This window comes from Arachis hypogaea, chromosome 3 (genome assembly GCF_003086295.3).
Source record: "Arachis hypogaea cultivar Tifrunner chromosome 3, arahy.Tifrunner.gnm2.J5K5, whole genome shotgun sequence".
Taxonomy (NCBI): domain Eukaryota; kingdom Viridiplantae; phylum Streptophyta; class Magnoliopsida; order Fabales; family Fabaceae; genus Arachis; species Arachis hypogaea.
The window spans coordinates 117,118,750-117,190,838 of NC_092038.1; the positions used below are offsets into that span (position 1 = coordinate 117,118,750).

Sequence of the window (72,089 nt, forward strand, 5' to 3'; positions counted from 1 at the left end):
TAAATAAATTAACAATATAATTTCTTTCTATTTTTTTAGAAAAAATAATATCAGAATTAAAAAACCAAAACAGTGAAGACGAAAACAGGTTTAGAAGTAAAAGGACCAGAAGAGTGCACCTAATTGATTGCTTGCAAATCTTCTATTTGAGACTCTATGGGAAAATTCTTAACCTGCAATGAATGACAAGGAACCAAACACCGAAGAAACAGAGGCTGTACACAACATTTGGTAGCGCAGAGAGAAGCAAATCGGGAAATAAAAATAAAGGGGATTGGGTTCAATTTGATGATTACCTGATCAACTAAATCCGCAAGAAAAGGGGCTTGCGTGAAGGAATCGCAAGAAAAGACAGCTGACAACGAAAGCAAAGAGCAGCACATGCACCCTTCCTGAGGAGAAAGCCACGCTGGAGAAGAACGTCCAGCTTGGATGTGTGCGGGCCTGAAACGTAGATAGCTCTCCACATCAGAGATGAAACCACGCGCATGCTAATATATAGTAATATATCCTATATTTATAAATCGTATGAATATTCTTCTTTCATAACATCCTTTGATTTTCAATTAATAGAATCTAACAGTCCATAAAAAATGGTGCACCTAGTGCACACAACATGGTTGAGACGATTTTACACATACCCTAGAGAAACTGTCCATCTATAAAGAAAACTTACATCAAAATAAAACTATAAATTACACAGATAAGATTAAAATGTATACAAAGAAACTATATTATATCTTATCAAAAGCTTCCGTAAATACAACATTTTCGGTACTGACAGGATCAACTAATTCATCACCACAAACTAAAATCTTAAGACCATTTCTATTCCTAACTCGGGAAACAACTACATAAAGTTGACCGTGACAAAACACAGGACGACGCAAGAACAAACCGACTGTTGATAATGTCTGACCCTGGCTTTTGTTTATTGTCATCGCAAACGACAGAGAAACCGGGAACTGATGGCGTTGGAATTTAAACGGTATAACTGTATCACTGGGAATCATATTCATTCTACTGATAAAAACTTTATCCCCAACATTGCTACCAGAAACAATATCTGCACCGATCACATTTCTCCCTAAATCTCGCACAACAAGTCGGGTACCATTACACAAACCCCCAGCTGGATCAATATTCCTCAACAAAATAATAGGAACACCTATTTTCAACTTCAATGAATGATTAGGTAGACCAGAACACCTAATCTGATTCAAGAATTCAACATTTATCCAATCAACATCAACATCAGAATAGACATCACTACCACATATCGAATCAGCACTGAGATAATTTTTCTCCTGCCCGGGCAACAAGTCAACTATATAATTATTTATCTCTTCAACATTGTCGACAGTCGGAGCCAAAATTGTCCTATCCTGGAAAAAACTTGGATCACGAAAATTCTGAACCAAATTCGGATAGATTGTATTTATAATATCTTTCACTGGATTTTCCAAGATAGGAATTATTAAATTAGAAGGAATATCAACAAAAATTTTATCATTGACCATTGTTCCACACCGACCTTCACCGATTTGAAGTATCCAATCTGAAAATGACCTTAACTCCTGAGGAGTTGATTGTTCCAATCCCATTGTTAACCTCATATTTTTTGTCAGACAGTAAACTTCACAAAATTTCCAGAGGACAGAAGAATTTATCGAAGCCATCACAATCTCAGCACGAGAATCTTTCGGAATAACTGGCAAGACTTGCCTGAAATCACCACCGAGAACGACCACCTTTCCACCAAAAGGTAAATCTTTATTCATATCAGAGACCGAAACCATTATATCACGTAATGTCCTATCGAGTGCTTCAAAAGCCAACTTGTTAGTCATTGGTGCCTCATCCCAAATAATCAAATCAGGCAATCGGACTACCTCATCTTTTGCACTATCCTTCTTAATCCGACAAACAGTATCTTCAGTCAGCTCAACAGGAATATTGAACATAGAGTGAGCCATCTTACCACTAGGTAACAATAGAGAAGCAATACCACTAGAAGCAACGTTTATAACAATCCTTTTCTCAGATCGCAATCTAGCCGACAAAACCCTGTATAAAAAAGTTTTTCCAGTGCCACCAAACCCATAAACAAAAAAGAATCCGTGCCTCTTATTCAAAACGCAATCAATAATTTTATCGTAGACCACCCTCTGTTCTTTATTTAACTTTAAGACGTTTGCATCATGCTCACGAGTCAAAGAAACAATGTCATACTGCAACTCACACAGCAGCATCAAGTTGCTAAATTGAGACACTAAAGAGTTATTAGGAACTGGCATACCGGTATAATTTCTCAATGATTTTCCATTACTCTGCAATAGTTTCTCAATCTCTAACAAACAAAATGTTTGCAACTCGTCCTGACTCATCGTTAGATCTACATTTAACAATAATTAATAAATATTAGCACGATAATATAATTTCTGCACTGTTTAAGTTCATGTGTGTCTGCTTGTCATATAATAAAATCACCATGAACAAAATTCTTACCAGGATATTGCAGCTCATGCCTTCTGCGATAAAGAATATCATCAGACAAATAGGCCCAAGTTTGTTCCCAAACTGACAGAGGCCTTCCCATGGAACCAAATAACAACAACATCACAAAAAACCTCCTTAGCTGTGCAGCGGACGCTACCTCGGCAACTTTCTTAATAGCAGAAACATACTCTTTATCATCTATCAAGAATCCCATGGCAGAACATGCCTCCTGAAATGTATCATAAGTAACACCATTCACAGTTCTTATACTTCGAAAACTGGTACAACCTCTCTACACATTCAAAAGCATCCGCATATAGAAAAGTTCACCAGATGACGGATGAGCAAAACTCAATCTTCCAATTAAGAATCCCCTCTATCTCGGCTTCCACTCCCTACTATTCGAACAATAGACAAATTTTCCTGGATATTCAACATATGTTAAAGACCGCCCATCCGGGAACCGTCTGTTCGCCATCATCCAACCCGTAAACATCGTCACCAAATCTTTGTTGCGCAAATAAACATGAGTGGTGATATCAGCATCATCGAATACAACATGCTACTGGTTCGAAAGGTGAAAAGTCAACCTCTGTACTGACGGCCATCTATGATGAATATCATAAGCAAAAATTCTCCACATAGATTCAGACGGTGATAAATAACGACAGTCATAATACTGCTTGATCTCATCAACTACCTAAGAAGATTCCCTAACATAATATGTTTCTCCAACAGTTGTAGTGACCCGATCCAGACCCTTATTGATATACTTAAAAAGATACTTGATGACGTTTGACTTGTTACAGAACTTAAGATTTATGTGAGCTTGATATTTCATTAACAGCAGTGGATTATAAGGCACAACAAATCTGTTGTCAATATCAACGTCATTGATCTTCACTGTCACACCCATATCACGACGTCTATAAATCAGATAGCCATCTTCATCAAAGCACGTTTGATCAACAAATCTTTTCGGATAAAATTTTGAGCACTTACCATCTTTCATGCAAGGAAAACTCGGTCTAAGAAGACCGCAAGGACCATGGATCATGTACTTGGTGACGACATTATAAAGAGATGGAAATTTCTGTGGATTAGGTAGTTCAGCACAGATGAATTCATCAACAATTTCAACACTTTGTAAGTTGCTTTCCCCGTTAAGCCATAGTAAAATGTGTGCATGCGGTAGACCTCTTTTTTGGAACTCAATAGTATACATACCTAAAAAAATACAAAAAACATCATAAAGAAGCCAGACAACTACATCTACAAAAACAACAGACATAAATTGAAATGCTAAGCAAGAAAGGAACATACCTGCATTAAGTGGACCAAAAAATACACCTTCCTTGAGATCGCTTAGCAGGAATTTCAACTTAGCATGAAAAACCCAGCAAGAAATATCAGGACGATCAGCGATGGGAATTCGCTCTCGCTCCGTGAACCGCTGAAATTCAGGCCAATTTGGATTACACGTAATAGTAAGAAATAAATCTGGATAGCCAAAATGTTTACAGATTTCCATCACATCCTAACAACGATTAAACATATAACGTCTACCACCAGTGAACAAAGAAGGCAAGATGACTCGTGTCCCAATTGAAGAAGCTTCGTCGTCACCACGACGCATAGCCTCTTCTATTCCTTGAAGCACTTCTCCTCTAATTGTACTTTGCTTCATCCTAATCTCATACAACCTCTGGGACTCTATCATCATGAAACAGTCAACAACAAATTGTTGAAATAATCGCCTACACTTGTGAATAATTCCATCTTCTTGCTCCCTAATTTGCAAATGAAAACATATGAATTCCCTGAGAGAAACCCTTGTTCTTCTTCCAGGGACATATCCCTCCTGTTGACCTCGATATGGAATATTCAACTGGTAACCATCCTCGCCATATGGAAACAACAACGGATATTGTAAAGGCCAATACAGAGCATGAGTTTCATAGATACGTTGCAACTGACCAGCAGTAGATCGAACAATAATGTCACGACCATGATCCGACGAATCAAAATCTCCAACAATCAGAGCAGCAACTTCATCACAAGAGGGAGTATTGTAATTTCTTCGATCAACCTTCCTATGCGAATACAACTTCAAAGAGAATATCTCGGATGGATGACACTGATAGAATTCTCTGACTCTTCGAAATGACTGTGCTATGACATTATGAGTATCGATCATTTGCAATAACTCAATTATCAATTCTTTATCCATCTCAGATGTCTGCCTAAAACAAATATACATTAACCACAAAAATATATTTAAAACCACACAGGATACAATTTCAATATGTTTTGATAAATCATTATCAACCAGGAATGATTAATAACACATTATAACGGGAATAAAACACAATATAACTATGCAATGACAGATATAAACGTGTTTTTCAATGCAAATAACATTAAAACATCAAGGAGATAGAATAAAAAAAATTAACAACAAAACTTTAAACACACATACCGAAAGATTTCTTGCCTATGCATTATCTCATACTGAGTGTCGTATATATATAATTGCGCAAATTTAGGCTTCTGACTAGGATCTGGGAGCAAACTTCCAATCCGATGATAATTTTGACCAGTTATTATAAACTGCGGTGGACCACTCCCATCATTCACTGAATCCAATACCTTACCACCAAGAGACGTGAAGACAAACATACTATTATAGGATCAAATATTTTTTTGGAAATACAAACTCTTCCTATCATGTCCACTAATCAAATTATATAACAGATCTGGAGGCTTTCGAAGATAAGGTAATTGAATTTTCCCTTTTGAGCAACAAACAGTAAAAACATGTCGACTAATTATAGAATCTCTTTCAACACATTCTGATAACCAAAAACACGCCCAACAGATTGAGCATTCATAGTTAGGATCACCAACATCAAGACAACCTGGTAAAGATAAACCAGAAAAAAACATGCATAAGAATAAAAAAATTTTTATCTGAATTAGATGCCATGAAAGAGATTGAACATAAAAATGAATAAACCATTAGCTTATTGATATAATATATAATAAATACTTGACTCGTTTAAATTTTGTAAGAAGAATATATAGGAAAACACTATTTCTATTTTACACTGCCTGAATAATATCTCATCATGGAAGCAGAATAGAATCTTTTAAAACTAACTAAATAAGATTTTAATTTGAGTATTATTGAATAATAGATGATTTAAGAAAGAGAGCGTACCTTGTATCTCACTTTGCCAGAATAGCGGATGATCAATAACAGAAGCAACTTGACTTAATGAATTTATCGAAGGATCATATATTTCTGATTGGTCTATATCATCCATTTTAATTTAAATTAATAGAAATTTATGTAAATATATATTTAACAACCAAATATAAAAAAAATTCATGATGAAATAAGAAATGAATTGATTATTTAATAATCAGCATAAAAATTGAACATTAAAAATGTAATAAACTACAAAAACCAATCTGAAGTAACATTGATTTATTAAAAAACAAAATGTAGATAAAGCATAATGCATATTCAAAAAGAGTTTGTTTTCTTTTTTAATGTTTTTTTTATCTTAAACAGGGCTTAAAGCCCAAAAACAAAAAACACACTAAACATGAGTGGTTCTGTAGAACTCCACTCCACGCTCATCAGCTTCCACCAAGAGCACCATCATAGCTGGGACTTCTTCAAACAAGGTGATTCCTTTTCCCATTCCTTGCTCATATTTGGCTAAAGCATCGGCACATTGATTCGCCTCTCTGAAGATGTGCCGAATCACCACCTTCTGTGGTTTTGTCAGCAACTGCTTGATCAACCTCACTAGGGAAGCTCCAATGTGAGTCTCAGCCGCGGTACTTCGGATGAGATTAATAGCACAACTCGAGTCAAATTCAACTTCCAGGTAGGGGATATGCAAATCTACTGCTAATTTCATTCCTATAAAGAAACCCCAAAGCTCAGCTATAGTGATTGTACATTTTCCAATATTCATACTGAAACCAGCGACGAATCGTCCTCTGAAATCTCTGATTATGCCTCCGCTTGCTCCTTTGCTATCAGGTTGAAACACAGAACCATCAACGTTAAGCTTGGCCCATCCTCTTTTCGGCGGCTTCCACCCAATCCATACTGTTCTGGTAAGACGAAGTGCTCTTCTACTCTATTCTGTGATATCTAGAATGTGGTTGTAGTTCTCTGCCAAATTTTGAATCTTGTGATGCATCTGATTATTCTGGGTAATTAAGTTGTTAAACACTAATTCATTCCTGCATTGCCAAGCTAGGTTACAGGTTGTCACAAAAGTAATGGTCCACGGAGTACCATTCTGGGTTGGAGTATGTTTACCCAAGTTATTTTTAAGCCATTCTGAATAGGAAAGGCTAAAAAATTCTTGTTGTAAACTACTATTGACAATGTTGTTCCAAACAGTGAGGATAAAAGGGCAATCACGCAGTGTATGGAGCAAAGTCTCTTCTTCTCCTTGGCATCTTGGGCAGTTACCATCTTCAGTAAGTCCTCTCCTTCTTCTTTTATGATTTATCAACAATGCCTCATGAGTGAGTAGCCAGCAAAAAGATCTAAGTCTTTGTGGTAATTTGGCTTTCCAAATCTGTTTGTATAGAGACTGCTCCTCTCTATCTTCAATATAAAAAGTTTCATAGGCTGATTTTATAGAAAACACGCCATTTGGGTAGGACATCCAACTGATGGAGTATTCCCCGATTTACAAATTAGGAGCTTTGATTGTATGTAGAATATATATGACTTCCTCGGGTAGAACACGATTTAGTGCTTCCCAATCCCAGTCTCCATTTTCGTTGACATAGTCTACAACATTTTCATTGAGTTTGTCCTCTTCCAGATTAGTTAATGTAACCTCTTTCAGATTAGTAAACCCCGGGATCCATTTCTCCTTCCAAAAAAGGGCTTTATTCCCATCTCCTAGTCTTCAGATGAGATTGGTTTTGAACTTCTCCCAAACCTTGTTAATTCCGAGCCAGGCATTTGAGTTACTTGATCTATGTTGAATCTTTAGTAAGATATCTTCACCGCAGCCGTATTTGGCTCTCATGACTTTCACCCAGAGCTTATCTCTGTTGTGAATTAGACTCCAGGCGAGTTTCATGAGAAAGAGTGAGTTTGAATCTTGAGCCTTCCTCAAACCCAACCCGCCTTTCTCTTTGGGCTTGCATATATTATCCCAATTTAGCAAGTGAATTTTTCTTTCCCCTTCATTGCTTCCCCATAGAAAGTCTCTACAAATCTTGTCAATTTTTTGACACACTGCTGCTGGGATCTTCATGGTCTGCATGCAATAGCTTGGAATCGTTGCAAGAACCGATTGTATGAGTGTCCATCTTCCTGCTAAAGAGAGAGTCTTCCTGTTCCAACTAGACAGCTTGCTTTGCATCTTATCAATGATAAGCTGAAAGTGTTGTTTGTTACACCGTTCGTGAATGAGTGGAACTCCCAAATACTTTCCTAAGTTGACTATGAGGTTGATTCCTAGCTCCTGACTCAAATGATGTCTAGTGTTATGGTTGACGTTACTAGAGAAGAACACACAAGACTTTCCAAGATTGACCTTTTGACCCGAGCAACCGCAAAAAAGGGAGAGAGCATTCTTGATGATCCGAACTTGCTTCATATCCGCTTTAGCAAAAAGTACTAGGTGGTCTGCAAAACAGAGATGAGAAATTTTAGGTCCACCCCTTGAAAGCATGATAGGTTCCCATTTTTTTCATGAATTAATTTATTTATCAAGTGAGATAAGCGTTCAATACAAAGAACAAAAATAGGGGGATAAGGGATCTCCCTGTCGTATTCCTCTGGTAGGCCTGAAGGTTTCTGAAGGAGAGCCATTCCAAAGAATATTCATGGAAGTCGTTGATATGCAATAGTTGATGACTTTAATGATGTTGTCTGGTATACCGGCGTCCTTAAGAGTGTCCATTATGAACGCCCAATTTAGCCTATCATAGGCTTTTTCGAAGTCAATTTTTATAGCCATAAAACCCTTCCCATGCTTTTTGTTTCTCATAGTGTGAACCACCTCTTGGGCGACTAAAATATTATCTGCGCTTACCCTGCCAAGCACAAAACTAGATTGGGTGTTAGAGATAAGTGTGGGCATAAATTTTTTCAGTTTTGAAGCAATAATTTTAGTTACAAACTTATAACAGACGTTACAAAGACTAATCGGCCTAAAATGCCCAAAATTTTCCGATGAAGGAATCTTAGGAATTAAGGCAATTAGAGTTTTGTTAACTTCTGCAATATTGTTTGGTTCACTAAACACTCCCTTCACCCGTGTTGTGAGAGAGGTAGCCACCACATCCCATGCTTGTTGATAAAATTTTGCTGGGAGGCCGTCACTTTCGGGTGCCTTCCAGCTTCCCAAAGAAAAGACAGCATTCTTAATTTCCTCGTTCGTCACCTCTCTTGCAATTTCTTCATAGTCCCTATCCTGCAATCTAGGAAACTGGTTAGAGATACCAAAGGGATTAGAGACAAAATCAGAGCAATAAAGAGTCTTGAAGAAATTGACACCCCAATTTTTTAAAGTTTCTGCATCATCCACCCAATCTCCTTCTTCACTTTTAAGCGCGGTTATTCTATTTCTCTTCCTCCTCCCGTTAGCTTTTAAGTGAAAGTATTTTGAGTTCTTGTCCCCGAAGAGAATGGTGTCACATCTAGACATTTGCTGCCAATATGTTTCCTCCTGAATCGCTATGAGCTCATACTCCTTCCACAATTCTTTTTGTAATTTATCCAAAAAGGGATTGTGATTAAAAGAATGCTTATTGTTGATGCCTTCTAGTCTTGATAGGATGCGTTGTTTTTTGTTGAAAATGTTTCCAAAGACCTCTTTGTTCCATATCTTTGCCTTCTCAATGAAACCTGTTATATTATGTAAGAAATCGCTTTCTTCCAACCAGCTCTTTTTAACCAAATTGTTGTAGTCTTCATGTAAAACCCAAGGAGCAAGGAATTTGAAAGGTTTAGTTCCTTTATCCCTGTAGGCCAAACAAAAATCCAACAAAATGGGCAAATGATCTGACTTCAGCTTGGGTAAGTGCTTAATACCCACATCTGAAAAAACATCAGAAAACTTAACGTTACTTAAGAAACGGTCAAGTCTTCTCTTTGTGTTACCCCTTTGCCAAGTGAAAGGGGGTCCAATAAAGCCTAAATCTTTAAGATCACAATAAATTAAACAATCGTTAAATTTATCAGTGTCGAGAGATAGGTTAGAAGATCCTCCTGTGTCATTTAGGGAGAGAATAGAGTTGAAGTCCCCTCCTAGGCACCAAGGACCACTTAAATTAGTGGCAATATCTTTTAACTTAGTCCAAAGCTCGTTCCGTTCTCCCACCCTTGGACTTCCATAAACCGCTGTATAGAACCAAGGATCACTATTTTGCCACTAGACTTCAAGGTGAATAAATTGCCTATGAATGAGCAACGGCTTAATATTCCAAGAATTTTGTTTCCAGAGACACCAAATACCCCCGGAATATCCTTCTGCATCACTAATGCACCAAGAGTCAAACCCCAATTTCCTAATAATTGATTCAGCTTTCGAACCTGAGACATGGGTTTCCAACAAAACACAGAAATCAGTTTTATATCTGATCCTAAGGTCATTAATAATAGATTTGAAGCCTTTAGCCGAGGCTCCTCGACAATTCCAAATTAAAATATTCATGGATAACAATAAAACAAGAAAAAATTAAAGTCATGGAGATATAGAAAACCAAAACTCCCTAGTTTAGAGAATGTCAGTCTAGGCTTCCATGTCCTTTGGTTCCTCAGCCTTTCCAGCTGCATTTCCATTAATAGCAGATTCTTCAATTTTATACATATCAATAGCCATTTTATTAGCTTCACTGCTCATGTTCCCATCTTCTAGTTGTTTATCCTTTGAATATTCATTGCCTTGTGTTGAAATTCCTCCACCCATGATTTTTGCAATAAGAGCATCTGATACTGCATTGCCAGAACCATTTGTAGAAATATAGTTTCCTTCTTTGTGGCTTAGGTAGACTTCCTTGGCCATTCTATTGAACTGCCTCCAGTATTCCTGATGTCTTTGTTCTTGATCTTTTTTGTTGGTTTCATGTGAGTGTTGGTTGGCTTCCGCAATAATGATAGCTTTCTGTTTGTTTTTATTATTGCTCCACGAAATCAAATTATCCTGGTTCTGTTTTTTGGGAATTTCTGAGTCCTTTCCTTTTGTGTTCTTGTTTGGAGAGTTTGATTTTAGTGCTCCTTTTTGGCTTTGATTTTTGGTGTCCAGCCTGTCATGAGACTGATTTGCTTTAGGAAACCTCTCTTTCTTCTGTACTCTACTCTTTTGACTCGCCTAATTGATGTTTCCTTTACTTTCTTCTCTTGCCTGGTCTTCCTCCACTCCTTGTAGAGCGTCAAATCTGGTATTAAAGTTGCCTTTTTTATTCTCTCCATTTATATTTCCTGATCCTTGCTTGTATCTTCTTGGAGGCCTTTTGACAACCATCCATGGGCCATAAGGACTTTCCTCATAAATATCATATTTTATTCCTGAAATTTCGGCTCCTGATTGTTGTTTGTTTTTATTGTTAGTATTACTACCCTCTGATTCTGTTAATCCCTGAAGATCTGTAACATTAATATCTTTCCTGATTTGGTTACCCTGGTCTTCCCGAGTTGTCTGGTTCTGTGCTGCGGCTGCACCGTTGGTGTTTCGGCCGTTCTGATGTGTTGTTGCTGCCTGATTCTGGCTGTTCTCCATAGCATTCTTCGCTGTTTCAGGGCATCCATCACTCTTGTGTCCATATCTTCCACATTTGAAGCAGATTTGGTGAAGACCTTCGTATTCAAGCCCGAATACTTTCCCCAAAGCTGTGAATGTTGGCACCAATTTTTTCCTCAGATCAATTTCCACGCAAATACGAGCAAATTTACCCCTTGAATGTATAGATGTGTGTTCATCCACTTTTAACATTGTTCCAAGCATCTTTCCTACTTTCTATAGAAAATACCTGTTATACAATTCTGCTGGAAGATTAGGTATTCTTACCCAAACTGCCACTTTTTGGACCTCGCATTCTTAGGGAATAAACAGGGGTCTCCATCTTTGCACTAAAAGGTAGTGATCAGCAATCATCCAGGGACCCTCGAATAAGGCATGAGAATAGTCCTCCTGACTCGAGAAACGAACTAGGAAGTAACCCCCCACAAGATCCATTACTCGAACTGCTTCTTTCTTTGTCCATCTCCTATTTATCCATCTCTCTATTGTTTGAAGATTCAGATTCTTTCCTAGAGGTTTGATGATGAGTGCTTGCTTCCATGGTCTACACCATTCATCATATTCTTCTAGAGAGACATCTATAACTGGGTTGGAAGTGAAGGGAGTCTGCTGGCTCTCCATATGCTCCATGGGGTCTTCATCGGAGATGTAATCTTCAGTGACCATCTCAACAATTTCATACAGGTTTAGCTTATCCAAGCCATCACTCATAAGCCTATCCTTATAAGAAGGTTTAATGCTGGTTGTTGCAATATTATCAACCTGTATCCCTCCCATAGGTGTACCTTTTGATTCCTCCATAGTAATTTCTGGTGCCTCTTCTTCTTGGGTAACCTTCATAGTGTTTTTCGATAGCTCTTTAGCGTTCATTTTTACTTTCTTTGTGCTCCTTTCTACCTGATCCTTTTCTTCTGGTGATCTTTTTTCAGGTTCAGGGCTAATTGTTGCTGCATTCAGAGAGAGCATTTTTGGTCGAGAGTTTTCTTCTTTTTTTAATGTTAGAATAGAGTTTGTTTCATTATTTTAATTACTCATACTAATTATGTAAGTTTGAATTATATAATCCAAATCACAATTAGAATCATCTTGTGTTTTTTTAGACTTTAATGACTTTATTGATGCATAGCATTTTCCAAATTTTTTAAGGAACTCCCTTTTTTCTTTCTTATTTTAATTGAGTCATTACACTATTTTTTTCCTTAATTAGCTTCAAAGGCTTTGTTTTTCTTTTAATTGAATTCATGAACCATATTTTTTTGTTGTAAATACATCCTGATACAATTGAGCAAATCAATACCAATAATAGCCTAATAAAAAAAAGGAATTTTGTCTGAGGGATATGATTGAAACAAAAAAGATATTATATGCACCTAACAGAAAATTTTAAGAATTTAGAGGACCAATAGAGTAATTAATTTTTTTAATATGCAATTATTGATATGGTACTAAATGAATTTATTCGTACGGTACTAAGTGAGATATTAAATTAAAAAATATCAAGTACAGAAATCTCCTAATATATTTAATTTGGAATTGTATGAGTTACTATGAGTTAAATCAAACCTTTTAGGTATAAAACTGCAAAAAAACAATAGTAAATCAACAAACGAATGTGTTATTACATATAAACCAAAAGATCTTAAAATATAATTTAACAAAAACAAAATTGGACAGGGATAGAATACTTAAACATATTATTGTACCTGACAAAATAAAAGTTGAACTCTGGTAAACATTCTGGGACACGTCAACTAAATTTTCTAAAAGACAAAAATGAGCACAAAACATTGGAAACATATAAAATAAACATGTAAATTATTACAAACATAAGGACTAACTGCAAAAAATATAGATAGAGCAACAAAAATTACCAGAATAATCATTCAAAGAAACAACAGGCGTCGAGGAATGGAGCACCTCTAAAACATTAGAAAAGGAACAAAATTACAAAGACTCCAATGGATATAAAATGATTGAAAATTCAACCAAAATAATAAAAATATCACAAAATTAAAATCAATACCGACCTCTTGCATTTCGATTGTGACCTTGTGTTCGCTTTCTTTTCAAAGAATTTCTCCTATATTCTCTAGCAAGAACAGAATTCTGAGACATCTTTGTTACACATACTAAAAAAAAGAGTTTGAAACACAAACCACAAAAACTACCCCTAATTCATTGCAAAAAAGGCATTAACATTGTTAAGTACCCATAAAAAAACATGTATTGAAAAAAGGCGGGTCGATAGGAAAACAAATTGTCAATCTATTAACCGACAAATTTTCTATCTTTTTTGGGGGAGTAAGTGTTGGAGTTAACTTTATAAAAGCTAAACAGACCAAAAAAGAACTTACATATGAAAAAGATTCAACAAAAGACAGAAACAAATCCACTATCTGTTTTACGTTAAGCAATACGTGGAGTAACTCCCGATATAGCAGTAAAAGCAAGATGTGTAGGCGGATCTACTCATCAAGTTCCCATTGAAATAGGATCCACACAAGGAAAAGCACTTGCCATTCGTTGGTTATTAGGGGCATCCCGAAAGCTTTGATAAGGGAGAAAAGCAAACAAAATAAAGTATTCTAAAAAACACCAATAAGTAAATGACATGAAAAGATAAAGTTGTACAACAATGAACAAATGAAAATTAAAAACTACTGCATTTCATGAAAATATTGATAGTGATATGAACAATTACATATGGCTATCTCTCCTATGATAAGGAGGATCCCAACATCTGACAACCTATCCTAGTATGTAACCTAAACAGGCTGCAACATTGAAAATGTGTCCAATCCCTAGCAAAGTCACTATTACAAAAAAAGGGGTTGAGAATACAGATACGTGACATATAACCGGACCCAACACAAAAGGAAAACCCTTATATCTGACAATCTTATTTGTTGGACACAATCCAAAAAATTCAAACCAAAACACCATCCAGCCAGCATGATTACATTTCGAAATATTTGGAATCACAAGCCTTCTTAATCACTTGTAAATATACTATGTAAAATACCTACACCTACACACAGCAGCTCAATTCAACCCCTTCAATCACACCCCATTAACCTTGGCAACCTTAGACCCACGCTCATCTGCAACAGTAGCCGCTTCTTCAAATTGGAGATTCAAATTCCTCTTGCCCTTGGAGGTGACAACATCATTGTCATGAGTAACCTTTTCTCCATATTGGCAACGTGCATGGAAAACATGGGACAACACCTCCTATAACAAACAAAAATAATAAAACCTATGAAAGTCACTCAAGATTGGAAAATCCATTTAGAAACAGCACACATAGGAAGGAGAAAAAAATGTATATAACAGAACCTGAGTTTCCTTTTCTGGTGAGCTAAGTAATATATCCAGTTCAGCAGAAAGATCATCACTAACAGTATCATTGGTGGGTGTTTTCTCATCTTTTCCATCTTCACCATTAACTAAGGCAGCAAACTCAGACCCTCCAGAAACAGCAGGCTATTTTTCAGCAAGAAAATCTATAAGAACTGAGAATTTAGATAAAATCCCACAACACTCACCAGCAACTTTTTCACTTTTGATACAAGTCTTTGATGACTCCTCCTTAATACCAATATCCCCTTTTCCAAACAGGACAGATTTGTGTAAATCAGGCTCCTATTCACATGGCATAAGAGTTTAAAGACACATTACACCATAAGAAAAATTCACCAAAATAGAATATAAAAGGAAAGAAAGAACAAAACATGAATTTACACAATCTAAGGATAATTATAAGAATATGTAACCTTTTTTGGAGTAGACTCGTCATCAGCATCATAATTGGGAAGTTCAAACATGGTAATAATGGTGGGATCATCACATATTCTCCTAACTCGAAAAGTGCCATAAAATGTATCATGTGGGACACCTTTGGTATCAACCTTAAGCAGTAACTTCTTTCCAATGAGCCCTTGGAAAATGGGAGGATAAGTATCCCCACATACAAGCTATTTTGAAAGTAATACATAGGAAATACAGAGTTTAAATAACAAATATCACATCCCATAAACTGAACAAAACACAAAAGACAAAGTAAGTACATACACTTGCATCTCTTTGAACCTCACTAAACAAGTCAGCACATGATTTGTTAAGCAAATAAGATGCCTCACGATCAAAGAGAAGGAAAATACCCTCCCCACTATGATTTTCAACTGTTATTTTAACTTTAAATCTGAAGAGAGAGAAAAAAAGGAATACAATGATTCAGAAAAAATAATACCAAGAAACATTATTTTTACAAACAATCCACAAGACAAAATAAAAATACACTTTCAACAAAATTTTTGACCTTGGAGTGACATTGGTTATGTGCTTCAAACAGAAATCACAGTAATATGCACCATTCTGAGGATAGATACCCTTTCCACACACACAAGCAGAATACCACCAGCCTCCATCCTCAACAATACCTTGGATTGTACCAAAAATGATAAAAGAACCCTCCTATCCAAACGGCATTTCAGAATTTGTTAACAATATGAATGAAAAATCAGATCTCGAAATTGTTGTTTGATTTTATTTTTCAGTTCATTTGTACATAAAATAAACATAAACACAACTAACTCAAAAGAAGACAACTTGATTCTTATCTTGAAGCTCTTCAATGGTGCATTTTCTAGTTAAACGCATGAAATCATCTTCCAAGGACACAACTTTACCCTCATTTGCAATAAACAGTGGCTGAGTACCATTCACCCCTTGCTCAATCATACTAAAAGAAAAAAATTATGATAATACTTGTACTTGTTAGCCTAAATTGGCTGTAAATAAAGAATAGAATAAAAAATCAACAAAATAAACCATCCTAACCTCTGCCTGAACTCAACAACCTCAGGAAGATCAGGATTAAATAACATTTGAGTGGCATACATCACATTTTGAAGGCCTACTTGACCTACGCAGGAACACAGAAAGAGTCAATGTAACACCCTACCATACAGAGTCTTATGCTTAAGTCATAATTCAGAGATGGCAAGGTATTACGACCTCTAAAATAAAATTTAGTAAGTATAGTAGTATGAATGACTGATTATAACTAGGAGCCTTTGTAGAAAAGGGGGTAAACAAAAATCGCAACTCTAAAGCGCAACACTCCGATCGATAACATAACGAGCAAGGATAAACCAACGCGAGATTATATATATATACAAAGGAGTGTCAAAAACAGGAATATCAAGACTCAAGATCCGGCTGCGAAGATAACCGGTCCGAACATAGCAATATATACATATGATAAAAATAAGGAAAACCCCAAAGGAAACCCAAAGGGACACAAATACATAGAACCTATTCTCCAAAATTCTCCCATAAGAGGAGTCATCACAGTTTTTATTATTTAATGGAGATAAAAGTATCTAAGCAAAACATATAAACCAAAACATAGTCCCGAGAACAAAGGATCTTCACAAATCTAGAAGTCTCCAGCATGCCTCAGCGGGAAACCTCACGTCCTGCATCTGAAAACCACAAAATCCGCATGGGTGAGAACCAGAGGTCCCCAGCATGGTAACAGCTTCCACATATATAATACATAATAATGGAGGAAAGCCGAAGGCAATCCTAGAACTTCCTCCAGATAATATCAAAGCTTATAAACAAGCTAAACCATAAAGGGCATCTGACTAAAGATACTTCAGTCTAACTAATACTTCCCTTTCCAATTCCTTCAAACCTCCCAACCACCAGCAAGAGTATAATGTAGCAAACACAGTTATATCAGACAAGAGATATACAATTAGGAACAAGTAAGGCATTTAGACAATTAGCAAGTAATATGCAGTCAAATAGGCAATCTCAAACAATTCATATAGTATGCATATGATGAATGCCTGTCCCTAGTGGCTGATGATATCATCTTGTCGGTTATAGAGCCAACCCGACAAGTCCTGGTCGCTAACCATTGGACTGTCCCTCTGTCACGCATCCCCAACTCGAGTTATACTCGTTATAAACTTGATCATAATCATGATCTATATCCATCACCCTCACTGGTGAATATCTACGGGGGCGAGCTCATCCGGGTCTTTCACAGTGCCCGGCCACACTTACGACATAGGGTCAACAGAGTATCAAGTCTCAACCTGGAGCACGTGGTGGCTAGCCACTACTACTACCCAGGGAAACTCGTATCTCAGATAGTGGAAGTGCAAATCACAAATATCAATAATTCAGCATAAACATGCATGAATTCTCATCCATGGATCAACATCCATATCAGCCATCCGGCTCACGGTTCAGTCCAGAACCAGCCAAAATTCATATCATACACAGCCATTCCGGCTCACGGTTAAATCCATAACCAGCCCATTGGCATCCTGGTTAAATCCATAACCAGCCATCTCATTAACAAATACGGCCTTTCGGCCCATGGCATAACAAGCACTTCCACCACCATCCTCCGCATCTCACATAATCATCTTTGATCCTCATTGATCATTCATTTTTCCCTTGCTTCACTCGCAAGTTGCCTCATTCACTAGCCCCTTTTTAATAGCTAGGCATGTCATAATGATTTAAGACATAAATGGTGAGATCGGAGGCTTAGAAGTATGAGATTTGGCTTTTAAAACTCAAAAATCAACTTTGGGATGAAAACAGGGCCACGCGTACGCGCACTCCACGCGCACGCGTGGATGGCCTCAAAAACTCATCGACGCGTAAGCGTCATGCACGCTAACGCGTGGATTGAAAACTAGCCAAACGACGCGCACGCGTCAACCACGCGTACGCATGGATACTCTCGTGCCCCAGGCACAAAGCTGGCACAGTTTTCGCACAACTCTCTGGAAAATGGCTGGGCATTGGGTGCAGCACAATCGGTGCACCCGCGCACATCACGCGCACGCGTGGATGGCATTTTCTGGAAGAACGGCGCGTACGCGCCAAGTGCGCCTACGCGCGAGGGGTATTTCTGCTAAAAATTTTCTAAGTTAAAAGCTGCAGAATTCACCAATTTAAACCCCAATCTTCCAACGGACATAACTTTCTCATTTTAAATCGTTTTTCACCCGTTCTTCAAACGGCATGGACATCCCGAATCCAATTTCATTTCTAAATATATTTGGCACAAAACAGAGATCTGTAGTCCAAGTTATATCCCACCAAAGTATGCCCAAAAACCATGTTTTTCATAAAAACCACAAAGTGCCATTTTCAAAACAAGTCATTTCCAACTCTTCTCAAAATCAATCAAAACATGCCATTTTCATCCTTTTTCTTTGAAATCAATCAAAATATATCAATTTCAACATCAAGCCTCCTCAACTCACACATTGAGACTTTACCACAATATACAAAATCACTATCCCATCATTTTAACCCACTTCACCCAAGTGGCTCAAACTCAAATATTTTGACATATCATATACTCTTCCTCATGCCAATTCACACAACATCAATTCCACTAAATCATCATAGTATACAATTAATATCATACTCACCATCAACATGATTCAACCCACAATTCAACCATAACCAATCATCAAGCATATATCACATCATGCATATTTCTCATACATCATACCATCAAGGCATCATTAATCATCATCACATATATGACCACATCATATATCTCAATCATTCAACAACATCAACCATTCAATGCCTATCTTAGGGCCTCTAGCCTAAGTATTTCCTACCACATTACATATTAGATACGGGAAACCGAAACCATACCTTAGCCAATTTCCCAAGCTCAACCGGAACACTTCCAAACCACTTATCCACAAGCTCTCAAGGCCTCAATACCTCCAAGAACAGATTTTTCACCACCAAATTCCTTTTTCAAGCTTTTCAAAATCACCAATCAAGCTCCAATATTCACATATACACAACCTAAGCCACAATCATCATACGCATACACAACATCTCAATACCCAAACATCATAGAACAACAAATTACACTAGGGTTGAGAATCTTACCACACCCAAGGTCCAAGGAGACAAGATTAGCCTTCTCCTTCAAGAGAGTTGGGTCCTATAACATCAAAGAGCCCAAAATCTCAACATTTTTGCTCATAAAACTCGAAAACAAGGCTGGAATTTCGAAGAGCAAAACGTGGCTTACCTCAAGATTAATTGTATGAGTTTTGTAGAGCTCTCCGTGGTGAACGCGTGGCCGCAAACGGAGCGGCAATCGGAGCTCTAGATCAAAAGTTATGGTGGTTTGAAGATCAAGTGAGAGATAGAAGATTGAGAGAGTGTTCTTCCCCCATTTCCTCTCTTTTTCAGCGTGTGTGTGTGGCTAATGAGGAGAGAGAGTGCTGAAAACTAGGGTTTTGATTTAGTTATGTTGGGCCAAGGGCCCACTTTGGGTCCGGTTGGCCCAGTTTGGCCCGTTCGGTCCAATTTTGGTCCGATTTCTATAAAATTGGTACCGAAATTCTTGTCTCAATCTTCTCTATCACATTTAGCCATAAAAGTTACATTTTGGGCTTTCTAGAATAAATTCTCATTTATGGGTTAATTAGCCGTTAATTAACCGGGTTTTACAGTCAAGCAAAAGTTTATTGAAGACAACTCCTAGAGCAGCAATGAGATGTACACAAAACAAACAATGTACCCCTAAAGAACTTGACTTTTGCAAGTTGAATGACTACAACAGGCTGCTCCACATAGCTAGAGGCAAGGAAATGATTTACTTGATTAACATAGTCCCCAAACAATGTACATCGCAAGGTAAGACTGAAACTCAAAACATAACAAACAATGAAACAGAAAATAAGGAGAGAAAGTGATTAAAACATAAAGATAAACCAGCAGGAATGACTCAATCAACATACTCTTTGGAAGTTAATTCCAGCACAATCATTTTCACAATTTTTCCCTCTTTTGCATATTCTTTCTCTTCTCCCACTGAAGTTAAAAGACCAATAACATCTATTCCAAACAAACAAAACCTATTAAATATTCAAAGCATCTGTTAAAAAAATTAAATAACAGCAAACAAAGAAGATAGACTCACCAACTAAAAAATCATAATCTTCAGTCATATTCAGCAAATCAGAAAAAGGAAACATGTTGAAACAAGTCTTAGGGATAACATCTTCATCAACAGCTACAACAGTGGTTCGGTGAAGGAAAACCAATTTGAATTCATGAGAAGTTGCTCTATAACTACCATGATTTGACACAACAGTAAAGTATGTCATTCTATAAACCTGACCCTCAACTATAAGATCCCTAAACCTATTAAGGAGTGGTTTCTTAATTGTAGCTTGTATTTTTCCACACTAGAAATCCAACAAAAGAACAAAATCAGATTAGTGAAACACATAATTTAAACTTGTAAATTTAAAAAACAAGTAACACCATATTTAAAAGAGAACTTAATAGGGACTAACATGCTCATCAAGGAGAATCATCTCCATTGAGTTAGGAACCTCATGGTTACCAAAAGAGGGTATAACCCAAAGCCTTAGAACCCTAACTTTCAACCTCCAAGCCTCTCTAGGAGGATGCATCTTGAAATCATATCAAATGGAGGAGGCATTGCAGTAAAAAAAAAAAAAGAGATAAACACAGTTGATGAAATAGATCAAAATGGAAACAGAAAAATTCTAAAATAGATAGAGCTTAGGAGGAAATAGAACAAAGCAGAATGTTTGTGCATTGAATGTGGTCCACCAACAATCCTTTTATAGAAAAAAGCCAAGACACAAGCTCACTTTTTTTAATTCAAGTTGAGGATGGAAATGGAGGGAAAAGAAAATCTGAGTCCACATGCATCTCCATTCAATGGCATAGAGACAACTAATCATAGGAGCAAAACCTGAACCAACACAAAAAAAAGGAAAAATCAGTGAAAGTTTCAAGAAATCAAGAAATAGCGAGCAAAAAATGAGATACGACACCATACCTACTATAGTGCACCTAAATATCATTACACCATAGGGAAAACAATCATCAACTACCCCAAATAATTATTCTACTAATGGCAATGAGAGTTGGTAAATGTCCTAGGTAAGGATACATTGGAAACAGCAAATCAATGGAAAAAGAAAGTATACACAACCATCAATAAAAATCTATCAATCACATCAACATTCAGGAAATGGGTGAGATTGAAACCTCATAGGTTAATAATGATTCAGAAATTCCAATTAAGAATATATAGCACAACCTTATTGTGTGTGCAGTAAAGATTTTCATACGAAGACTAGCTGATATCTAAATTTTTTCTTTTCACAAACACCAAATAATGTAATGCAATTCAATTGAACTGAATAAATAAATAAATGACCAGCAAGTTATACATCAATTTCTATCAAGACCTGAACAGGACAGAATGGAATTCCGAATGCAAAAATTGAATGAGAGTGGCAAAAGCATTTTCCTTTATTAAAGAAGAACAATAATTCAAAACAATCAGCTCTACTTCTATACAACAGGGGAAATATACAGCACTCTTTGCATAACCAATAAAGAATTCAAATGCAAATGACATGACAAACAAAAGGTTTTTTCAAAATCCAAATAAATCACCAAGAAGCTATCAATCAATTGGTATCAATCACATCACCACTCATCAAATACACTACCTAGAAGAGAATTCCCTAGTAACACAAACAATGGAGCAATGCCATCTGATTGTGAGAAAGCATCTTCCTTATTATCAATCACATCACCACTGACCAAATAGATAGAAACCCCATACCTTGATACGGATACACACATTTTCAGTGAACAATGTATGGCAGAACATCATTTTCTGTGCAGAACAGATCTTCAAGGGAAAATAACCTAATCAACGTATAGCTACTTGGAGCAGGGAATTTCTTGTTAGTCAAAAATGTTCTTTTATACAAACAAGAAAAAATGGAATGAAATTGACCTAAAATCAAAGCAAACTGTATAAAGGAACTACCAGCCAGCTATACATCAATTTCTGTGAATGACATGACTACCAATAGAAAATATTAGGTACAAAACCCATTCCCTCATCATGATTCACACAACCCACATGCAACCACCAATTCACCTGATGTAAACTTCATGGATTTGTTGAATATACAGAAAATAAAAAAATAAAAATAGATTGATAAAATTTTAATGTTGCATTCAATGGATCTACTCTCAATATAATTATGGGAGTGCTTCATAAAATTTGAAATCAAATATAAAATGAAAGAACATGATCTTGAATACAGAAAATGGTATAAAAACTAAATGGATTTGTTGAATATATATAAAGTAAAAGATTAAAAATAGATTCATCAGTTGATATATAGGATTTAATGGGTCTACTTTGCATATAATTAAATGAAGCACACAAATGCATCACAATTAGTTCTACTTGTATGACAGAGGCTCACCTTTTTGAATTCAAATTGAATATGAAAATGCACGGAAAACAAAATATCAGTCCATATCCATCTCCATTCAATGCCATAGAGACAACTAATGAGAGGCGCAAAACATGAACAAAGACAAAAACAGCAAGAACAACTGAAAATTCCAAGAAATCAAGAAATAGGAACCAAATCACACCATACCTGCAGCAGTGAACCTATATTTCATTTCACCATATGGAAGACAGTCATCAACTACCCCAAACAATCATTGTACCGATGGCATTGAGAGTTGGTAAATGTCTTAGTTAGGAATACATCGGAAACAGCAAATGAATTGGAAAAAATTTTTATAAATAAACTGGAAAAAAAATATACACAAAGAAGAATGAAAAACTGTCAATCGCATAGCCACCAATAGAATACATTAGCTACAAAACCAATTACTTGATAATGATTCTCACAACCCACATGCAACCAGCAATTCATAATAGGTAAATTTAATGGATTTGATGGACATACCTAAAAAAAGGGAAAAATCCATCAATGGGATTATTTAATCAGAATTGAAATGGAAAAGCAAGACTTGAACAGTAGAAGATGCAATTCGGAGTGCAAAAAAATTGAATGGGAATGAAAAATCAAATCAAACTATATAAAAGTACAACCAGCAAATTATACGTCAATTCTTGCAATCACGTCACTACCAATAGAACATATTAGGTAGAAAACCAATTCCCTCAGCATGATTCACACAGCCCACAACTAACCACCAAATCACTTTATCTAAACTTAATAGATTCGTTGAATATACACAAAATTAAAGAATAAAAATAGATTCATGAAATTTGAATATCCCATTCAATGGGTCTACTCTCAATATAATTATGAGAGTGCTTCATAAAATTTAAAATCAAATACATATAACAGAAGACGAATCTGAATAGAAAAAACAGTATAAAAACTCAATAGATTTGTTCATTATAATTATTTAAGTTCTTCATAAAATTTTACATAAAACATAAGTAACAGAATTTTGATTCTGAATGCAGAAGAACTTATAAATTGCTACATTCATTGCAAACAATTCAAAGGGATTAGGAATAGCAGAATTGATAATCACATGAGATTCTAAAGAAGGAAATAAAGAAGATGAAAAACATTCATAGACCATACTCAACGTTAACAACAAGTGGGAAAGAAATGTAAACAAAAATATGAACCCACACACAAACCAAGTCACATACACAACTTCCAAATTACAATTTTCAGAAACCCTACACAATAAGATCTGGAATAACACTGAAACAGATAACAAAAAGGATCCAAATTTGCAAAATTAGAAATTTCAGAAAACCCTACACAATAAAATCTCGCCTAACCATCGAACAAATACCAAACATGATCAGAATTTGCACAATTATAAATTTCAGAAACCCTAGACAATAGAATTTCGGATAACCATGGAACAGTTACAAAAAATGATCACATTTTGCACAATTTAAAATTTCTCAAACCCTACACAATTGAATCTGGGTTAACCCTGCAACAGTAACCAAAATTGATCAGAAGAAAGTACACAATGAAGCGAAAGAAAAAGGATGAAGAGGAAAAAAGGTTTGAATGCCCCTGATTGATGGATCGAAGATCTTCCATTTGTGCGTCCACTGGAAGATGGTTAAGCTGGATGAACAGCAACGAACCAAAGTCCCAGGAAAATAGAGTTCCTGAACAGAGCTTCGTAAGGCAGAGTAAGGAGAAGAAAGCAAAGCTCGTAGGGTTTCAAGTAATCATTACTTCTTCAAACAAATCGATGGAAAAGGCAGGTTGCGTGAAAAATTGGATGAAAGGGCAAGTAGGTTGCGTAAGCGAGGAGATGAAACGCACGAATGACAGCGAATTGACAGAGGAGCACATGCACCCCCTGAAGATCAGAAGCCACCGTGGAGGGGATGCCACCGTGGAGGAGAGGCGCCACCTAGGACGGGAACCGGCGTGAAACGCGGAGAGGAGGCCATGTCGGAGATGAAACCACGGCTATCTAATGTTTGATAGATATAATAGATATAAACTAATTAATAAATTATTAAAATTTAAAAATAATAATTATTTTAATATAAAAATAAAATAAAAATATTTATTAAAGAGTAAAAATAACAAAATACTTATTGTTTCTTATCCATATTATTTTAGAATAACTTGATATTTTTGAAATATTAGTAAAAATATGTATTTTAAATTATAATTTTAAATTTTTTACTATTTTTATTTTTTATTTGCATAGTACCGAGTTAACCGGTTTAACCAGTGACCCACCGGTTGAACCAATAATCCAGTGACCCAGTAATTTGACTGGTTTAATTACCGGTTCGATTCTGACAACTATAGTTTAGAGTTCAGAGGTCAAAGATGGTAGTGAGGGTGCTTGAAGTGCCTTCAATCTAGCTCATTTACACATAACAAAAACGTGTATTTCATAAGAAAAAAATGTTTCTTTTAATTATTAATTTCTTGTTAAAAACACGTTTTTTATGAAAAAAAATATGTCTAATCAATCATATAATTAATTTTTTATAATAACATACTTATATATTACAAAATTTACCAATGTTAAATTATTAAAAAATTATATAATTAAAATTAAAATCTTAAAATTTTTTATGAAAGCACTTGTATTTAAACGATATATGAAAAAATAGAATTGAAATTAGTGTATCCAAGATATTAAAATTTTAAATTTAAAAAAAAATAAAAAAAAATTGGTGAAAGGACTAGTTTAGTGCACGACATTTAATTTCAGGAATTAAAATGAGTCACTTAATGCAAAGTGAGGGACTAATTTGATGCATATACAATGATGACATAATGATGACACATGGACGAATACTGTTGCGACACGTGGTACAAACGGACATGTGGCCAAATAACATTGTGACACGTGGTACAACCATCCATGTCAGCATGCCACGCGGCGCTTGTCACCACATCATCATACCATTACACATGGGCAACTCATGAAGTGACACGTGTAACTTATAGTCTACGTCATCATGCCATGTCATTACGTCGTTAATGAAAAATAGGTCAGGGACTAATATGGTGCATTTTTTTTCAATCTCAGAGACCTAATTGGTGCAATTGGAATCTCAAAAACGATTTTAGTGCACGACGCCAATTTCAGGGACCATTTTGGGGATAAACTCGAAAAACTCTTATTTTTTATGTCTCCACAAATATCAACTATACCACCCGAAGCTCTTGAAGCATTTATGGAGCATGGTACTCTTTCAAGGATCATTAATTCAAATGTATCAGAGGCTGAAGGAGTTCACAATGCAATTTAGAGGCTGGGGATTGATTGGAGTTCTGATGGATCACAACTGGAGCATCAAGTGTTGGATTCTTTCACAAAAAGCTTTGACAATGTGATCTCATCAACATATAGAATATATTTTAAGATTATAGACCCTTCTACATTTCAAGTTTATCAGTAAAACTCAATGCCAAAGATATATAGATTAGGCACCTTGCTTGCTGTTATGTACCTTAAACTATATCACCTCATAATAATTTTTTACTTTAATTTGCCCCCTATGAACAACACAATCACTAAACTCACTCTTGCAGTCTTGCCTGTAATAAATTAGGAAAGTTTCATGTTACAAATTTTGTTTTGTGAGATTAAAAGTTATTACTTATTAGTAGTAAATCTAGAAGAACTTGTGCTGGATAAGAAGAGGCGAATGAGAAAACCATTCTTTCCACACAAAACCATTCTCTTATCTTCTTCATCTTCTTCAGAGAGATAGAAAGAGGAACAGCAAAGTGTGGCCCTTGTTCAGTAAATGGAGGTGGTGGATTACGACCACCCTTGAAATGGAACCCATGACTTCGGGTCTCACGTCATCGTTCTTCTCGGGCTCAATCAACCTCTTGCATCATCCCAATTAGAAACACCTTACTTCAGCAGCACCAAGGATTTCCATGCGTGTCTGCCGCCATTGCGGGGCTCGTCTCATTCTCAATCATGATATGATGATATACACGTTGTTTGAACTTCGAAATCCGAAATTTTCATGGTGATAACGATAGGACTCCCTTTGATAAGTTGCATGATAACTACTTCTGCCCCGGTAATTATTTTTTCTTCTGCTTAATTTCATCAAATACTTCATTACATAAGCACCAAGAAGATTTAAGCCTTATGCACCAGCTGTCATTAGAAAGGCAGAGCTCCAGAGGGATGAAGCCGTTGGGTGAATCCTCCATCTTTTTCTTTTTGAAGGATATGCAAGAAAAATTGAATTACACAAACATTGCTGGATTTAACTTTTATTTCTTACTGCAATTTTGGTGGGAATGTTGGATTGTACTTCTACCTTAACACCCAATACTAGGTTGCACTCCTCATTACCTCTGAAATGTGGCGTTTAATGTGTTACTCTTGTTTTCTTTTTGTACCTTATGTTCATTCATAGAGGAATACATTATTGGTGATGTTTATAAACCCTGGCTAATCAAGAGTGGAAGAGTTCATTTCACTCTCTTCAGTCTCCATTCACATTATTAAAAAGAGCAATATATTTTTATATTTTCAACAATGTCGACAAGAAAGATGGTAGAGTTTTCTAAGATTTGATGCCAAGAATTTCTTCCCATGATTTATACAGGAACATTCTCCAAAAGAGAGAAAGAATTCTTGAAAATAACATACAATGAAGCTATGGTATCAGCTTGAATGACATATACACGGATATTAACTTTGTGGACATATTTAATATTTTATACATCTTATATTTTTTATTTTTAATATTAAAATTAATTATAAAAAATATTAATAATATAAAGGTGAACAAGTTCTTATGGATATAAAAAAAATATTTTCTTAAAACTTTTCAACAGCATTAAATATGTCAAAAAGAATTCAAATACCGTAACTTTTGCATGAAAAAAATTATAAAAATATTATGTACACATTAAAATTTATTGTTAAATTAATTATTATATATTTATATATATTTATACATATTAATTTATATCTTTTTATTAAATAATTAACCATTAAAATAGTCAAATTATTATAATAAAATAATTAAATAGATAATAGATAAAATATAATATTTTTTATATAAAATATCAAATACACCATAATTAATTATTAGTTAATTTTCAATGCATCGTGTATATATCTACTTATAGTTTAATTATAAGTTTATAAAAGAGCACTATATAGCTCCCTAACATAAGTAGTAGATCATTTGAGCATTAGCCTTTTGTCCAAACAAATAAATCTCGGGATGAGATTCTCTGTTAGAACAAAACGTCAAGATTCTATTTCTACTTTGACATATATAACACATGCAAAATTCGGGTTCACAAGAAGTCTAGTATTTCTTCCCGATATTTTAGCGGAACCTGAATCTTTTGGGAACTAAAATAATGGTTTAGTCCAAAAAGTTCCAATCTTCTAGTTTTATTTTTCTTCCTTTGTGCTGATCTCCACTTGCTAATACAAACCTTTGAGTTGCAGTTACCCGTTACTTATTTATAGTAATAAAAATGGTAAAAAGGCATTTTTTTTCATTGTTACAAATGACAAGATCTTGTGTTCTCAAGCTACTGATTCCCAGCAATGGGACCGTCCCGACCTTTCTTGATATCATCCCAACCCCTTACCCATGGTTGGCCAGGTGTTGCTCTTGTTGCTGGGGAAGAATGGCTCTCAAGGTTCTTCATAACTCTTTCATGCATTGCAGCAAAAACCTAAGCAATAGATAACTCAAATGTGAATTTTAACCCCAAGGAAAGCAAAAAACCAAATCAAATCAAACAAGTAACTTGAAACTCCATCAATTAAATAATGAAATGAAACTCACTGGATTACTGCTAACTGATTCTGGAGGTTTCTCCTGTCCAGATAGCCACTTCCATAGATCTGGATTCTCCTATAGAACAGAAATAGGATTTTGAAGTGCCATGACTCGAGCAAAGAAATATATCAACCAAACTAGCCTAGCAGCTCTCTATCTATTTCTTTTCCATCAGATCAGAGCTTGCAAAATAACAAAAACATCATATGAATTTTTTGACTCATCCTTCTCAGTTTACAGACTCGCAAGCTTGTTTGGAATCTGGACCCTACATGTGCAAGTTTGGAAGTTTTTTGGCAATAAATGTGATGTAGCCTAACTAGATTTTTTCAGATTAACCTCACTAGTTAAACAATGATGCAACTGCAAGTTAGAATTTTGCCTAGCTTGCAATACAAAATAGTTGCAATGATACATACATTCCAGAGATTCAAAACCAAAACCCTCCCTCTTATGGTATGTCTGATTGGAAGGGAGAAAAAATGAAGTGAGAATTTTCATAAACGAACTCCAGGTGTAATTTAACATACCAAACTCTTAAATGAAAATTTCCTATAAGCCTTAAAGATGAAACATCAATGGCAATCCAACCTGAATTGAATGTGAAAATGTTTCTTTCCCCTCAAAGGCACAAATTAATCAAGTGAAGTACATTTGTAGATAATCAGAATCAAAACACACACTAATATATACAAATTTAATGGATAAGCGTGCAAACTTCAAAATCCCTGACCCTATCAATTACAATCAAGTTGGTGTAAATCAAAGAGTTCCATATCGTAATGATGGAGTTTAAGTGTACCAGTGAAATTAGAAGATAACATACTTGTGCAGTTGTACAATGGATCCAAGTGGAACTCAGATGATCCTCGGTAATATTTACAAACAATCAATACTAGAATGAAGGAAACTACTCATGGCGGTGAATTACCAAGGGAGGAAATGGGGAATTACCAAGTCGAGGACATGAACGAGAGCTCGAAGACGATTTTCATCCAAGGAGTGAACATTGTCCTCCACCCATTTGCCGAGAACCAAGTCGAGTTCCAAGAACCCTCGTTGTTTGCTTCTATAAATTAGCCTGTTCAGAAAGAAAGAACAAAGTCAAAAGAGGAAGAATAGAAAGAAAAGAGGGGAGGGGAAGGGGGACCTGTTAAACAAGCGCCTTTTGCTTTCTTCGTCAGACAAATCGATATGAAGGGAGCTGAAAGGAGAAGAAAGAGAATAGCGAGGAAGAGGAGATGCGGTGGGATTAGATGAAGTGAGGAATCTGCGGAGGTTGATAACACCTCGTCTCAGCGAACCCATTTGATTGGGAATGGGAAAATAGTAGGAGGAATGAATGAGTGAAAATTGAATTGTGTTTTTAGTTGTATTTGTATGGGTTACACACTACTACCGTGGCTCTCTTTCCTCCTCACACACCGCACTCATCTATTATCTATTATTAATTTATTAATTATTAGTTATTACGCCACGCAAACTACTCTAGGTTTGTTTGCATGAACTTCTACAAAAATGTTTTTTCAAGTGATTTTTAAAAAAAAAATATTTAATAATTATGTTTAAATATAATAATATAAAATTATTTTTTATTTATTTTATTAAAAATATTTTTAAATAAAAAAATATTTGAAAAAATATAAATTATAATTTTAAAAAATACTTTTTCTATTTTTTAGTATTTTTACTGATACTATTAGAATTTTATCAAATACACTAAAAAATAAAAAATCTTTTAACTTAATAACATCCAAACAAATACTTAAATTTCAATTCATCGTCTAGCATTCTCATTTTAAAAATTGTTGTGTATTAATTAAAGAGTAAATACTCAATTGAGTAGTTATTTATTTTTACGAATAAAGCAATTTTTATCTAAATATAAGGATATTTCGATCTCCAACTTTTTATTTAGAATAATATGATTTTTTAGTTAAAAAATCTGTTAAATAGTAATAAAAATTAATTTTATGGAATTTTATACTTTTAGGATAAAATATTAAATTAGTCTCTTAAATTTGGACATCTTTAATTTTTAAGAGCAACTTAATGGGACAAAAAGTTGAAACCCTACGCAGGAACTTACCATTAAAGAGATGAGAGAAGGAGTTCCTACACAGTTTTTGAGGAGAGTGAGTTCCTCTAAATGGGGATTCATATTGTCCAATAATAGAAAATGGATCGTTTCTATTTTTTTAACACTTAAAAGAATAAATTGTGATCTCTCATCTTTATTTTATAAGTGAGATCAAAAATAAATAGAAGAGAAAAAATAATGAAAGGTGAGATTAAACACCGGATATTATCCAATTTTTTCCATTGAAGATGATCTACTCCTCCAATAATAACTTGCTACTTGGCAAGTTATTATAAAAATAAATAATTATATAAAATTTTAATTAATTAAATAATTATATCTTTATTTAATTTAAATAATAATTAATTAAATAATTAAATCATAATTAATTTATTAATAATTATAATAATTAAATTTTTTTAATTAATTATTTATATTTTTGTATTAAGTAATTTTACAAATTAGTGTAATTTCGAATTATATATTGTGTATTTATTGTTATATATGAATTATTTTAATATTGATATCTTTTAATAGTGAATTATTTTTAAATTTATAAATTTAAATAATATTATTAAAAAAATAATTACATTAATTTTAAGTATTTTAATTAATTAATTAATTAAGTGGGACTACAATAGGGACTAAAGTTAGTTTCTCCTAATGGAGAAGAGATAGAGGTTTTGAGTTCCTATTTACTGTTTATGACGCAAAAGCTGATGTGGAGTTACTTTTTATGACAGGTGAGCCATAAATAGAGACTGGGATGAGTTCTCTACTGGAGATGGTCTAAGGTTTAAAGTGTCTTATTTGAATCCAAAAAAGTTTCATTTAACTTCAATATAGTCCCACCGTGAGGTCAAAGTTAAATAATTAACGGAAACAAGATCGATAAATGTATTGATACATCTACGATTGATTTTGTACCTTCAAAGTTTGTATTTGTTCTCCAGATTATCGACCTTATTTTTATATTGCTGTCATGTAGGACATTCTGTTATTTATTTAACTTTGACCTCACAATGAGATTACATCAAAAATAATAAAACTTTTTTTCATTTAAATATGACATTTTAAACTTTAAGAACCAAAACAAAATTAGTACGAACTACCTTCAACCATATGGGGCAAATGCTCTCATTGAATTTTCATAAAGCTTCATGTAGAATACATAAAAAACTATATTTGCCCCCACCTAATAAATAAGTTTGACCTCACTAATTTTTTTTTTTTTTGGTTCACACATTTTTCAGTGTGTATAAAAATGAAAAAAAAAAGACACGAAACATAAACATTAATCAATAATAAATATATAAAAACATCAATACAAAGCACATCAATTCAATTTTAATAAATAAATTTATTATCATTAAAGGTTGATATACTACAGACAATATTAAAATAATTATTTTTTATTTACTAATTCAGTACTTAATAAATTAAAAAAATTAAATAAATATAATAAAAAACCAAAATTTGACTCCATTAAATATTTTTTTATTATAAAAATTAAAATTTTATCCATGAAAAATATATTTAGTTCGCTTAATATTAATAAAAAATAAATATCTAAATTATTTGAATATTTAAAAGTAATTTTAGATTTTTGGTATGTTTATGTAAATAAATATTACCAAAGAATTTTTTTATGAATTGCGTATATCAAAATTTGTAGCAAAATTTTAAAATTTAATCAATGGAAGACTAAAAAAATTAAAAATAAAACAAAAAAATATTGTCTAAAATTAAATGGCTTAGTTTCTAAAATAAAAAAATTACATAGACTCGAAAAAATATTATTTTTTATTGGTATTTTTTTAAAATTAGTTTTAGGTTTATCAATAACAACATTAGTTCAAGAAACCTCTTTGGCTATAAATATTATAAAAATTTAATTTCGTAATCATATGGGAGATGACTTTTTAAATAATTGTTCAATAATATATATAGAAAGAAAAATATTTGATTGTATTGACAATTGAAAGGAAATATAAAACCTATTTAACTTATTATTTTAGTGTTTAAATTTATTTGTTAGACAATTTGAAAACTAATTATATTTTACCATAACAAAATATAATTATAAAAATTATTATCATATTATATATGCATTGCCTCCATGACCAAATTTTTTGGATCCGTCAGTAATTTTACCCATACTTTTATTTATAATTTATGGGATTTTAACCTCTCAAAATTCTTTTCAATAATAAAACTAATTACACCATCACTATTGCCACTTTTTCATCATTATCATTATAATTTCTACTTTTATTATTTCTATTGTACAATCATACTTTATAATCATTATCTTTTCTACCATCATCAATATTACCATAATAAAAAGCTTGAGGATCCAAGTGCTCTTTTTTATTGGACAAGAATCGTCTCGTCATTCGTAAAAATAGATAAGGATCGGATTAATTCTTTACTCTTAATTAAATTTAAAAAATTTTTTATGATTACTCATTAAAAAGAAAATTCGCACTAATAAAAAAAAATTTTGAAAGATGTCAACGAAAAAAACTCCAAACAATTTTAAAATTTGAAAGCATGCTAATCACTTTTAAAATTTGATAAGGTGCTAATCACTCAGCCAAAGTCTATTTCCAATGAGCATAATAATATTAAAGTGACCAGTAGAATTTACTAATTAGATATTTTGAATTAATTTAATTAATATACAATTTTCAGTAGTTAGATCAGTAATTTACCTTGAAAGTTAGCTAAATCATCCAATTTTAGTGATCGCCTCACCATTATGCTCATTGAAAATGTCCAGCAAAATTATAGCCATGTTTATCAAATTTTAAAATTATTAAGAATTTTTTATCAATAACATCTTTCAAGAATTTTTCATCAACACCTGAATTTTTTGAATACTGAATTAGTAGTTAATTAAAAAAAATTAGTTATAAACCCATACTTCTGAGACCAAAATTTACAGTAAATTGTTTTCCTCTTATTGAGCATCATTGATAAGCATCCTCGGAGAAGCAGAGGGCTGGATTTTAAAAGAACTATGATTCGTCGAGGACTGGATTTTAAAAGAATTACGAATTTAGGTTGGATACGAATTTAGGTTGGATGCTGCTGTGAAGCCCTAATATTTTGGTTTCCTATGGTATCCCCCAACCCAACAATCAAGGACTAATCCGTCGCGAATCTGAGCTCCATTGTTTCATTTAAGGGTCTGTCGCCGGCCAATGATTTACTGCATGCACAAAACGAGATTTAACCCCCCGACACTTACTTAAGCAGACGAGTGAGAATCAGAAGACTAGATTTTAAAAGAACTACGGATTTAGGTTGGATGCTGCTGCGAAGCCCTAATTTTGTTTTGATATAACACGAGATTTGTTTGTGGGGATGGGGGGCGGATTGGGTAACAATAAATGGCTCAATAAACCTATTGTAATTTAAAATTTAAAGGATAAAAGAAAAAACGCACAATGATTTAAACATATTAAAGAAAAAAAAGATAAAAAAAAATCACATTGATTAAACATATACAACAAAAATTGAGAAGATGTGTAATTTGATTGGTTGCAAATTTGTTGATGCCTAGATGAGACAAATAAGTGAGTTAAATGATGAATTTTTAAAGTAAACATTACCTGTAAACAAAATATCAATTCTAAATAGCAACTTTCAGTTGTTTCTTTAAAATCTAGCAATTTCATTTAAGCATCTTACAATGTCATTAAACCACACAAGTGTTGCTACTTGCTAGATGATTGGATCTCTCTTCACCGTTATAAGCAAAAACAATTAAGAGAAAAATAATTTTACAACCTCAATTAGCTTCAAAAAAGTCCTCAAACGACCGGCATAACACATATCTGGTTTCCACTCCCATATGCATAGCATACTTTAAAATAAGGTGAAGGATAAAAATGAGAACAAAGTGCCTATGGACTCAACACCTATTGTCCAACTAAGCTCAAAATTTATCTATTCTGATGATCTTGGTCGGCAGCTCCAGTGAGCGAAAAGGTTTTCAACCATTTCAATCTCGCCTTGTTGTCCTCCTACGTGGTGCGGCAGCAGATGTTTCCTCCTTCTCTTTGTTTTCTTCATTCTCTACGCCACTTTCATTGGCCTTAGTTTCTTTGGGTGCTGGGCTTGGCTGCTCTACCCTTGCCTACACAACAAGACACATGCCCACGGATTAACATAATGTCCTACACAGTGTCCGAAATATAGATACTGGAGACCAATTTTACTGGGTAAGATACAATCATACATCAATGAATTTCATTACTCACCGGCTTCTTTTTTCCCCCAAATATGAGCTTGAAGAAGATTGTCAAGAAGACAACCACAACAGACACGAGAATTCCAATAGTGAGATTTGGTTGCTTCTCACCCTTTTCAATGAGATCCTGTTCAGAAGCACAGGATTCACGATAAAATCCAATGAGTGCAACATAACAGGATGTGTACACAAAAAAAGATGGGAGTATTTTGTTGATAATCTTACATGTATTTTGAGCTTGTAATCACTCAGGAATGGAATGTCAGCTATCTTGTATAAGAGGTCAAATACCTTCTTCTGCATGGTTAAAAAAATAAAATAACGCATCAGAAATAGGAGAGGGCAGAAAACCCATATTAGAGACATGCTGCACAGTAAAAATGAGCTACAGCTGGAAAACACTCAAATCAACAACATTACCTGCAAGTCTGCAAGACCACTTGAAGCAGCCACAGAATCTTCTTCTTCCTTCTGTTTCTCTTTCTCAACTGCAAACTTAGGCTTCCATGTAGTCTCTCTATAAGAGGCTGCAACCTTGTCATCTTTAGCTATCAAGATATTGTCAAACAATATGCCATCTTGCATTGTCCAGATCTCAATACCAATAGCAGCAATGGGCTCAAAATCAGGCTTTTCAAGTTCAAAGTAGTCTGGGTTTGGAATATCACGCGGCTTCCATATACCCTTATAAGCTGGGTTGTCAATGAGAGGGGCATGCCATTTTCCCTTGTAAGCAGGATTCCTCTTCATTGGCCTCTTCCACTCACCGCAACCAGGGGCGGAGTCACACTTGGGGTTATCAATTTTGGGGGCTTCCCATTCACCATCCTCCTCATCATCCCAATCTTCTGGTTTTGTGGCTTCGGGGTCATCAATTTCTTCAGGCTCATCATCCAACCATCCTTCAGGTTTCTCAGCTTCTTCATCAAGAATTTCCATGGGTGCATCCTCATCCCAGTCATCTGGCTTTACAGCATTTGGGTCTGGAATTTTAGCTCTCTCATCCCAGTCCTCAGGTTTATTGTCATCGGGATCTGGGATCGTCTTGGGAGGGATAAGAGCAGGTTCAAAATCCTCCGAAGATAAGAAGTTTGCCTTCTTCTTCTCTTCCCCATCAATCAAGATACGCAATTCATTGTCAGGCTTCAGAATAGCAGTGTATACATGGGTTAGTTTGTCAGATGGAACGGAAGGAGGATACTTGAGATGGTGTTCAACGTACTCCCCAGTCTTGGGATTCTTATGCTTGAAGATGAAGTGCACCTTGTTTGTAGCTCCACACTTGTCAGGACCAAACATGATAGAATAAGGAGATTCATTGTCAAATCCTTTGGGTTTCCATCCAGCCTCCTGTGGTCTAAGATACTTTAGGTATGCACCACCACACTCAAGACCATTCTGAAGACGAGTCTCGAATTGAAGAACAACTGATTCATCCTTGAGAGTCACCGGTTCATCAAGTTCTTTAACTATAGCATACTTCCTTGCTTTCTCACTGACAAGAAGTCCGTAATCATCATGCCCCTCACTCTTCTCATGCTTCCACGCACCTAGAACAAAGGGAGCAAATAAAAAAAAATTCCAACTTTCAGGTAAAAAAAAATGATACATCATGGTAGTTTCCAATGGCATTTTGGTAATTTTAATTTTAAATTCAAACATCTATGATGTCAATTTACAACAGGTGAAATTTCAAATATGCACTACTAAAGCACCCCACACTAGGGGAAACAAGTGCACCAAACTTGTTGCATATACAAGTCTAAAAATATAAAGAAGACATTACAAGGACTCAAATGCAAAATTCCAAAATACAGACTGAGAAGCACTTATTTCAAGGTGATAACAGGAGGCCCTTCTCCTTTACACACAATCATTTGGAAATTAAGGATGTACATTGTAAACAAAATTGTAGCAACGAGATATTTGCTGAAAATAATGGTATTGGTCTTTACATAGATTCCATTTTTACACTAAGTATTTTCTTGAATAAAAATCATTGACAATCACACAATAGAATAAGCAAGGTAAAGTTGAGAGAACCCGAGCTTATAAACGAAAATATATATTGGGACAAAAGAGGAACAAAGGGAATTATGAATAAGAGAAACCATCAGAAACCAGAGTTTTATCTCCAGAAGCTATATAAGCTATACAGTCCGCATCATGGTTGGGGTCACAACCCCACATCACTTGATTTCCTCTTCATTCAATTTGTTTTCCACTTTCCAGACACCATCCACACAACGCACATGACAGATAGCAGTAAAATCAAACGGGAAAAATAAAATGAACCACAAGAAAAAAGGCAATAACGGACTCTGAAGAAAGAAGGGCTCAGATTTAATGGGTATGAGAAGCTTGTCAACACTGAATCATCAGAGTGGTGCATGACTTCCTCTAGTACTCATCACAGCCCACGAAATTCTATGTTCAATGCAACGACAAAAACAACACAAAAAATGTATCTAAGGAGTTGACTTAGAGAGAGAAGTGACACTAAAGTTACCACAATTTATTGATCTCTCTAGAATACTCATGCTTTCTTTACATGCTTATTAGTTATTAGTATCGGGCGAAAATTCTGACCAGCAACAGTCGTTAATTTATTTACAAAAATTGTTACAAGAATATTATCAAATAAGCCAATAGGATCTCTTTATTACTTTGATTACACCTCCACTAATAAATTTTGCATTCCAAAATTACAGACCTAGAAAGTATACTTTTGAACATCGTCGGTTCGTCCAACCATGTATCAAAATGCTAGTCGTTTCTACAATTCGTAAAGCATTTATAGAAGGAACTCCGTCAAACTGCCCAGAGAGAAGAAGTCTGGTGGATTCGGATTTCAATATTTTGAGTGAGATTCGTTTAATTTCTTTCTTCTTTAAGTTTGAAATTCATCATAATAACACAAGCATATACAGTAATCAATTGAAGACAACACACAAAAGCATGTTGATATCACACTTTGGACAAACAGCCAGTAAAATAATCAGAACTAAACTCAGAGTGACTACAATCAAATCAATCATACAAACAAGGAAATAAATGAGCTAGGGCTTACCATTGTACTCGTCCTTCTGCGACACAATCCAACGGCCTTCGAAATTCTCATCGAACGACTCGTAGAAGATCTGAAGCACATGCGTAACACAGACAAAATCAGTCCACGCAAAAGCAAAAGCAAAAGCAAAAGACACAGATCCAACGCATAAAAGAATGAGAAAGAGTAAATACGGCGTCGTCGACGTCATCTGAAGCGCGGAGGAGCTGAAACGATGCAGCGCAGACGAGGAGGAGCACTGTAACGATCCCCGGAGGGGTTAACTTCCGTTCTCCCATGATTCTCACTCTCTCTAGCTGACTCACAGTGAAACCCTAATCTTGAAATGATAATAAGAGTGAAATCTTAACAATAGTGAGATCTAGAATTTCCTAATAAAATAACAGCGTGTAGTTGGGGGATGACGGCATCCCCATTTCGGGTTTGTACCACTTTATAGACTTGCTTCCCACTTAGCTTAGAGCTGTTTCGACCAATGATCAAACGCGCCGCGTGACATTAGCCAATAATATCTTGCCACGTTGCCTTTTTGCATCACTCTTATGTCGTGCTTTCTGCGCCTAAATATCAAAATCCATATATCCCATGATCCGCCTTTTTTCATTTATTTTGGAGTAATTACCAAATCAAATAATCAATACATCAATACATAATACACTTGCTGAGGTTTTTAAGAGATTTTTTATTTAAATAAATCAAATAAATGCATTAATTATCGAAATAAATAATTTTAAAAATATTTATCATTTTGTATTTTTTTAATTATATCTCATTTACGGTGTAAATGAGATAGACATGTATCTCGTTTACACTATAAACGAGATACATGGAGTTGTGTCCCACCGGTTATAAAAAGGTGTGTAACTCTTGGTATTTTTTACAAACTTTTTGTATCATATTTCTCACAAATACAAAGTATGGCCAGTAATAATCCGTACATAGTTGTGCTTGTGTATTCCAATTGCCGTATGAGAAACGGCGACAACGGGGTGACATTTGAGTGCGAGGATCCGATATTGTTTCACACTCAACGTGTGAATACGTTGTCGGATTTGAAGAGTTTGATACTGAGCAAGGTCGGTGGTACAGTAGCGAGGGAAATGGGAAGGGTGGCGTATAGGTTACTGGCCCCTATGAGTAATGGAGTCTTCCGATTTCGACTATTCCAACTCCAAGGGACATGCATGTGCGAGTGATGTTCGACATCCATGGGAGGATCATGGTGGAGCAAGTAATGGAGCTGTTTGCAGAGGTTGGACACAGTGGCGGTGGTCCTTCCATACAGTCGACCTATGTGCAGGACAACCGACCTCTCACACCACCGCCCATTCATGTTGCCGTTCCAGTGGATGAGGCGGAGGAGAGCGAGGAGGAGTCAGACGAGGATTACGTGGCGGACAGTGGTGATAGCGGATCGTCCGATAGTGGGATGAGAATGAGTGTGTTTCAGAGACATCTGTTCCGACTGCGGCCCGCCATGTCCTGCCTCCACCTCTTCCGATACCAACGCTTTCAGAAGTTCCCTCTCACTATCACAGTTTGGATTTGGACGCCATGCATGAGAGGACTCCGTTTCTTAACATGGGTGAAGAGGATTGCAACCTAGATGGCAGTGTAGAGTTTTGAGTCGGCCACAAGTTTAGAAGCCGAGAGGCAGTGCTTCAGAGTGTGAAGAACTACAGTATTCGAAGGAGTGCGGAGTACCGAGTGATAGAATCAGACCGGTTAAAGTGTCATGTGCAGTGCTGTCAAGCTGATAATGGGAGTCAATGGAGCCTCCGTGTAGCCCTTCGACAGAACCTTGGATACTGGTAATATTAAGTTTATCTGTGTCTTTCAACACTTCATTACGATATACTAAGTAGTTGTACGAAGTGCCTAAACCAATCTTGTGTTGTTGTGTTCAGAGAGGTTCGGAGGGTGGGTAGAGTGCATAGTTGTCTAGCACCCACCATGTCTCAAGACCATCGCCAGCTAGACAGCAGTCTGATATGCCGGATCATCTTGCCTTTGATTTAGTCCAACCCCTCTGTCAGCATTCTAATTTTGCAAGGTGCGGTCCAAGCGAGCTATCACTTCAAAATGTCCTACAGAAAGGTGTGGACGGCCAAGCAGAAGGCAATTGCACAAATCTATGGGGATTGGGAGGAATCGTACAATAAGGTTCCCAAGTTGCTTCAGGCACTGCAGAGCTATTTTCCTGGTACCATTTGTGACCTCTGCGTTAAACCATTCTACGATGGGCACCTCCTTGTATGTGACTGCAGCATGTTTGACAAGGTATTTTGGTCGTTTCCGTCATGTGTAGAAGTCTTCAAGAATTACAAGCCCTTTGTCTCTATAGATGATATGCATCTGTATGGCAGGTATGGTGGTGTATTGCTTATTGTGGTGCCGCAAGATAGGAATAACAACATCCTGCCTATTGCCTTTGCCATTATGGAATCCGAGAGCACCGAGTCATAGTCGTTCTTCCTAACTAATCTGAGACGCCATGTCACCCTACAAGACGGCCTACTGGTTATCTCCGACAGATCTCAGGCTATCAAGGCAGCGCTTAGCTCTGATGACAGTGGTTGGCATCCCCCTAGAGCCTACCATGCTTACTGCATAAGACACATGGCTGCGAACTTCATGACACGGTTCAAGTCAGCCGAGGGCAAGAGGTACCTCATTAACGCTGCTTATAGTCCAAGCTAGGCCGGTTACGAGTGGTACATGGATGCGTTGAGAGGAGTCTCGTCTACCATGGTTGAGTGGGCTAGTCATTTCAGGAAGGAGATTTGGCTGCAACATTGTGACGGTGGGCGTCGGTTTGGCCACATGACGACAAATCTATCCGAGTGCATCAAAGCAGTGTTGAAGGGCACCTAGTACTTGCCAATTTCTGCCATTGTGCGCATCACGTACGAGAGATTACAGAATTTGTTTGTGACAAAGGGCAGAGAGGTGCAGTCACAGCTCGCTGTTGGATGCCGATTCTCACAGAGACTATTAGCCGCCATTGAGAAGAACAGAGAAGGGATACCAAAGATGCATGTCACTCACTGTAACAGGCGGGCATCAGTGTTTGTTGTGGAGGAGTTTGAGCTGTTTGAGGGATGGGGGCAGCTCCTTCCGTGTTCGGCTATTGAAGGGCACGTGTGACTGCAGTTTATTCTAGTCACTCTACTATCTGTGCCGTCACGCACTAGCTGGGTGTGCCGCTGCTATCATAGAGTGGGCCCCACACTGGTATACTCCTCTATCTGGTGGACACCACTGAGAAAATCTCTGGTAAATCCAACTCATCAGCAGCGGAGTGCAACCGTTGATATCTGTGACTCCCCGCTGTGCCGCCAAACAGAGTGACTGGTAAGTCCAGACCAGCACAGCAGAGCCCCATGATAACGCCCTGCACTCCATGAAGTCCCGTAAAAACAGTAGCCACCGTACGTACACCAGGTTGTTGGACTTGTCTGTCAGTAGATACCCTTCGATCAGTAACATAATGTAGCAGCGGGCATACTGCCGGAGGGTCTCAGGATCGTCGACATACTTAGATTAACTGAACATAACGTAACTAACCTCAAAGTCGCCCACCCCAGCGTAATGCGAAGTTTCGTTTAGTCTGTTGATGTCACCGTCGTTACTCGCCTGGCGTGCCATCCCCTTATTGGACTCAAATATGGAAGGAAATGGTTAAAAGAGGGGAGAAAGAGTTTGACTAGGTCAAAGTGGGATCCAGGAACATTGTGTAAACGACTTATACTTATAAGCGTCGTTCAGCCTTATCTCGTTTACAGTGTAAACGAGATAAGGGTCTATCTCGTTTACAGTGTAAACGAGATAAACCTTATCTCGTTTACACTATAAACGAGATATGACACACTGACGTGTCATATCTCGTTTATACTGTAAACGAGATATGACTGGAGAACGCAAAACAATAAATATTTTTAAAATTATTTATTTCGGTAATTAATGCATTTATTTTATCTATTTAAATAAAAAATCCAATTTTTAAGAGCAGATATTTTGATATAAAAAATTTAAAATATAATACAATTTTAAATTGATGTATGTATTTGTGTGATATATGAAAAAAAATTTATTTATGTTTTAGATATGTTTAATTAAAAAAATTCATCGATACTTTAACTTTAAATGAAGTTAATATATTTTTTGTTATTTAAGCAAAACCTAAATAAAAGTATATAATAAAAAATTAATAAAATACTAGAATTAAACAAAGAAAAAAACGAGTATATAATAAATAAATATCTTGATTTTTATGAAAAATATGTATACATATTCTTTTGTAAGTAACTAAAATTTTAGTTTATATCTCTAATATTAGTTTATGTAATACTAATAATGATAGAATTGATCTATTTTAGAAAAGAAAAAAAGTTAATATTGAATTAATTTGATTAGCTATTTTAAAAATAAATTACTATATGTATTCGTGTGATACACATAAAATGTTTATTTATTTGTATTTATGTTTGAAATATGTTTCTATAATAAATTTTTTATGAACATATTTAACTTATTTAACATATTTTCTATTTATGTGATTATACATATGTTTGATAATAGATTTGCAAAATTCTCACATAATGTGAATCTCAATTTAGGTTTACTCCTATAACACATTATTAAGATAAATTTAGAAACAGTTTTTTATATCAAATTTAAAAATATTTTCACAACTATTTCAAATAGAGATATATTTGAATTTCTAATTGTACGCTGTACAAAACACATTTATAAAATAATATAAAAAAGAATAATACAAAATATATAATTAATTTATTATTGATATACAAATTATAATTATTTTTTTATCAATTAGAACTATTTGAATTGGAGTTTTTGTGTTTGTGTCTCAAATCAATTTGCACTCCACACTCGAAGTATTTTAATTTTAAGTTTTCAAACTTTATGCTCGAACATTATCTTGATATTTCTAATAAGATCATTGTTATTAAAATCAGATCGGATCAACTAGTTCGACCGAAAAACCGATAAATCAGATTCATTATCGGTCCGGTCCGTTATTTGGACTGCACAAGATACATAACCGAAACGAACCGGTCAAACTCATAACAAACTAATAGAATTGGTCAAATTCAGTAAAACCGAGCCGACAGAACCGCTTAACTTTTAAATTTAAAAAGTGTGAATTGAAGTTCGAATCCTTGCCATCTGGAAAGAAATCGTCCTTCTTTGCCACCAAATTATTTAGTTTTTTAATAATATATATGCAAAATACATATAGATATCTTTTATCAAATAGTTTATTTTTATTTATCTTATTTTAATTTTAGTTATAAACTCACTTATTCTTAAATTAATAATATTTTTATTTAACAATAATTATAAATGTACTTATTTTTTTATAATTATATAATATCTATTAATATTATTTTTTAATAAATACGTGTAGTATATAATAGTATAATAGATAAAAAACTAATTAATAAATTATTAAAATTTAAAAATAATAGTTATTTTAATATAAAAACAAAATAAAAATATTTATGATAGAATAAAATTAACAAAATACTTATTATTTTTGTTCTATATTATTTTAAAATAGCTAGATATTCTTAAAATATTAGTGAAAATATGTATTTTAAATTTAAATTTTAAATTTTTTATTATTTTTTATTTATATAAAACCAGGTTAATCGGTTCAACCAATGACTCACCGGTTAAACCAATAAACCAGTGACCCAGTAATCTAACCGGTTTGATCACCGGTTCGATTCTGACAACTATGAATAAGATCATACTTACAAAGAAAATAAAAAATAAAAAAATATATCTAGAAACTTTAGATAATACTTGTAAAACCCGCTAAAATCGGTAAATTATTAGTTAATAAATTGAATTTTAATTAGAAAAGCTAAAAATACAAAACTAATATCAAAATAGGATAGAGCTCATTGAAACGAGAATTTTTTATACCAATTTTAAAAATTTGGCCCAAAATCGGACCGGAAGGGCCGAACCGGTTGAACTGGGGCCCAAACTGGGCCCGTGGGTCCAACCGGACCCATAGCATAAATGAAGCAGCAGCTTCATCTTCTCCATTTCACTAAAGTCATGACACAAACATCAAGGGAGAGGGAAGAAGAACCCTAACCCTCACCTCTCCTTCTCACTACTATAACTACTCCGTCTGGGCTCCGATCGCTGCACCGTTCGCGGCCACATGCTCAGCGCGTCGAGCTTTACCTTTCTATCTGAACAATTTCACTGGTAAGCCTCTTATTAAGTTCAGAATTTCTATCCCTCTTTCATTGATAAACTTGGAAACCTATGGTGAATCTTGTCCAATTTCTATGTTCTAGGTTCAAGTTAGCTTCCAAAACTTGTGGGCTCAAGCTATTAAGCATACGGGTAAGGTAAGAACATCCTAACCCTAGCTCAATCGTGTTTTTGGTAATAGAAAACTGATTTGGAATATATATATTATTAGGTGTAGTTTAAGAGAGTGTTTATGCATTGGACTTGAATTTGGATTACTTGGAGCTTTGTTGGTGACAAGGCTTACTTTGAGGCTGTTTGATTGAGCTTGAAGGGGCTGTGATTTTGTGTTGAGAGGCTACTTTGGATGAATTAAGTGATCGACCAAGGTATGGTTTAAGTTTCGCACGTTTAATATTTACGGTGTTATGAAAACTTAGGTTAGAAAAACCATAGAATAAGTTGAATTGTTTGTTGTATTTAATGATTAGCCTTTTATGTTGCTGGAATAGATTTGTTGGTGGATTTATATATTGGAATTATGAGGTGTGGAAGTCATTAATGGTGTGCTCTTATATTTATTTATGATGGATTAGGATTGGTGTTTGTTAATAAGGATGTAAAGTTGTGTTCTGGTGGTATTACATATGCTATAACTAATTATGTAATGATCGGAATTGCATGAGACCAAGTTTGGGCTAAACTTGGGAATACAAGGAACTAAACTGGAAAATTTGGGACCTTTTTGTTAAATATACAATTTATGGAAAATTTTTAAACTTAGGTTGTTAAATCTGTCCTGCAGCAGAAAAGGTCAAACAGGGCAGCAATTTGTTTGTCTTGCTGCGACTTCTACGAGTTGAGTTTTGGAGCGAAACCAATTTTTTTATAAAATTTGATTAACTTGCTTTATTTTTCTAAAACTTCAGAATTTTAAGAGTTGAGGATTGGGAGTTGTGAAATTTTGAATATTGGTGGTCAAAGCTGAAAAGAAACAGATTTCAACAAGCTATGTATCAACTTCCAATGCTTGTAACTCTTAGAATTGAATAGCAATTGGGTTGCAACCAAGACACACTTGTTTCTGGATGAGCTAGGAGTTCCCAAATCAAAATTTAGCTTAATTGGAGTTTTGTAATAAAAGTTATTCAAATTGAAAGGTACTAAGCTTGTTGGTTTCAAAAACAGATTTTGACTAGTACTAAGCTTGTTGGTTTTAAAAACAGATTTTGACTCGTTTTTACTTAACTTCCAAGTAATGTAACTTCTTTATTAAAAATGGTATTAACTCAAAACCAATTGAGAAAGAAACCTGGATGAGTAAAGTTTAACTACATTAATTTTTAAATTCATTAAATTTAACTTGGATTTTATATTGAATTTTGAATATCACATGCTGCTGCTGTTTTTCTGGTTTTATGCACTGCAGAGCAGTCACGATTTTTCCTTTATTCCTGAGGCTAGAAAAATTAGAAAATTATAATATTTATTTTGTTAGAAAGCTTATTTTAAGATGAACGCCTGAACATAAAGTTTGTGCAATTCCAAGTTCATTTGCTATATTAAAAACAGAAAAGAAAATAGAGTGTCGAAGATGTCTTAGTGATAGTCATGGGCTCGAGAAGTTAAAGTTTAATCTTCGTGTGATGTGATTGATTTAATGTTAGTGTTGGGTTGATTTTAAGATTATTTGATATTAAAAAGGTTGAGAAGAGTTTGATAAATAGTATGGTCAGGACCCGGAAAGGGTAATCAAGATGAATTATAAGGGAATGATGACGAAAAATGTGAAAGGGAGGTTGTTAATAAAAGGAGTTAACATGCCATGGCTTGATGAATGATTAAATAATGATTATGACTATGAAATGGATTATGAATAATGCTATCTGAGATAGGAGTTCCATGGGTAAGAGCCGTGGCTCGCCACCACGTGTTCCAGGTTGAATCTCGATACTCTGTTGACCCTACGTCGTTAGGGTGACCGGACACGTATAAATTCCCAGGTATGGATAGCCCCCATTGAGTGATTTTATGAAATATGAATGTGAACTCTATGCATAGACTTTTGAGGATGCGCGACGGGGGATAATCCAAGGTTTTCGGACTTGTCGGGTTGGCTGGATAACCGACAGATGGGCCCCATCAGCCATAGGACAGGCATGCGTCATCTGCATTTGTTTGTATTGTTTGCTATGCATTTTCTGGGTATGCCTAATTGATAAATATCACCTACTATCTGTTATACTTGCTACTTGTACTATCTGCTCACTACTTGTGCGTGAACTTCTTTGGTTGCCTATTTCTGTTGCATTCTGAATGATGGAAGGATGGAGCAAACGGAGAAAATGGTCTGGTGTTGGGTTAAGTTGGAACTTGAGTAAGTTAGGTAGAATTAGAACACCTACCTCTATTTATGGCTTCTGGTTGGTACTTAAGTTGGATAACTGAATAACGGAGTTCTAGGATTGCCTATGGCATTCTCAGGATCTTATTTATTATACGCGTGGCACGTTTACCATGCTGAGAACCTCTGGTTCTCATTCCGTATTGTATTGTTATTTTTCAGATGCAGGTCGAGAGGCTCCTCGCTAGGCGTCTGGATCCTGGAAAGCGAGGTAGTCCTTGGGTGTATTTTGGTTTCTATTTGTATATATATATATGTGTGTGTGTGTGTGTGTGTGTGTGTGTGTGTGTGTGTGTGTGTGTGTGTGTGTGTGTAGCTTACTCTCCAAGTAACTTATGTACGATGCTCCTCTTAGAGGTTGAGGAAGAGATAGGAGTTTACTTTGGTATTTTGGTATATTTTGAAGACACTTATGTATGTTTATATGTATATATGTATCCCCCGGCCAGATTTAGCTTTGCAGGCTGAGTCAGGGGCTAGTTATGCTGTTTCTTGGCTTTTCTTTATCCTTTCGTTTATTGTTTTATCATGTTCCTATTAGGTTTCTTAGCACGCAAGTAATCCTTTCCTTTGAGCGTTGCGCTTTTCATTTTACGATTTTTGCTTACCCGTTTTGTTTCAAGACTCCTAGTATATTATCTTATTCTCTATTATGTATTCATTTTGTTGTCTAGAGGTCCGTAACACCACATTACCTCTGCTCTACGACTTAAGCGTAAAACTCTGTATAATAGGGTGTTAAATTATGGTATCAGAGTAGTTTATTCCTATAGAGCCTGAGGACGGACTGATTGTGCTTTTGTGCATTCTCTGTGTATGTGTTTATGTGCTATTATGATATCTAACTGATATATGTGGCATAAACGTTCATGAGCATACATTTGGGACTTAAAGTACTGAACTTGCGATATTGAGATAGATCAACTTGATATCACTTGTTTGGTGTGTATAGGGACCAGATGTCTACTCGCAGACGCGGATGCGGGCGAGGTAGAGGCCGAATAGGCAATGCCATGCCTGAGGCATCAGGAAACACTCCTAATCCTATAGACTTCATGGTTGCATTAGGCAATATGGCAGCAACAATGCAAGCAACAGCTGAAGCCCTGGGAAACCAAGTTAATAAATGAAACAATGGTAACAATGACGAGAATGGTCCAATGTCACTGCATTCCTTCCTGAAGGTTCACCCTCCAACTTTCAGAGGGACCTCGAATCCGACCGATGCTGATAATTAGATACAGGCCATTGAGCGAGCATTACAGGCTCAACAGGTTCCGGATGAGCAGTGGGTTGAGTTTGGGACCTACCAGTTGCATGGTGAAGCTCAGCACTGGTAGCAGGGCATGAGGCGCATTTTGCAGCCTGATGGAATTGATCTCTTGGGAGTTGTTCCGAGATGAATTCTATAAAAAATATTTCCCCACTTCAGTTAGAAATGCCAGAGAACTTGAACTGCTTCAGCTTAAACAGGGACATATGACTATCACTGAGTACACCAGTAAATTTGAGGAATTGTGCAGCTTCTCACGCATCTGTCAGGGAGCTCCTGAGAACTTTGCTGAGTGGAAATGCATAAAGTATGAAGGAGGACTTAGGAGTGACATTCAGAGCTTTTGGTGCCTATACAGATTCGGGTATTTTCTGAGTTGGTAAATAGGAACAGGGTGGCAGAGGATTGTGTTAAAAGGGCTACAGCAGAAAAATGAGGTCTGAGGATGCCATTCCAAAGGACCACAGAGAGAAATTTTGCATCCAAAGGCAGACAGTTCAAGCGTGGTAGCTTTGTCCCTCAGAATAATCAGGGGTAAGGCAACTCCAAGAGGCCTAATACCAATGCTAATAAGGGAAGGAGACAGGGTAAGCAACCACAACAGGATATGAGTTGCCACAGATGTGGAAAGTATCATTCAGGACCATGTAGGTTTGGGACTGGAGTCTGTTACTCCTATGGGCAGCCGGAATACTTGGCTAGTAATTGCCCAAAGAAGAAGAGATATGAGACAGGCAGGGTGCAGCAACCAGGAAGGGTATACACTACTTCCTCTATAGGTGCCGAGGGGTCAGAGGCATTGATCCGAGGTAAATGTGAGATGGCGGGTAAAACTTTAAATGCTTTGTTTGATTTTGGAGCTTTACATACTTTCATTGCATTTGAGAAGGCTGATGAGCTAGGACTGAAAATAGTAGTACTGGGGTATGATTTAAAGGTATACAATGCTACCCATGAGGCTATAGTGACTAGGTTAGGGTGCCCCCAAGTTCCTTTTCGAGTACAAGGGTGTGATTTCGTGCATAACTTAATTTGTTTGCCGATGACTGGTCTTGATCTCATTCTGGGATTGGATTGGTTATCCAAGAACCGCGTTCTATTAGATTACTCGGTGAAAACAGTGTATTTCATGCCTGAAGACACTGAAGGGCCGGTTGTAATGAATAACTATTACTTAAATTCCATGATGGTGAACTGTTCTGGGGCTGAATGCAGGGAATATTGTTGCTAGCTACGGGTGTTTCGGGTGATGATCAAGACTTGGAACAAATCCCAGTTGTGTGTGAGTTTCCGGAGGTGTTCCCTGATGATATTGATGAATTTCCACCGAAACGGGAAGTTGAGTTTGCTATTGATTTAGTACCTAGGGCCGGACCAATCTCGAGTGCTCCTTACAGGATGTCGCCTCTGGAAATGGCCGAATTAAAGTCTCAACTGGAGGATCTATTGGGTAAGAATTTTATCCGACCAAGTGTATCTCCATGGGGTGCGCTAGTATTTCTGGTGAAGAAGAAAGATGGAACCATGCGCTTATATGTTGACTATAGGCAGTTGAATAAGGTTACAGTGAAAAATAAATATCCGTTGCCAAGGATTGATGACCTGATGGACCAATTACAGGGAGCCGGCGTGTTCTCCAAGATTGATCTACGATCCGGATACCACCCGATAAGGGTTAGAGATGAGGATATCCCAAAGACTACCTTCAGAACGCGCTATGGCCACTATGAATATACCGTGATGTCCTTCGAACTAAGTAACGCTCCGGCGATATTCATGGATTACATGAACAGAATTTTCCATCCATATCTGGATAAGTTTATTGTTGTGTTTATTGACGACATTCTTATCTATTCTAAGACCGAGGATGAGCATGCAGAACACTTGTGAACAGTGCTACAAATTTTGAAGGATAGGAAGTTGTATGCCAAGCTATCCGAGTGTGAGTTCTGGAAGTCTGAGGTGAAATTTCTTGGTCATGTGGTGAGTAAGCAAGGAATAGTAGTGGATCCTGCTAAGGTTGAGGCGGTGATGAATTGGGAGCGGCCAACTTCAGTGACGGGAATAAGGAGTTTCTTAGGCTTGGCGGGTTATTATCGGATGTTCATTAAAAGGTTTTCACAGCTCGCTTTACCCTTGACTAAGCTGACCAGGAAGGATGTTCCTTTTGTGTGGACTCCTGAGTGCGAGGAGAGTTTCCTTGCCTTAAAGTAGAGATTGACTACCGCCCCTGTATTAGTGTTGCTTGAGCCTAGAGAACCATTTGAGATGTACTGTGATGCGTCCTTGAAAGGTTTAGGATGCGTGTTGATGCAGCATCATAAGGTTGTAACTTATGCCTCATGTCAGTTAAGACCTCATGAAAGAAACTATCCAACTCATGATTTGGAACTTGCGGCCATTGTCTTTGCCTTGAAGATTTGGAGACATTATCTCTATGGAGTGAAATTTCAAGTCTTCTCTGACCATAAGAGTCTAAAGTACCTATTTGAGCAAAAAGAATTGAATATGTGTCAGAGGAGGTGGATGGAACTCCTGAAGGATTATGACTTCGAGCTAAACTATCATCCGGGAAAGGCGAATGTAGTGGCAGATGCCTTGAGTAGGAAATCCTTATGTGCTGCTTGGATGATGCTAAAAGAGGAAGAGTTGTTGGGAGCCTTCCAAGGATTGAAACAAGGAATCAGAGAGGAGTTTGGGACTTTATGCCTAAGCCAGTTACAGATCTCAAGTGACTTCAAGGCTGAACTGATAAAGGCTCATTAGAAAAACCAAGAATTGTATAAGATTTTTCCAGTGATTGAGAAAGGCGAGCAATGGAGAGTGTCAGAAGATAAAGATGGGTTGTGGAGGTTTAAGGGTCGAATAATTGTTCCAGATGTCGGGGATTTGCGACAAAACATATTGGAGGAAGCTCATAAGAGCAAGTTCTCCATTCATCCTGGAAGCACTAAGATGTACCAAGACTTAAAGATGATGTTCTGGTGGCCAGGAATGAAAAATGATGTGGCGTTACATGTTTTTAAATGCCTAACTTGTCAGAAAGTTAAGATTGAACACCAAAAGCCAGTAGGAACCCTTCAACCTTTGGAGATTCCACAGTGGAAATGGGAGAGCATTGCTATGGATTTTGTATTGGGCTTACCAAGGACTCGGATTGGTTGTGATGCTATTTGGGTGGTTATAGACCGACTGACCAAGTCAGCTCATTTTCTGCCTATTCGGATAAGTTGTTCTATGGAGGAGTTGGCGCGCTTATATATAAAGGAGATTATGAGGTTACATGGCATACCTTCCACCATTGTATCGGATAGAGATCCTCGCTTTACATCACGATTCTGGGGTGCATTTCAGCGAGCTTTTGGCACTCAATTGAGCCTAAGAACTGCCTATCATCCCCAAATGGATGGCCAATCAGAAAGAACAATCCAAACCTTGGAAGACATGTTAAGAGCTTGTGTTTTGGATCAACCGACGAGATGGGATCGATATATGCCTCTGGTAGAATTTGCTTATAACAATAGCTATCATGTGAGTATTGGAATGGCTCCATATGAGGCTTTGTATGGAAGAAAATTCCAGTCTCCGTTATGTTTGTACGAAGCAGGAGAAAAGAGCTTCATAGGACCGGAAATGGTAAGTGAAACCACTGAGCAAATAAAGAGAATTCGGAGTCGAATGCTTGAAGCTCAAAGCCGTTGGAAGAGCTATGCTGACCGAAGACGGAAGCCCTTAGAATTCAAGAAAGGAGAACACGTCTTCTTGAAGGTTACTCCGACCACTGGAATAGGGAGGTCCATCAAAACCAAGAAGTTAAATCCCCGTTACATTGGGCCATTTGAAATCCTGAAGAGAATTGGACCAGTGGCGTATAGGATCGCGTTACCACCACATCTTTCGAACCTGCATGACGTATTCCATGTGTCGTAGCTTCGTAAATACACTTTTGATCCTAGTCCTGTCTTAGAGCCGGAATCAGTCCAAGTGAGAGAAGACCTGACGGTTCCAGTAACTTCGGTTAGGATTGATGATACTAGCACCAAACGTCTTCGCAGAAAGAAAGTTTCTTTGGTGAAAGTAGCTTGGAGTTGGGCTGGTATTGAAGAACATACCTGGGAGCTTGAATCAGAAATGCAAAGGACTACCCACACCTCTTTTCAAGTAACTCCCTCTGAATTTTGAGGACAAAATTCCAAATTAGGTGGGTAGGATGTAAACCCCGCTAAAATTGGTAAATTATTAGTTAATAAATTGAATTTTAATTAGGAAAGCTAAAAATGCAAAACTAATATCAAAATAGGATAGAGCTCGTCAAAACGAGAATTTTGATACCAATTTCGAAAATTTGGCCCAAAATCGGACCGGAAGGGCCGAACCGGTTGAACTGGAGCCCAAACCGGGCCTATGGGTCCAACCGGACCCATAGCATAAATGAAGCAGCAGCTTCATCTTCTCCATTTCACTAAAGTCACGACACAAACAGCAAGGGAGAGGGAAGAAAAACCCTAACCCTCACCTTTCCTTCTCACTACCATAACTGCTCCGTCCGGGCTCCGATCGCCGCACCGTTTACCGCCACGTGCTCAGCACGTTGAGCTCTACCTTTCTATCTGAACAATTTTACTGGTAAGCCTCCTATTAAGTTCAGAATTCCTATCCCTCTTTCTTTGGTAAACTTGGAAACTTATGGTGAATCTTGTCCAATTTCTATGTTCTAGGTTCAAGTTAGCTTCCGAAACTTGTGGGCTGAAGCTATTGAGCATATGGGTATGGTAGGAACATCTTAACCCTAGTTCAATCTTGTTTTTGGTCATAGAAAACTGAATTGGAACATATATATGTGTATTAGGTGTAGTTTAAGAGGTTTTTATGCATTGGACTTGAATTTGGATTACTTGGAGCTTTGTTGGTGACAAGGCTTACTTTGGGGCTATTTGATTGAGCTTGGAGGGGCTGTGATTTTGTGTTGAGAGGCTGCCTTGGGTGAATTAAGTGATCAGCCAAGGTATGGTTTAAGTTTTGCACGTTTAATATTTACGGTGTTGTGAAAACTTAGGTTAGAGGAACCATAGGATACGTTGAATTGTTTGTTGTATTTAATGATTAGCCTTGTAATGTTGTTGGAATAGATTTGTTGATGGATTTATATATTGGAATTATGAGGTGTGGAAGTTATTAATGGTGTGCTCTTATATTTATTTATGATGGATTAGGATTGGTGTTTGTTAATAAGGATGTAGAGTTATGTTGTGGTGGTATTGCATATGCTGTAACTAATTATGTAATGATCGGAATTGAATGAGACCAAATTTGGGCTAAACTTGGGAATATAAGGAACTAAACTGGAAAATTTGGAACCTTTTTGTTAAATAAATAATTTATGAAAAATTTTTAAAGTTAGGTTGTTAAATTTGTCCTGCAGTAGAAAAGGTCAAACAAGGCAGCAACTTGTTTGTCTTGCTGCGACTTCTACGAGTTGAGTTTGGAGCGAAACCATTTTTTTTTATAAAATTTGATTAACTTGCTTTATTTCTCTAAAACATCAGAATTTTAATAGTTGAGGATTGGGAGTTGTGAATTTTTGAATATTGGTGGTCAAAGCTGAAAAGAAACAGATTTCAGCAAGCTATGCATCAACTTCCAATGCTTGTAATTCTTAGAATTGAATAGCAATTCGGTTGAAACCAAGACACACTTGTTTTTGGATGAGCTAGGAGTTTCCAAATCAAAATTTAGCTTAATTGGAATTTTGTAATAAAAGTTATTCAAATTGAAAGGTACTAAGCTTGTTGGTTTCAAAAACAGATTTTGACTCATTTTTACTTAACTTCCAGGTAATGTAACTTCTTCATTAAAAATGGTATTAACTCAGAATTAATTGAGAAAGAAACCTGGATGAGTAAAGTTTAACTACATTAATTTTTAAAGTCATTGGATTTAACTTGGATATTATATTGAATTTTGAATATCACATGCTGCTGCTATTTTTCTGGTTTTATGCACTACAGAGTAGTCACGGTTTTTCCTTTATTATTGAGGCTAGAGAAATCAAAAAATTATGATCTTTGGTTTGTTAGAAATATTATTTCAAAATGAACGCCGGGACATAAAGTTTGTGCAATTCTGAGTTCATTTGCTATATTAAAAACAGAAAATAAAATATAGTATCGAGGATAACTTAGTGATAGTCATGGGTTCAAGAAGTTAAAGTTTAATCTTCATGTGATGTGATTGATTTAATGTTAGAGTTAGGTTGATTTTAAGATTATTTTATATTAAGAAGGTTGAGAAGAGTTTGATAAATAGTGTGGTCAGGACCCAGAAAGGGTAATCAAGATGAATTATAGGGGAATGATGATGAAAAATGTGAAAGGGAGGTTGTTAATAAAAGGAGTTAACATACCATGGCTTGATGAATGATTAAATAATGATTATGACTATGAAATGGCTTATGAATAATGCTATCTAAGATACAAGTTTCCTGGGTAAGAGCCGTGGCTCGCCACCACATGTTCCAGGTTAAATCTCGATACTCTGTTGACCATACGTCGTAAGGGTGACTGGGCACGTATAAATTCCCAGGTATGGATAGCCCCCATTGAGTGATTTTATGAAATATGAATGTGAACTCTATGCATAGACTTTTGGGAATGCGCGACGGGGGACAATCCAAGGTTTTCGGACTTGTCGGGTTGGCTGGATAACCGACAGATGGGCCCCATCAGCCATAGGACAGGCATGCATCATCTGCATTTGTTTGTATTATTTGCTATGCATTTTCTGGGTATGCCTAATTGATAAATATCACTTACTATCTATTATACTTGCTACTTGTATTATCTGCTTACTACTTGTGCGTGAACTTGTTTGGCCTATTTCTGTTGCATTCTGAATGATGGAAGGATGGAGGAAACAGAGGAAATGGTCTGGTGTTGGGTTAAGTTGAAACTTGAGTAAGTTAGGTAGAATTAGAACACTTACCTCTATTTATGGCTTCTGGTTAGTACTTAAGTTAGATAACTGAATAACGGAGTTCTAGGATTGCCTATGGCATTCTCAGGACCTTATTTATTATACGCGTGGCACTTTTACCATGCTGAGAACCTCCGGTTCTCATTCCATATTGTATTGTTATTTTTCAGATGCAGGTCGAGAGGCTCCTCGCTAGGCGTCTGGATCTTGGAAAGCGAGGTAGTCCTTGGGTGTATTTTGGTTTCTATTTGTATATATGTATATATATGTGTAGCTTACTCTCCAAGTAACTTATATACGATGCTCCTCTTAGAGGTTGAAGAAGAGATGGGAGTTTACTTTGATATTTATGTATATTTTGGAGACACTTATGTATGTTTATATGTATATATGTATCCTCTGGCCAGCCTTAGTTTCGCAGGCTGAGTCAAGGGCTAGTTATGTTGTTTCTTGGCTTTTCTTTATCCTTTCATTTATTGTTTTATCATGTTCCTATTAGGTTTCTTAGCACGCAAGTAATCTTTTTCTTTGAGCGTTGCGCTTTTCATTTTGCGATTTTTGCTTACCCGTTTTGTTTCAAGGCTCCTAGTATATTATTTTATTCTCTATTATGTATTTATTTTGCTGTCTAGAGGTCCGTAACACCACATTACCTCTACTCTACGACTTAAGCGTAAAACTCTGTGTAATAGAGTGTTACAATACTCTATTTAACAATATACTAAATTAAATATTAGAACATAATCTAGTAGTCATAGTAATTTTGTTATATAATAATTTAATTTTCTAATTTTAAAAAATATGTATGATTGTGGGACAATTTATATAGATCACATTTAATACATGTAAATAATAATAAATTAGAATATTATTTTTTTAATAATGTAATAATATACTTTTCTTGCATAAATTGATTTAAAGTTTTAATGCACACATAATAATTTTAGTAATATGTAATTCTTACCGTTTGTATACTAATTAGTATACATATTCTTTCTATTTTATTATATAAATTTATATATTATATTCATTTACGTGTAGTATTATTTAGAACATTCTTTTACTCTCAAAATTCAAATGAAAAATTATTTTTATTAAGAGACTATAATTCTAATTATTAGATTCTAATTATGTTTAGCATCGCACATGTACATACGAATTGATTAGATTTTAATTATTGTTATTTTAAGGAGTTTAATGGTTAGATATTCATAATTTCAAGGCGTTTTTATTTAAATAAGTTTTAAAAAATGTTTAATTCCCAGAATACGTATGGATAAAAAGTTGGAACAAAATGTACATGATCAACTTAGGGTAGTATATACAAAATAAAATTGCACTCCAGGCCAGCAAAATAAAGCTGACAGGGTTGATTGTGCAGCTGACATGCTACTCTAGGTGACGCAGACATGAAATTGCCACCTCTTGAACATCAGCCACGAATTGGAGGACTTCAGAGGAGACAGACACAAATTGGTCCAAGGCAGTGGTGGCAGGTACGAAATGGCGAGGTGGCATTAATGGCAGCAAATTTCAGTAATCACAGTTTTCGTACGAACATGTAGTGGATGGTTTGGGTGGCAAGGATTTGGAGGGTTGTGCCTGGATTAATATAAAAGGGGTGAAGGGGGAGGGGACCAATTCGCCGAGTCATTAGGATTAGGAGAGACAGAGTACTGAAAAAAATTGAATATTTTTTGTGTGATAAAAAAATTATAGTGTGGTAAAAAAATTTTATTAAAATAAGTAGTAGTAGAATTAATGTTGAAAAAAAATCATAATAAGTTGGATGAGTTTCATATTTCTGCGCATTTACATCTAAAGTTTAATTTTTTTATTAATTAAAAAATAATTGTTATTGATAAAAACAGGTTTACTTACTCTGTTGATCCCTATAGTTTCGCAAAATTTTCAATTAGGTTCCTATACTTTTTTTTCCTTTTAATTGGGTCCTTGCATCAATTTTTCATTTTCAATTAGGTCCCTCTTAACAGTAATTGGTTTAATTATATAGGGACCCAATTTAAAAAAAATTAGTGTAGGGACCTAAATAAAAGGAAAAAGAAGTATAGAGACCCAATTAAAACTAAACTTTGGTGCAAGGATTCAATTAAAAAGAAAAAAAGTATAGGGACCTAATTGAAAATTTTGCAAAACTATAGGGACGAATAAAGTAATTAAACCATAAAAAATGTATAAATTTAGGCAGTTATGTGAATATTTTTTGTCAAGTATGCTATTAGTAGTCTTGTTAGTAGTAACTTTATTATTATTTTTTCTTTCTTAGATTATTTTGAATAATCGTGTTTTCATCCTTTTCTATTTCAGCCAACACGTGTGCTTGCTCTGTATGGCACACTAGTTGACGTTTTTACTTCAAATCATTCGGATCCAAGCATGGAGATTAGGCGGCAGATGCTTGAATCGTATTTAAAAAGAGCTGGATTCTATTATGCATCATTGATAAAGCGTTTTGAATACGACAACCTATTGATAAGCACCCTTGTAAAAAGATGACGTCCTGAAACCCACACGTTTCACCTCCCATAGGGTGAGTGTATTGTTACTTTGGAGGACGTCGTGATCCAAATGGGGTTACCAATTGATGGCGAGCCTGTCAGCAGCACTCTGAGGTCTTAAAGTAAGTTCCACCAGAGGGATATATGGCAATAGTGTGAAGAACTCCTCGGTGAAGTTTCTGATGGGCATGTCGGGACAACGAAGTTTAACATAAAATTAAAGTAACTCAGGAGTCGTCTCCAATAGATGCTGCTTGACTCTCCAGATGAAGCCGTCATACGGTATGCATGTTGTTATATTTTGTATTTGTTGGGCGACGTTCTACTACCGGGCAAGGCAAACAACATGGTTCACGTCCGTTATCTTCCGCTTTTGGCCAATTATGACGCTATTAGTATCTATAGTTAAGGCAGCGCCGTTCTCTGTTGGTTATATCGAGCCATGTGCTTAGCAATAGATTATAACATGGAGGGTACGGCTGGCTGTCATACGTTGCTAATGCCATGGATATACTACAGGCTTCCTTTCTGGGCACTAGACGTGATGAGTCCGTATACGTTTCCATTAGCTACAAGGTAATATATTATATGGCTTCTGCCGTACCAATTTCCAGAATGGAAATGGCTTTAGCCGTATTGAAATTTCGAGTTCCCTTCTGATGTGCGGAAAATAGTCCGACACAAAACTCACCGGCAAGTGCACCAGGTCGCATCAAGTAATAAAACTCACGGGAGTGAGCTCGATCCCATAGGGATTAAAGGATTGAGCAATTTTAGCTTAGTGGTTGATTTAGTCAAGCAAATAGAAGTTGAGTTGTGTGATTTGTGATTGATAGAAGCTAAATTGCATGAAATTTAAAGGGAGAGGGGTAATTGACAAGAATTTAAAGTGCAGCAAAATTAAAAGAGCTGAATCTTAAAGTGCAAGTAATGTAAATTGCGGAAACTTAAATTGCAAGAAACGTAAATTGCTTGAATCTTAAATGGGTTAGGGATGTGGGATTGCAATGATTAAACAAGGAAAATAAAATGCAACAAACTGAAGAGTAGAAGATGAATTCAATTGAACCAGATCTCAAACAGGAATGAAAATAAGCTTGGTATAACAATTAAACAAGGAAATTAAAATTGAAAAACATAGATCTCAGGACTCAAGAGACTAGATAGCCAAGTCTAGATCTCACTGCCTTCCTAGATCCAAATTCAGAATTCAATTGCAAGAGAAGTAAAGATCAAACAGTAGAAGAAGCAAAACCAAATTCAATTTCCAAAAGTTGCGGTAAAGTGAGACAGAGAGATCTCAAGGTGAGATTGAGACAGAATTTCCTCAATTCTTCAACCCAAGATTTAAGACAAGTGTAAATGAAATTGAAAACAAGAAAACTAAGAAGAAGGAGAATCAAGACTTAGAATCTAAAAATAACTCAAAACCAAAAGCTCTCAAAAACTACCCAACAAAACTAAAAGGAAAGCTCTCCAAAAGAAAAAGCTCCCAGAAAACTTAAATTCTAAGCTATTTATGCACTCTCTTCAAATGTTCTTCAAGCCTTGAATTGGGCCCTTGCTCTTGATGGAATTGGGTTGACAAAAGCCTCTGTTGATTGCTCTTGGTGTTGGGAAGAAACCCACTTGTGAACCGGACCATGAATCATTTAAGCTTGAGTCAAAGTTTGAGGCAAGCTTTGACTCAAGCTTTTTTTAGCAGATTGCCCCTTTGTGCTGCCATCCACGTTTGGCTCAATGTTTGAGGTCAAACGTGAGCTCAAACGTGGTTCCTCCATTGCTTCTCTTTTGGCCAACGTTTGGCCCAACGTTTGAGGCAAACGTTGGCTTATCCAAGGCTTCAAACAGAGTGCTCTTCCTTGCTAATATGGCACCAACATTTGACCTCAAGCTTGAGACAAACGTTGGCGCAAGCTTTTGCTTGCTCCAGGGTTGGTTTTCCTTGCTGCTTGTGGCCAACGTTTGACCTCAAGTTTGAGGCAAACGTTGGTACAAGCTTTTGATGGCTCCAGGATGAAATTTTGCAAGCCAACGTTTGACCTCAAGTTTGAGGCAAATGTTGGCGCAAGCTTTTGGCCTCCCTGGGTGAAATGATGCTTCTCCTCACGTTTGAGCTTAAGTTTGAGGCAAACTTTAGCTCAAACGTGAGTCCTCCTTTTTGCCCTTGCCATCTTCTTTTCTTCAACCTTCTTCAAAACTTTTTCACCTATCATCAATCAATCAAAAGCATCAAAGCTATGCTCAAAATCATGAGATTGTTTCTCTTTCATAATATATGACAATTATAGCACAAAATCTCATGAAAATGCATCAATTTATCCATGATTGATTGAATCAAAGGAAACATGAAATTCTACCCAATTGACTTACTTATGGCTCAAGAAAGTGCATAAAATCTATTGAAAACACAAGAAAAAGACTAGTGAAAACTAGGCTAAGATGACTTGTCATCACAACACCAAACTTAAAGCTTGCTTGTCCCCAAGCAAGAAAAGAATTTATTGAGAAGAAATAATGAAATGGAAGAGGATGTTTATGCAAGCAGAGTATTATTGGTAGCTCATGGGGTTGTATGCAGATATGTAACTTCTCACTTCTTATTTGACATTTAGGCCTAGAAAGTCTCCTCCAAGTATCAAGCAACACACTGCTATGACATCTCATTATTCCTTTGTCCTTGGTTACTATTTTTTTTTCTATAAGCTTTAGTTCAGTGTCATGTGTAACAAGCTCTTTTCTTTATTTATGCTTGACACATTATTCACTATAGACACTTGGCTCACATTCCTTCTTAGAACATTGATGCCCAGCACCTCTTTGGGTTACTAAATGTCTTGTAGTTAGGTTGCTCTTGATAGTGGACTTTCAGTTGATAATCACGGGTTAGTTAACCCAAGTTACCAAGTGTTGATGCACTCCAAAGAACTTAATAATCCAAGCAGATCCTAGTACAAAGACACCACAGGCATATATTCCAAGGTTCAAGCTATTGGTGTCTAGCTTTATTCCTTCTTTCTTTTGTTCTTGCTGCCCTCTTTGGCTTTTTCTTTTCTCTTTTTTTGTTTTTCTTTTTAACCAAGGACTTTTATTTGATTGAGATTCATAGACAGTGAGCTACTTTCTACTTAAAAGGAGAACAGTCTAGTCCTTTTATTCACTAAAGTGAGCTACTACACAATCATACATACATGCCACCACTTACTATTATTTGACTTCCAGCTTGCAATGAACCATCTTACTTCATGTTTCAAACATTTCTTTTATTGAATTAAAAAGACTTAGGGGACAAGGCATGCATTCAGTTAAGTGAATGTAAACACACAGTCACATACTTAGACTAGCCTACTTATTGCAAAGAATATTCAAGATGCATAACTACTAAACTAATAGTTACTGTTAAGATGGGCATATTCAAATTTCCAATTTAGAGTAATTCAATGCTAATGGAGTTAAGTGACAATACAACCTCTTGGTGGCTTATTCTTCTTACTCTCAGCTAATGGTGTGTAGCCCTCCCAAGAGAGTGATTGAATTCCTGCAGAGTTAATGGAAGTTGCTTGTTTCTCAAGTCCTTAGGTAATTGGTTAGTGTGCAAGACTTTCTTGTAGGCTTTTGAACTTACTTTGGTGTGTGAACACCAAACTTAGTCCCTTGCCACTGCCTTTGATGCATCAAGTTAACCACATGTGAAATTCTTGTGTCTTTGCTAAAGGCAATAAAACTAAAAACTAGAAATAGACAATGATTAAATGATTCATCTGATTGCTTGGAGCTAGTAACCCTTTATGCAGAAGGTGAGAATGTGTTTTTAAATGAGATTTTGGTGGAACACCAAACTTAGAATCCTTCATTCTCCCTTAAATTGTTTTGGTGTACAACACCAAACTTAGCTTCTTGCAATACAGGTGAATCTACTTAACCTTTTTATTGAACTAGCTATGAAAAAAAACTACCTCAGGTTGGGTTGCCTCCCAACAAGCGCTCTTTTAATGTCACTAGCTTGACATCCTTCATTCTTTGATCATGGAGGTTGAAAATCATAGTGCCTCAGCTTTTCTCCTCTTACTGTGAACTTCCTTCCAGTCTCCTCTTTGATGATCTCTAGGTGTTCAAGTGAAAGGACTCGGTTCACAGTGTAGTATTCAGATAATTGTGGAGACACCTTCATTGGTTGGGTGTTTAACACCACTTTATCCCCTGGTGAAAAGCCTTCAGTAGGGATTTTCTTGTTTCTCCACCCTCTTGGCCTCTTCTTCTTTTCTTTCTCAAGAGATACTCCCTGCCTTGGTGGTTCTTTGTCTGGGATGTTGAATGTCTCATCTGGGGGTTTCGGATCTAGTTCCTCCTTGATTTCTTTGGTTTTTTGCACCATCTCTACTGCTTTCAAGCATGGATTTAGAAATCTTGGAGTTAACTCATTGACTACCTCCTTCAAACTTTGATATCTGGCCTTATCCTTCATAAAATCTTCTTCTTGAATAGGCTCATGTAAGGTTTTAAAAACATGGAATGCTAGATGCTCATCATGCACTCTCAGCAACAATTTCCCTTTTTCAACATCTATTAATGCTCTGCCCGTAGCTAGGAAAGGCCTTCCCAGGATGATGGGAGTGTTAGGGTCCTCTTCTATATCTGAGATAACAAAGTCAGCAGGGAGAAAGAATTTTCTCACTTTTACCAACACATTCTCCATAACTCCCAGTGCTTGCTTAGTGGATTTGTCAGCCATTTGGAGAACTATTCGTGTGGACTTCAGCTCAGAAATTTTAAGTTTCCTCATTAGAGACAAAGGCATCAAGTTTATGCTTGCACTGAGGTCACAGAATGACTTCTCAATTGTTATGTTTCCTATGGTGCAAGGTATGTAAAAACTCCCAGGATCATCTTTCTTCTCTGGCAACTCTCTTTGGAGGATAGCACTACATTCTTTTGTCATCTCAACAATCTGTCCTTCCTTCAGGGATCTTTTCTTTGTCAGCACTTCCTTCATGAAGTTGGCATATAGTGGCATCTGTTCAAGTGCTTCCAAGAAAGGAATATTGATGCTGAGTGTCTTGAATATGTCCAAGAATTTTGAGTATTGCTTATCCTCATTTTTTTTAAACCTCTGAGGGTATGGAAGTTTGGGGACACAAGGATTCACTCATTCCCTCTTCTCTTGTAGTTGTGATTCAAGGATGTTCTTGTATCCCTTTGAAATTTGTGCATTTTTGGTTTCTTGATCCTTTTTACTTTTCCCCTCTGTCTCTTCTTGTGGAACTTCTCTGTTGTGTTTGTCCTGATTGATGGCTTCCTTCTTCATAGTCTTCTCACTTCCCACTGTGATTGCTTTGCACTCCTCCCATTTTGTGGCTTTTCCTTTCTCCCTTGGGTGTTCTTCAGTGACATTGGGGAAGGCATTTGCTCTCTTCTCATCCATTTTTGAAATTTGCTTAGCCATTTGCTCTATGTATCTCTCAAGATTTTTGATTGAGGCCTCTTGGTTTTTGAATGCCAGGGCCTGATCTTTCCTTGCAGTTTTCTGATCTTGTCTTGCCATCTCTTGATTTTTCATGAGTTTCTCCATCATTTTCTCTAGACTTGAGATTCTTTGAGAGTCTGGATTTGGTTGTGGTTGTGTGAAATAAAATGGTTGTTGCTGGAAGTTGTTTGAATTAATTGTGGGGGTACTTTGAGGGTGGGATGTGGATGTAGAAAAGTTATTCTGGAGGTTTTGTGAGTTGTTATGTGGTTGGTGATATGTGTTTTGTGGGTTTTTGAATTGGTTAGTATTATTGGATGAATGGCTTTGGTTGTTTGTGTTGCTAAGGCTGCTATAGTTGAAGTCCCTTTGTCCTTAATTCTGGTACTCACCCCACTTTGAATTAGAATGAGTCTTCCAGGGTGTCTTGTGTGCATCACCATGAAAATTGTGTTGAGATGAACTTGAAGTGTTATTCATGCATTGCACCTGCTCAGGGCTTTGTTGCTCATAATTGAATGTCCTAAAACTTTCTTCAGATTGCTTCCACCCATGTGAGGTTTCAGATTGGCTTTGTGTATTTACTGTAGTGATTTGCAGTCCATCAATTTTTTTAGCCATCTGCTCAAATTGTTGCTGAATTTTTTGATGCATCACTTTGAAGATGGTATCCACACCTTCTAGCTCCAATATACCCCTTCTCTGGGCTGGTTGGCGTTGTCTTTGATGAGAAAAAAATATTGATTATTTGCCACCATCTCTATGAGGTTTTGGGCTTCCTCTGCTGTCTTCATTAGCTGCAATGAGCCTCCTGCTGAATGATTTAATGCTTCCTGAGCTTTCTGGGTCAACCCTTCATAGAAGTTTTGGAGTCTATCCCACTCACTGAACATTTCTGGGGGACACTTCCTGATTAAGGCATTGTATCTCTCCCAGGCATCATACAGTGACTCTCCATCCACTTGAATAAATGTTTGCACCTTTGTTTTCAACTTGATGACTCTCTAAAGTGGGTAGAACTTGGCTAGGAATTTTCTCACCAATTCATCCCAATTATTGATGCTCTCTTTGGGAAAAGTTTCCAGCCATTGAGTAGCATTGCCCCTCAAAGAAAATGGGAACAGAAGTAATTTGTAAATGTCAGGATGAACTCCATTTGTCTTGACCGTTTCACAAATCCTTAAGAAAACAGACAAATGTTGGTTGGGGTCTTCAAGAGGGCCACCTCCATAAGCACAATTGTTCTGCACCAAAGTGATTAGTTGAGGCTTCAACTCAAAGTCATTTGCCTGAATATTTTGGGTGAGGATGCTGCTCCCATAATGTTTGGGATTGGGGATAGTGTAAGAGGCCAACACCCTTCTTACAGGCTGGGCATTGTTGCTCACTCCCTCTTCAAGCACCTCAGCCTCTATGACTTGCAAAAATCACAAACAAACCAAATGAAACATGAACATTCTAGTGCTAGAGTGTGGTTAGAGGGTTAGGTGACACAATGTGTCAAACAGTTAATGTGCTTAGTAAAAAAAATAAAGAAAAACAAAGAAAAAGTGCTTAATCTAGACCACCACCTTACTTAATCATTGTCAATCTATTTCAATCCCCGGCAACGGCGCCAAAAACTTGATGTGCGGAAAACGGTCCGACACAAAACTCACCGGCAAGTACACCGGGTCGCATCAAGTAATAAAACTCACGGGAGTGAGGTCGATCCCACAGGGATTGAAGGATTGAGCAATTTTAGCTTAGTGGTTGATTTAGTCAAGCAAATAGAAGTTGAGTTGTGTGATTTGTGATTGACAGAAGCTAAATTGCATGAAATTTAAAGGGAGAGGGGTAATTGACAAGAATTTAAAGTGCAGCAAAATTAAAAGAGCTGAATCTTAAAGTGCAAGTAATGTAAATTGTAGAAACTTAAATTGCAAGAAACGTAAATTGCTTGAATCTTAAATGGGTTAGGGATGTGGGATTGCAGTGATTAAACAGGGAAAATAAAATGCAACAAACTGAAGAGTAGAAGATGAATTCAATTGAACCAGATCTCAAACAAGAATGAAAATAAGCTTAGTGTAACAATTAAACAAGGAAATTAAAATTGAAAAACATAGATCTCAGGACTCAAGAGACTAGATAGCCAAGTCTAGATCTCACTGCCTTCCTAGATCCAAATTCAGAATTCAATTGCAAGAGAAGTAAAGATCAAACAGTAGAAGAAACAAAACCAAATTCAATTTCCAAAAGTTGCGGTAAAGTGAGATAGAGAGATCTCAAGGTGAGATTGAGACAGAATTTCCTCAATTCTTCAACCCAAGATTTAAGACAAGTGTAAATGAAATTAAAAACAAGAAAACTAAGAGGAAGGAGAATCAAGACTTAGAATCTAAAAATAACTCAAAACCAAAAGCTCTCCAAAACTACCCAACAAAACTAAAAAGAAAGCTCTCCAAAAGAAAAAGCTCCCAGAAAACTTAAATTCTAAGCTATTTATGCACTCTCTTCAAATGATCTTCAAGCCTTGAATTGGGCCCTTGGTCTTGATGGAATTGGGTTGACAAAAGCCTCTGTTAATTGCTCTTGGTGTTGGGAACCGGACCATGAATCATTTAAGCTTGAGTCAAAGTTTGAGGCAAGCTTTGACTCAAGCTTTTTTTAACAGATTGCCCCTTTGTGCTGCCATCCACGTTTGGCTCAACGTTTGAGGTCAAACGTGAGCTCAAACGTGGTTCTTCCATTGCTTCTCTTTTGGCCAACGTTTGGCTCAACGTTTGAGGCAAACGTTGGCTTATTCAAGGCTTCAAACAGAGTGCTCTTCCTTGCTAATATGGCACCAACATTTGACCTCAAGCTTGAGACAAACGTTGGCGCAAGCTTTTGCTTGCTCCAGGGTTGGTTTTCCTTGCTGCTTGTGGCCAACGTTTGACCTCAAGTTTGAGGCAAACGATGGCGCAAGCTTTTGATGGCTCCAGGATGAAATTTTGCAAGCCAACATTTGACCTCAAGTTTGAGGCAAACGTTGGCGCAAGCTTTTGGCCTCCCTGGGTGAAATGATGCTTCTCCTCACGTTTGAGCTTAAGTTTGAGGCAAACTTTAGCTCAAACGTGAGTCCTCCTTTTTGCCCTTGCCATCTTCTTTTCTTCAACCTTCTTCAAAACTTTTTCACCTATCATAAATCAATCAAAAGCATCAAAGCTATGCTCAAAATCATGAGATTGTTTCTCTTTCATAATATATGACAATTATAGCACAAAATCTCATGAAAATGCATCAATTTATCCATGATTGATTGAATCAAAGGAAACATGAAATTCTACCCAATTGGCTTACTTATGGCTCAAGAAAGTGCATAAAATCTATTAAAAACACAAGAAAAAGACTAGTGAAACTAGGCTAAGATGACTTGTCATCTCCTCCACATTATTCAAAATAGTTGAGCTACCACCAACATCTTGAAGATTCACACAAAGTTCTATGGAATAGATGCTTGCAATGCTACAATGATAAGAAAATATCATCGAAACATGCTGGTCGAATTTAACCTTTATTTTCTGATAAGCAAATAAATTGGCTTACGCAATTGGAATTCTGTAAGCTAACTTACTGATCTCTTTTTTTTCCAATCATCCCAGTATTCATCAGAATCAAATTTTTCAATTATTGCAAAGATGTTTGTGGAAAAATCATCATCTAAAATGGATCATCACAAATAAATGTTACACTTTCAAATGTATGAGAGATTTTTTCATTCGGATATACGATCAGATATATGTGTTCAGAGGCCATATTAACAACAAAAGTAGAAGAGAACAAAATTTTATAAAATGAGTTTTACGGTGAGAAAGAGAGAGTAAAAAAAGAGTGAATTGAAGTTGTGGCAAGACACCCGGTGGCAGCATCATTTATATAGTCTAATTTTGGTTCCATTTCGTTTGTGGTACACTTATTTAGCTCATTTCGTTTGTGGTACACCAGAATCTGGTGCCCATTTCATGTGTACCCCACTTGAAATCTCCATTTCTTGTCCAGCACACCCAGCTTGGAAGGAGACCTGTAAGCTCTACTTCGCGTCTGCCGAGTCTGCTTTGGAAGCTTCGTTTCATAGGTGATGCAGGTGAATTGGAAGCTCCATTTCGTTGGCATTTTTCTTGGAATGGAGTGCAATTCCATTTCGTGTGTACTGCCCCTGAAATGGTCATGCGTATTTTGTTTCAAATTTCCATCCATACACATTCTAAAATTAATCATTTTCTTATACTTATTTAAATAAAAAAAGTCTACTTTAAAAATATCATATAATTTGTGAAAATATAAACGATATTTGATTCTTTTTTCATGAATTTAATACATAAATCTAATGATCATTTTTAATTGGTATTAACTTAGGATATTATTCATCTCATAATTATATATTAATTATGTATCTATTTACACTAATTTTTTATTAATTGTAACAATTTAATTAATATATGTTATATTTAATGATTATTTTATCATATATTTTTTTTAATTGTAGTTACAAAAAGTTATTTTATTTATGATTTTGTATAAAATAAATATAAAAAAGATTTAATATTTTTAAAATATTTTTTTAATAGTTGTACGCTCATAAAACACCTATGCATGGGCGAAAAAATAAAAAGTATCAAAATAAAATTATACCCAATATGCCAAAAAATAAAATTTCAAAATAACTATCTAAAACAAATTAATCACAAAATTTTTAATAAAGAATAAATTAAAAATATTATTTTATTATCAAAATTTAATTTAAAAATTCTATTTAAGAGATTAATACAAGGACCCAGTTTTTGGTAAATAAGAATTTTTAGCTATTCTACGATTTATTTTGCAAAATCCGAGAATAATTGCTTCCTAGGAGAAAAAAAAACAAAAATAAATAGAAAAAAAGAGCAATAAATAGGTCAAATTTGATTTATATAGTAGTAAATTTCTCTGGTCAAATTTGACTTAATAGAGACATGATCACACTTGATTTTGGTCCGTTTTTTCTCACTAGATATTTTTTTTTAATCGGAATTTGTTTTTAATGACGATTTTGCGCGCGCCGAAAAAAAGTCAACGCATCGAAAATCGTAAAATAAGTAACAAATGTAGTTACCACCTTGGTAATTATGTTATAAGATTAATCTCAGCTACTCGTTCTTAATTTGTTCTTTTAAGATAAAATCTCAACTGTTTAATATTTTACCACGCAGTAAAATTTAATCCGAGGTGAACCTCAACCTAGTATTCTACAAACATCTCCTAAAGATTTCGAATTCTCTTTTTTCTCTCTCAAGTAACATTGTCCTCTCTACCTTAGAGTGATCGAATTTTCTCTCTCTTTTACCCTTTTCGTAGTGTTTTTGACCCCGAATAACTAACTGCAGTTAACTGCGAATAAACTCAATTCGCAAGCGCTAACCAAAACTTCCTAATTCACGTCACTTCTTCCTTCATTCTTCCGCCCTTAACCACGAAATTTGAGCAGCCTTTTACTACCACAATTGCATGTTTTATTCCAATCTTTATTTAAGCAAACACATTATGTTACAATTTGACAAAGCTAGTAAAAGTTGAGAGAGAAAGAGCCGAGTTTTAGAGAAAGAAAAAGTGCATCCTCAGCCAGGTTCATCATTTTTTCAGCACATATTCATAGTGTTTATCCATTCAAGAATTCAAGCATTTCAAGCCCAAATTCTTGTTCTTTCTTGCTTTTCTTATTTCATCACACGAATTCCAACAAACATAACTATTATTCTATATCTTTTCTTTTTTAATTTTGAACCTAAAACTAAGAAGTTATGTTGCTCTCTTTCATGTCTAGAAAATCATTTTTTAAGATCTTAAGGAAGCACACTAAAAAGCACTCAAATTTTAAGTTCAAAGTGAAAGAAATTCATCACTTTTTCGGCACAATGATTCAGCCAAGAGGATTTATTTTCATTAATTATCTTTTTATTTTTGTTTAGGTGATTTTTTATTTTTAAAGTGTTTAAGGATTGATTTGAACAAGAGATATGAGTTTGTATTAGTTAGATTATCTCCATCCTTAATTTCGTGTTCATATGATGAACCATTTTAAGATGACTTTGTGCATAGAAATTGATTCTAAAAACTGTATGATGCACAACTATTCTCGTCTTGACATTTATGTAAAATATGAATTTTTGATGCTTATGTTTCTTGTATTTAAGGTTATGTTTGGTTCTGAGAACAAGATAAGATAAGACATTGAGAACAAGACATAAAGGACAAAGATACAAAAATTAGTATTTTTGTATTTTGTTTAATGATAAACTAGAACAAATTCTAAAAGTCCAATTTATTCTTATCTTTTTCGTTCAATAAATTTGAAAAGAAAAATATAATAATAAAAAATATAATTATAAAAAATTAACAAAAATAATAAAAAATAAAAAATAAGTTGTGTCTCTTGTTAGTGATTATGTGTTCTTTCTGTCAGGATGGACACAAAATATACTAATTCATTGTCTCTGGACACAATATTTCTATTTATGTCTCCTCTACCAAATATAATTTTTTTTCTCTATGTCCGCGTCTTAGTGTCCCATGCCTATAAACAAAAAAGTCTAAAGGCAAAAAAATTCCAGCACTTGAGGTTTAAGTTTTTAGCCTTAAAAATTACTAAAAAAAAAGAGAACAACGCGAAAAAAATATCTCTAAAAATTCAGCCATGAAATAGTGTAAAATGTATTAAATAAGAAGGTTAAAAAAAGCTAAAAATTAAGTTTTAGTTCTATGCTATGATGCATATACACTGACACGAACGTGGGACACGCAATCATACGAATTTTAAAATTTTATAAGATACGGGGACACGATATATATAAAATATAAAGTATTTTTAGATAAATTATAGTAATATTTTAATATTTTATTATTAAAAATAACTTTTTAACTATTTTTAATGTCTTCTTTTAATTATATAAAATATTTAAAATATTTTTTATTTTAATAAATAATAATACATTATTTCCAAATTCATTTCAAGAATACAGTTAAGAATAAAACTAGACACGTTGACACGTGATGGTATTTAAGTGTGTCCAAGCGTGTTCGATAAAAAAAATTATATTTTATCAAGACACGATTGGACACAGCAAACATGCGTGTCGGACGAGTGTCGTGTTCGAAATATATCTGATACGTAGACACAACAACTCAATAAAATTCCTATGCTTCATAGGTTCTATGGAAATAGTATGATGAAACACAAGAGGTAACTCAGTTATTAGGAAAAACAAAGGGCTAAAAATGTAATTAAAAGAAATTAGGCTTAAAGTTATAATTTTAGTAGCCTTAACGATAAAATTATAATTATATAAAAAAGTCGGGTTAAAATTGCAGTTAAGATGAAATTTTGAATCTAAATAAAAGTTTTAGTAAATTTTAGGATCAAAATTGAAAATATGATAACTATTAGGATCAGCACAAGAAGTTAGGGGTAAAATAGTATTTTATGTTATTAAGAATAAAATTAGCATAAATTAAAAGTATTAGGAGTAAATTAGTAAATGAGGAGTCATAAAGTTATTTCAGTAATTTTGGCACTAAATAAGACTAAAAAGTATTACTTAAAATATTTAAGAGTATAATGCTAATCTTGGAATAAAGTAAGACATAAAAATAGTTAAATAACTTATTAGAAGGTAAAATAATTCTTTTGGTAAAATATAATAATAAAATGGTAAAATAGCAACCTAAGGGATAAAAATGTCTTTAAAAAATGTAAGAAAGATAACTAAAGTGAAATTTAATGAAAAAAAAGGTAAAATACAAATTTTATAAAAAGACTAAGAATAAAAGGACTCCTTAGTGAAAGCAAAGGTACCATGGTAATTATGTTAAAAGATTGTGGACAAAATGGTCATACATTAAGAAAGAAATAAGGTATTATAAGAAAAAAGGAATTAGAGACTTTAAGATTTTAAAATTACGCCATTTCAAAATGTATGCTTGGCAAGTGTAGTAGTTGTGTCTTTTTTTTTCCACTGCTTGATTGAGATTGATAGTGGAGATATCCATCAAAATGCATATTGTTTCTCTAATTATTAGTATACTATGGTGTTAAGTTCTGCGATAATTATTAGTTCTCAGAATATTTGTGTATTTGTTCATTAGACACGTGTGTAGAACGTACGTAATTGAAAAAAATATTTTCGAGCTTAGTCTCAAATAACGTTGGATTGTGGGTAGTCAATCGACGCGTGACTTCATGGTCTGCATAGGACTAGGTATGCATCATACTTATTATATTTTTCTGTGCTTGTGACTGCATACTTGTACTTGTGATTATTATTCTGCTATATAATCGTGCTTGTACTTGTTTGCATGACTTACCTATGTAACTATGCGAATTTCTAGACTTAAATGTGGAATCTTTAATTTTCTTATTTAGTACTTTGTTAAGAACCTTAAGTTCTCACCTCCTTATCTCCAATATTCCACATATGGGCACATATGTGATCTTCTCTAAGTACCAAGCAATTGGAATAGTATCTGGATCTAGTGACAGAACGTAGCAGAGGAGGCCAGTAATAACGATCTCACAGGCATGTCTAAATGACTTTCTATATCAGTAGACGAGTTCTTCCCGCTAGCATCTATCAGTAGCTTAGTAGTATAGTGATATTTCATCCTTGCATTATATAAACTTTTAGAGGACTAGTATCTTTTGTATATAGTTATATAATCTAGACATGTTCTAGTGCAAAGTGACTCTTGTGTGAGTCGAAGCCTAATAATATAAGTCATAGAGTTTGTATATGTATCTATTATATATAAATAAATCGTTATGTATTTTTTAAAATATTTGGTGTATTAAACTAAGCTTATGAGTGTTTATATGACACTTACATGCTTTCTTTTTATATGTATATGCTGGCATGTTTTGAATTGTCTAAATTTATACCTTATATTACTGACTAACTCACAATTTCGATAAACGATATAGACATGATAATATACTTAATATATCTAGTTTGAGTCCTTAAAATAAGCTGAACAGTACCACTTAACTACTATTATTGACCATAACGTGTTAGGAATTTGGTCGTTACAATTAATATATTTATCCCTTAATGCGAATTTATATATTTAATTACCAGATTAGAAAATAAATTATTAATTAATAATATAATAATATAATTTTCTAATTTAAGAACAAATAATTATGTATAATTGTAATATAATTTGTAGGAGTTAGATCATTACAATTAACATATTTATCCCTTAATTCGAAGTTATACATTTAATTATCATGCTTAGTAGAATTAGTATAATTGTAGTTATAATTTGTATAATTATCATGCT

The 72,089-nt window shown here is 35.4% G+C and overlaps 5 protein-coding genes and 1 non-coding gene across 8 annotated transcripts; 1 reads left to right on the forward strand and 5 right to left on the reverse strand.

Annotated features, from left to right (window-relative positions):
• Nucleotides 1-119: 119 nt before the first annotated feature.
• LOC140183554 (uncharacterized) lies at nt 120-4,030 on the reverse strand. Its single transcript, XM_072232005.1, has 9 exons — nt 3,823-4,030; nt 3,502-3,726; nt 3,285-3,402; nt 2,949-3,006; nt 2,509-2,791; nt 765-2,395; nt 642-659; nt 297-491; nt 120-173 (listed from the first exon to the last, which is right to left on the reverse strand). The coding sequence occupies exons 1-9, from the start codon at nt 4,028-4,030 to the stop codon at nt 120-122; spliced, it is 2,790 nt and encodes a 929-aa protein (XP_072088106.1).
• A 10,321-nt stretch (nt 4,031-14,351) lies between these two features.
• On the reverse strand, nt 14,352-20,782 carry LOC112791015 (replication protein A 70 kDa DNA-binding subunit C). Its single transcript, XM_029297444.2, has 12 exons — nt 20,663-20,782; nt 20,284-20,551; nt 20,102-20,198; nt 19,882-20,003; nt 16,131-16,215; nt 15,900-16,032; nt 15,610-15,764; nt 15,363-15,492; nt 15,065-15,265; nt 14,837-14,933; nt 14,628-14,758; nt 14,352-14,522 (listed from the first exon to the last, which is right to left on the reverse strand). Exons 1-12 carry the CDS (start codon nt 20,780-20,782, stop codon nt 14,352-14,354), a joined length of 1,710 nt encoding a protein of 569 aa, XP_029153277.1.
• A 7,270-nt stretch (nt 20,783-28,052) lies between these two features.
• LOC112791016 (succinate dehydrogenase assembly factor 2, mitochondrial) lies at nt 28,053-29,911 on the reverse strand. Of its 3 annotated transcripts, none has more exons than XM_025833686.3 (4): nt 29,630-29,911; nt 29,434-29,560; nt 28,486-28,554; nt 28,053-28,372 (listed from the first exon to the last, which is right to left on the reverse strand). In XM_025833686.3, exons 1-4 carry the CDS (start codon nt 29,785-29,787, stop codon nt 28,226-28,228), a joined length of 501 nt encoding a protein of 166 aa, XP_025689471.1. In that variant the 5' UTR covers nt 29,788-29,911; the 3' UTR covers nt 28,053-28,225. The 3 variants fall into 3 exon arrangements, with proteins under 3 accessions (XP_025689471.1, XP_029152950.1, XP_025689472.1); XM_029297117.2 differs by having other exon boundaries at nt 29,411-29,560; nt 29,630-29,881; XM_025833687.3 differs by lacking the exon at nt 28,486-28,554 and having other exon boundaries at nt 29,630-29,881.
• A 4,303-nt stretch (nt 29,912-34,214) lies between these two features.
• On the reverse strand, nt 34,215-38,531 carry LOC112791017 (calnexin homolog). Its single transcript, XM_025833688.3, has 6 exons — nt 38,061-38,531; nt 37,888-37,957; nt 35,238-36,367; nt 35,043-35,114; nt 34,828-34,944; nt 34,215-34,703 (listed from the first exon to the last, which is right to left on the reverse strand). Exons 1-6 carry the CDS (start codon nt 38,163-38,165, stop codon nt 34,569-34,571), a joined length of 1,629 nt encoding a protein of 542 aa, XP_025689473.1. The 5' UTR covers nt 38,166-38,531; the 3' UTR covers nt 34,215-34,568.
• On the reverse strand, nt 37,151-37,236 carry LOC112793562 (small nucleolar RNA Z221/R21b). Its single transcript, XR_003198255.1, has one exon. It is a non-coding gene; the product is annotated as a small nucleolar RNA Z221/R21b (small nucleolar RNA).
• Nucleotides 38,532-39,969: 1,438 nt separating the features above from the next.
• Nucleotides 39,970-40,353, forward strand: LOC112779973 (uncharacterized). The gene has a single exon (XM_025824326.1). The coding sequence runs from the start codon at nt 39,970-39,972 to the stop codon at nt 40,351-40,353; it is 384 nt and encodes a 127-aa protein (XP_025680111.1).
• The last annotated feature ends 31,736 nt before the right edge of the window (nt 40,354-72,089 follow it).

What these genes read in the sequence shown, in the direction of transcription:
- LOC112791016 (XM_025833686.3), bottom strand. Translation starts at nt 29,787, where the DNA reads ATGGGTTCGCTGAGACGAGGTGTTATCAACCTCCGCAGATTCCTCACT. An exon ending in TCGTTCATGTCCTCGACTTG is followed by an intron (nt 28,555 to 29,433) that starts GTAATTCCCCAT and finishes TCTGTTCTATAG; the next exon opens with GAGAATCCAGATCTATGGAA. An exon ending in AATCAGTTAGCAGTAATCCA is followed by an intron (nt 28,373 to 28,485) that starts GTGAGTTTCATT and finishes TCTATTGCTTAG; the next exon opens with GTTTTTGCTGCAATGCATGA.
- LOC112791017 (XM_025833688.3), bottom strand. Translation starts at nt 38,165, where the DNA reads ATGGGAGAACGGAAGTTAACCCCTCCGGGGATCGTTACAGTGCTCCTC. An exon ending in GTGGTCTTGCAGACTTGCAG is followed by an intron (nt 35,115 to 35,237) that starts GTAATGTTGTTG and finishes TTAACCATGCAG; the next exon opens with AAGAAGGTATTTGACCTCTT. An exon ending in ATTACAAGCTCAAAATACAT is followed by an intron (nt 34,945 to 35,042) that starts GTAAGATTATCA and finishes GCTTCTGAACAG; the next exon opens with GATCTCATTGAAAAGGGTGA.
- LOC112779973 (XM_025824326.1), top strand. Translation starts at nt 39,970, where the DNA reads ATGTCCTACAGAAAGGTGTGGACGGCCAAGCAGAAGGCAATTGCACAA.
- LOC140183554 (XM_072232005.1), bottom strand. Translation starts at nt 4,030, where the DNA reads ATGGAAATCTGTAAACATTTTGGCTATCCAGATTTATTTCTTACTATT. An exon ending in TTTTCCTTGCATGAAAGATG is followed by an intron (nt 3,403 to 3,501) that starts GTAAGTGCTCAA and finishes TGGGTGTGACAG; the next exon opens with TGAAGATCAATGACGTTGAT. An exon ending in AGACGGTTCCCGGATGGGCG is followed by an intron (nt 2,792 to 2,948) that starts GTCTTTAACATA and finishes TTGAATGTGTAG; the next exon opens with AGAGGTTGTACCAGTTTTCG.
- LOC112791015 (XM_029297444.2), bottom strand. Translation starts at nt 20,782, where the DNA reads ATGCATCCTCCTAGAGAGGCTTGGAGGTTGAAAGTTAGGGTTCTAAGG. An exon ending in AGCTTCAAGATAAGAATCAA is followed by an intron (nt 15,765 to 15,899) that starts GTTGTCTTCTTT and finishes CCGTTTGGATAG; the next exon opens with GAGGGTTCTTTTATCATTTT. An exon ending in ATAACCAATGTCACTCCAAG is followed by an intron (nt 15,493 to 15,609) that starts GTCAAAAATTTT and finishes CTCTCTCTTCAG; the next exon opens with ATTTAAAGTTAAAATAACAG.